The 60,948-nt window shown below is 52.4% G+C and overlaps 1 protein-coding gene across 4 annotated transcripts; it reads right to left on the bottom strand.

Moving 5' to 3' along the window:
- Positions 1 to 2,459: 2,459 nt before the first annotated feature.
- Positions 2,460 to 59,665, bottom strand: VAV1 (vav guanine nucleotide exchange factor 1). Of its 4 annotated transcripts, none has more exons than XM_037888026.2 (27): positions 59,092 to 59,665; positions 42,752 to 42,868; positions 30,900 to 30,958; positions 29,803 to 29,868; positions 27,876 to 27,984; positions 27,273 to 27,368; positions 25,733 to 25,801; positions 24,658 to 24,761; positions 24,000 to 24,099; positions 23,226 to 23,321; positions 22,509 to 22,577; positions 19,454 to 19,540; positions 18,303 to 18,388; positions 16,674 to 16,806; positions 15,759 to 15,868; positions 14,166 to 14,267; positions 13,812 to 13,909; positions 13,136 to 13,158; positions 11,492 to 11,537; positions 10,606 to 10,742; positions 8,473 to 8,538; positions 7,826 to 7,857; positions 7,455 to 7,571; positions 6,683 to 6,770; positions 5,802 to 5,916; positions 3,672 to 3,823; positions 2,460 to 2,788 (listed from the first exon to the last, which is right to left on the bottom strand). In XM_037888026.2, the coding sequence occupies exons 1-27, from the start codon at positions 59,293 to 59,295 to the stop codon at positions 2,735 to 2,737; spliced, it is 2,535 nt and encodes an 844-aa protein (XP_037743954.1). In that variant the 5' UTR covers positions 59,296 to 59,665; the 3' UTR covers positions 2,460 to 2,734. The 4 variants fall into 4 exon arrangements, with proteins under 4 accessions (XP_037743954.1, XP_037743955.1, XP_043388797.1 ...); XM_037888027.2 differs by having other exon boundaries at positions 3,672 to 3,820; positions 59,092 to 59,537; XM_043532862.1 differs by having other exon boundaries at positions 3,672 to 3,820; positions 27,273 to 27,365; positions 59,092 to 59,384.
- Positions 59,666 to 60,948: the final 1,283 nt, after the last annotated feature.

The following is a 60,948-nucleotide window of genomic DNA, read 5'->3' on the forward strand; positions in this document are numbered from 1 at the left end:
TCCACCCCCCACAAGGATACCTGAAAGAAACTGGAACAAAGGACAGTAGAGGGGGTGTGAGTGATTGCTGGACCCAAAGGAGGCTAGTCTGTAAAAGGAAGCTTACTGGGTGAGGATTTTATCTGTATTCAATTTTATTACTGTTCTAGACTCAGACTTGCGTGTTTTATTCTATTTTGCTTGGTAATTCACTTTGTTCTGTCTGTTAGTACTTGGAACCACTTAAATCCTACTCTCTGTATTTAATAAAATCACTTTTTACTTATTAATTAACCCAGAGTATGTATTAATACCTGGGGGTGGGGGTCAAACAGTTGTGCATCTCTCTCTGTCAGTGTTATAGAGGGTGAACAATTTATGAGTTTACCCTGTATAAGCTTTATACAGGGTAAAACAGATTTATTTGGGGTTTGGACCCCATTGGGAGTTGGGCATCTGAGTGTTAAAGACAGGAACACTTCTTAAATTGTGTTCAGTTAAGTCTGCAGCTTTGCGGCACGTGGTTCAGACCCTGGGTCTGTGTTGGAGCAGACTGGTGTGCCTGGCTCAGCAAGACAGGGTGCTGGAGTCCCACCGTGGCAGGGAAAGCTGGGGCAGAAGTAGTCTTGGCACATCAGGTGGCAGCCCCCAAGGGGTTTCTGTGATCCAACCCGTCACAGTGTGGTCTGATGGTTAGAAGAGGGGCCTGGTAGTCAGGACTCCTGGGTTCTGTTCCTGGCTCATAAATTGACTTGCCAGCAAGTTGCCCCCCCCCCCACCTGCCCAGATGCCTTGGCTCACCCTGCTGACCAACTTAGTAAAGGGTTAATGTGATACCCGTCACTCTGTGTTCTTGGGGAACCAGGGCACAGTATCCAGCCTGTCTGGCTCCTAAAGGATGCCCCCAGCCTCTGCTTGAACCAAAATCGATCGGAGAAAAGACTTGCAGAAAGCAGTGAAGGGCAGTGTGAGACACACCTAGACCTCTCCTGACAAGGGTGATAGGATTAAGGCAACTCCCCTAGCCTCATCTGCATCAAAGATAGGACAAGGAGGCATCTCCATTAGCATACAGAATGGAGATTCCAAGGCAAGAACCACACTGAACTCTGGGACCAGAAAAGCAGGGAAGCACTGCATGATGGGGGATCTCTGCTCCAGATGTTAATGAACCTATGCCTGCGCACCCCCAGCTCAGCAGTTATCAGACCAATTCTAGTAATGAATCCTTGATTGAGATCCAAAATACTGAAGCTGCCTAATTGCATTGTGAGCTCTCTCCAAGGAACACCACCCATAGCCAGGAATGATCAGCTCCCATGTCAAGCCTGAATGATGTAGTGTTCTCCCATGAACCATTGATGTTTCTCTACAAAAACCCCTTACCTATGTTCAAGTAAATGTTCTGATGCCTGGATCCAAACTCTGCATCAGTTCCACGGGGACTTCATCTTCTCCTGACTGATCGTGCTGGAGGCTCTGCCTGTTTCCAGCATTCAGGGCCCTGAGCAACTACCATCACCTAGGAACCCTGACCAGTTCAAACTTCGTGGAGCGGTGAGATCCTCTCCCCTCTGTTTTCTTTTCTTCCTCAGGTATAACTTTCTAACCCTGACTTGTTTGATCAGGTACCGTTTTCTATATATGACTTTTGTAACCTTTAATAATGTAACTGTTATGTTGGTTTAGGCTCTCCTTGTGTAGTTATCACTGTTATTCAATAAATAACTTTTATGGTTAAGCTGGTTGCTTCCCTCCCTCTCTCTCTCTGAACTTTACTCTTTTGTGGTTTTGGCTTCCCTATTTACGCTGAAGCAACGCTGCTCTTACCTAAGCTAAAGATCCCTATAGCGCCCAAAAATCCTGTGGGGTTTGTTCATCAAGTGGGTTACGACCAGAACAATTATAACGTGAAAGTGGGGATAGGGACGTGCTGAACCTGGGACATACAAGGGTGGCAGCTTGAAAGTGCTGGTTGACCTGGTCCACTCAGACCTGCTCTGTTCATGTGTGGGTGTGTGTTCATCCGGTCCTGGGGTTGGAGGAACCCAGCCCTGGGGAACCTAGGTCCTGCAGGATAGCTCCATGGGGAGGGGACTTGCAGCAGGGAGAAGTAGAGCTCCATATGAACACACAAGTGACACAAGCACTACGTTGATAGAATTACAGAATCCGCCCCACCCCCACCCCTCCTAGAAGAGTAACCCGAATAAATGAGCATACCTAACGGGCAAATCTGGTACCAAATGGCAATCACGTGAGCCTGTTGCCATCTGGGTTCTGCCTATGCTGGAGGGAATATAAAGGTGACAGTGGGCAAGAGATCCTCCCTCCCCAGGGGTCCGCCTCCTACCCATTCACGAGGCGGCAGCCCTCTGGGCTCCATACTCTGGCGCCTGATGGGGCAGTTGGATCATGGCTCGGACTGGAGAGAAAAGGGCTTTTGGGGGCAGGGTGGCAGACGATACATCCCCAGCCCGTCCACTCATCCAGTTTATTTAACACAAAACTTCCTTTACATGCGTGAGAGAAGAGAAAGAGAAGAGGGTTCCGAAAGTTCATAAATTAATAGTCCAGGGGGTGCTACTCCCCTCCGCACTTGCCACTGGGCACCAACACAACATTTCTTCCTGCTACAGAGACCCCTTCCAGGCCTGGCTCCGCGTGAGCTCACAGTGTGAGCTCTGCGTGAGCCCACGGGAATCCTGTGGGTCATGATCTCAGAAGGGAAAAAAATTACACAGGGCTCCAGACCTCAGCAATATTCCGAATAATCTTCCTCCACGTAATTCGCTGGGAACCAGCCAACCTAGGAGGGGAAAACCCAGTGAGACGTTCAGTTGTTATCACAAAACAGCCATTGGAACATGGCCCATGTGTCAGATACACATTGCTGCCCTCTTCTGGATGAAATGGGTGCTGCTTACCTGTGTGTCATAAGCCCTTTACTGCTAAGAGCTAACAGGGATTCTCCTGTAACTCAGCTGATTTTCACAGCAGGAAGATCTGTGTGCTATCCCCAATGCTGTGGTGAGATATGCTGGCCATGCCATGCGGCACAAGGGCCACTATCCTGAGGCATGGGTAGCAGGGATTGAACTGTGGACCTCTGGATCTAAAGGCACCAGTCTCTACTGCTTGACCTAAAAGCCCCAGCTCCATTAGCTGGCTCATCAACCGCTACTGTCCCAGCCACCACTAGGGGGAGACAAAGTGCCACGGAAGTCACCAGTTGGCCATAGATTTCTTGGCATTTTATACTCACACTAGGTGTTCTTGTTACCAGATGCATCAGAACGTGTAGGCGTGCGGGCGCAGGCATGTGGAGCGATCGTGCGTGTGCACGTACGTGTATGTGGAGATCGTATATGCGTGTGTGCACACGTGCGTGCACATGCGAGAGGAGTGCGTGTGCAGGCATGCAGAGATTGTGTGCGCGTGAGCACATCTTCATGCGCGGATTGTGTGTGTGCATGCATGGATTGTGGGTGTGGGTGAGACAGAAATGCTCGGTGTGTGTAGAGGTGTGAAGAACCCTGCCCTCTGCTGGATGGGATATGTCAGAGCGGGTCATGTGCGTGTATGTGTGTGTAACACTGCCCCCTTGTGGACGGGTTTGTCAGGCCTTTTCTGGTGTATAAGGGGGCTGTAAAACTCCGCCGGTCCCAACCCCCTCTCGGCGGTGCACTCACCCGGCCATAGATCTCCCCTTTCCACCAGCCCTGCTGCCCTTTCTTGCTCAGGATCTTTATGATGTCGCCCTCCTTGAGTGTCAGCTCCGTCCGGTCCCGTGCGCAGAAATCGTAGCGAGCCTTTGCCGATCCAAAGTACTTCAGCCCTCCTGCTGCAAGGGGACAGACCCACACTAGAGACAGGACTGGACACCCTCAAATAAAGATCCACCCCTTTGGTGGGATCCTGGAAAGCGAGCGGCCCCCAGAAGCGCTCGTCACCCACCACATGGCTGGAGGCATTGAACTCATGGTGAAAGACTGGCTCTCTCCCCTCCTAGGGTTCCGAGGGCTTGAGCCGCAGAGGGTTAATTTCAAGAGACCACCAGGGTGGAGTGCATGCACCAGCCATGATGCACAGAATCATGGAAAAATCATGGAGCAGGTCCTCAAGGAATCAATTCTGAAGCACTTAGAGGAGAGGAAAGTGATCAGGAACAGTCAGCATGGATTCACCAAGGGAAAGTCATGCCTGACTAACCTAATTGCCTTCTATGACAAGATAACTGGCTCTGTGGATGAGGGGAAAGCAGTGGACATGTTGTTCCTTGACTTTAGCAAAGCTTTTCACAGTTTCCCACAGTATTCTTGCCAGTAAGTTAAAGAAGTATGGGCTGGATAAATGGACGATAAGGTGGATAGAAAGCTGGCTAGATTGTCGGGCTCAACGGGTAGTGATCAATGGTTCCATGTCTAGTTGGCAACCGGTATCAAGTGGAGTGCCCCAAGGGTCGGTCCTCGGGCCGGTTTTGTTCAATATCTTCATTAATGATCTGGAGGATGGTGTGGATTGCACCCTCAGCAAGTTTGCAGATGACATTAAACTGGGAGGAGAGGTAGATACACTGGAGGGTAGGGATAGGATACAGAGGGCCCTAGACAAATTAGAGGATTGGGCCAAAAGCAATCTGATGAGGTTCAACAAGGACAAGTGCAGAGTCCTGCACTTAGGACAGAAGAACCCCATGCACCGCTACAGACTAGGGACCGAATGGCTAGGCAGCAGTTCTGCAGAAAAGGACCTAGGGGTTACAGTGGACAAGAAGCTGGATATGAGTCAACAGTGTGCCCTTGTTGCCAAGAAGGCCAATGGCATTTTGGGATGTATAAGTAGGGGCATTCTCTGCAGATCGAGGGACGTGATCGTTCCCCTCTATTCAACAGTGGTGAGGCCTCACCTGGAGTACTGTATCCAGTTTTGGGCCCCACACTACAAGAAGGATGTGGAAAAATTGGAAAACGTCCAGAGGAGGGCAACAAAAATGATTATGGGACTGGAACACATGACTTATGAGGAGAGGCTAAGGAAACTGGGATTGTTTAGTCTGCGGAAGAGAAGAATGAGGGGGGATTTGATAGCTGCTTTCAACCAACTGAAAGGGGGTTCCAAAGAGGATGGATCTAGATTGTTCTCAGTGATAGCACATGACAGAATGAGGAGTAATGGTCTCAAGTTGCAGTGGGGGAGGTTTAGGTTGGATATTAGGAAAAACTTTTTCACTGGAAGGGTGGTGAAGCACTGGAATGTGTTACCTAGGGAGGTGGTGGAATCTCCTTCCTTAGAAGTTTTTAAGGTCAGGCTTGACAAAGCCCTGGCTGGGATGATTTAGTCGGGGATTGGTCCTGCTTTGAGCAGGGGGTTGGACTAGATGACCTCCTTAGGTCCCTTCCAACCCTGATATTCTATGATTCTATGATTTTTAATAGAGGGGGCCTTCGGGGGGCCATGGCCGCCGACCAGTATGAGCGATTTCAGCTGGGGCTGGGAAATGACGGGTTTTCCCGCCAGACATTTTTCTCCTGGTTTTGTCCCAATTTTACCATTTCTGTTCAAAGCCCCAATTTTGGGGTCCCCCACACTAAACCCTGGAAATTTGACAAAAACTAGAATGGGGCCGGGGGGGGGCAAAAAATTGGGTTGAAAAGCCACCGTCCCTCAAGAAAAATGTTTTGGGGGAAATTTCCATCCCACATATGCCCGGTCATGAGGACCTATCCCAAGAACCCCGGGGGCTGAGATCCTGCAGCCCTGAGGGAGGGCTCTCGAGGTCTCCCTGCCCCAGCTTCAGCACTGGCCCCCGAGCACCCTACCGGGAGGTCTGGAGATGGCCCTCTGCTCAGGCTCCTTGAACGGGAACTGCAGCGTGGTGTCGAGTGTTTTGAAGCAGTCTTTCAGGGAGTTCTGCTGGTAAAACTCCACCAGCTCCTAGGGAGGAAGTACAGAGGGGCCCTGAGCATGCGGAGATTCCTTCTCATAGGTATCAAGGTCAGAAGGGACCATTATGATCATCTAGTCCGACCTCCTGCACAATGCAGGCCACAGAATCTCACCCACTCACTCCCGCAATAAACCTCTCACCTATGTCTGAGCTATTGAAGTCCTCAAATTGTGGTTTAAGGACTTCAAGGTGCAGAGAATCCTCCAGCAAGTGACCCGTGCCCCATGCTACAGAGGAAGGCGAAAACCTCCCGGGGCCTCTGCCAATCTGCCCTGGAAGAAAATTCCTTCCCGACCCCAAATATGGCGATCAGCTGAAACCCTGAGCATGTGGGCAAGATTCACCAGCCAGATACCCAGGAAAGAATTCTCTGGAGTAACTCAGATCCCACCCCATCTAACTTCCCATCACAGGCCATTGGGCCTATTTACCATGAATATTTAAAGATCAGAGCAGGAACAGAGACAGTAACAACTAGACCCCACTCCCCCAGCCCCTCCAGCCAGAAATAGAACCCAGGAGGCCTGATTCCCAGCCACCTCCTCCTCTAACCCACTAGCCCCCCCCTCCCCCCCTCGCTGGGAACAGAACCCAAGAGTCCTGGCTCCCAGCCCCTCCTGCTCTATTCAGTACATCACACTGCCTTCCTGAGGGCTAAGCGGCTGGTGTTGCACTAAGCATTCCCCCAGTGGCCGGAGCCTTCCAGTGAAGATGGAGTTGAAGCAGTGGATGGGAAATCCGCTCAATTCTTACTATGAGTCCTTTGAACGCCTTCTTCTCCGTGATGCGGTACAGGCCCTCCGACGTCAGGATCTTGATGTGTTTGATTTCTACGTTAAACCTGGGGGCACAGACACCAGCTCTCAGGGGACTGCGGGTTTCCTAACGATCTCGACAGCTGTAATTTTCCAGTGTATTGCACCTTTAAATTTCTAGCTGTCTGCTCTCTGGGGAGGGCAGGGCTTTGTGCATGGAGGGTAGATGCAGCTGGTTACAGAAGAGAGGCACACGCTGTACTCTCTTTCTCTCATAGGGTCTTTCAGAAAGAACTAAGATGGAGATCTGGCCCCACCGATTCCAATGGAGCGACACCGATCCATGCCCTCTGGGGCTCTGGCCCTAGGAATATAGGATTCTCCATAATTGCACGGCTCTGGCCTTATATCCCATCTCAAGTAGCAAGCATATCCAGATGGAAGATCATTCTATGCACTGCAGCTTAAGGCACTTTCCCCTGCTCCCCTAGCTGGTGCTGTTGGAGATGCTATTCTTAAATATCTAACCCTATCTTCTTAACTTACGAAGCAATTTACCTTCATAAGATCACAAGGTAGGGAGTCCCACAGGTTAACTACCTGTTGCATATAAAAATATTTACTTTTACCAGGTGGGCATTTAATTTTGTTACGCGCCCCCTGGTGGTTGCATTATAGGGAAGGGCCCAAAAGAGTTCTTTCTGAGCGGCAGGCTATTCACGCACACGAAGATGTTGCTCTTTAGAAGCTGTTACTAAGGTTAGGATTACTTGATGCTGATGGCAAACTCAGCCGCGTCCTTGACCCTCTGCCGCACCAGGAACGTGCCGTCTGAACGGTTTGTGAGGATTTGCTCCGCCTCTGCTCTCTCCATAGGTCCCGCGTACCTGGAAGGAGGGACATCCACACAGGAGTTATTACTTGAAGTCTACAATTCAGCCACTAGATGTTGCTGTGGGCTGTATGCCATACCAGCGAGGGTGTGGTTTCCCGGTAAACAATGGAGGCAAAGCTGGAACTCAAGCTAGTTTAAGACAGTCTATGATTTCATAGAGCATGATGCATACAAGGCTGGACTCCAGACTAAACAGCAATAAATTATGTAGATGCAGAAATGTTTCAATTCTATAATTTTACTTACCAAAGATAAACAGAAAAATCTGGGGGAGGATTCTGGGGGGGGAAAGAAAAAGGTTTTATTTTCTTGCAGTAAATAAAACGGAGAAGAAAGAGTTATGTCTGGCCCAGGAGAGCTGATGTCTGATGTCAGTACTCTGTTATTCTGGAGTTTCATTTTGCTCCCAGTGTCATATCACAAATAATTCATTTTTTAAAAAATTATGTATATAATGGAACAAAGAATGGGGCCCCATTGTGCCAGGCATTGCATAGACCTTCCCCAAGATCCCCAGGTGCTGCCCAGACACATAGCGAAAGACAGGTCCTGCCCCAGACAGCATGTAAACAAAGAAAGAATGATTATACTCCATTTAAAAATGAGGAGCTGAGGTACAAGGAGATGAAGTGACTTGCCCAAGGTCCCTCACAGGCAGCCTGTGGCAGAGCCAAGAATTTCACTCAAATTTTCTGAGCCCCACTCCAGCGCCTTACCCACAAAACCCACCCTTTCTTCTGCTGCTAAGCATCCTGGATTGTAGACGGACATCTGCCCTTTGTCCCCAGATCAGATGCAACCCACCCAAACTTGTCTAAGGAATTTAGAGACCCTACAAAAACATCCAGCATCTACCAGCTAATCAAGCAAATGGGAAAGGAGTTGCTACTCACACACACATATGGTTTGACTTTTTGGCATGGGAACCAGCCGATCTCATTCGTGGATGTGTTTCTGCCCTGCAAAGCGGAAGCCAATGCATGTCAGATCTATCGTAAATCGGGTGACCAGATGTCCCAATTTTATAGGGACAGTCCTGATATTTGGGCTTTTTCTTATATAGGTGTCTATAACCGCCCACCCCTCATCCCGATTTTTCACACTTGCTATCTGGTCACCCTAATCATAAAGAGCTATCATGGCAGAGGCCAAAGGGGCTGCTCTGGGCCTGGTTTGCAGAGGGACTATGGTAGGCTGGAGGTTTAAGCCGAGAGCAGAAATATTTCAATTTGGCTATCTCGCTGTGGTGTTTCTTGGGAATTGTAGTTTGGTTTTCTCGTGCCCCTATTCTCTGTGGGCCAGGCTCCCCAGCCAGACTACTTCTCCCAGGATGCACCATGGTCAGGGCCTCCCATAATACAACCGTCTCCCCTCACCATGAGGGCAGACTGTGGTGCATCATGGGAGATGTAGTCTGACCAGGAAGCATGGCCTTTGGAAGAGAAATGGGAGCATGAAGCAACCGAACTACAACTCCAACAAGGCACCGGGGCTACAGTCCCCCACCATAATATTTCATTTTTTCCCTCAAAAGTTGACCATTTTGCACAGGAAAAAGCCCCCTTTTTCCAACCAACTCTAGCCTGAAGGCCTGAGCCAACCCCCACTGAAGTCAATGGGCATCTTCTCCATGGGCTCCTGTGGGTTTTGAATGAAACCCTGCCCACCTCTTTTCCACTGGCTCCAGTGGGTTTTGGATCAAACCCTGCCTAACACTCAGCATCTCTGATCAGAGCCAGCGCTGAGATCAGGGCCCCATTGTGCCAAGTGCTTCACAGACTCCGACTGAGATCAGAGCTCCATCATGCCAGGAATTAACTGGGAGAAGACAAGGCATGGGTGACCCTGCCAAAGGGGCTATTTATTGCTGCTAAAGCCCGAGGTATAAACACAGAGACACTGAAAGCAGGTTGGACACCACAGCTGCTGGACGGGGCAGACCCAGTTGTTCTCTCTGGCCTTCACTGCCTGGCATCACCACTAAGAGGAGTCTGCCTCCCTCTTGGCCTCATCAGGAGAGTCGAATACAGGGCTCAACAACTGAGCCATGCTCAGAAGCGGCCCAGATCAGTTCTGTTTCATCATTCAGAGCCTGATGCCGCCTGGCCTCCCGAACAACAAGAGGCTAAAGCATGAATTGATTTATGCTGCTCTCCTCTTTGACACCTGATTTTAAAGACACCCCTCCCCACCATCATTTCTTATCATGAGCTCTGTAACGATCCCAGCTACGGTCATCAGCAGGGCTTGGCGGCTGGAATGTTAGTGCTGACAGACCCCTTCCACTTGAGCTAACGTGAGCTCCATTAGCCAGCTGCATTAACTTGCGGTGTCTTGAAAACTGCATTGCAACTGTACGCTATCCCTTTAAACGCTCAGGGGGTGGTGGTGGGGTGTTCCTGGTCCTGCTTATGGGCAGGGAGCTCTGTAGGAAGCTCTGAGATGTGGGCCTAGCAATAGTTAGATTGCAGCCAGCCAGCCTGGAGTAAGCTGGGGTGAGTTATGCCTCAGGGAGAAGTCTGTTTTGTCTCTCTCTGTTTTGGGGTTCTTGTATGTTATCATTCTGGATTCAATTAAATAAAGTTGTGTTACATTGCAACTTTCCAGCAAGAGTATTCTGGGTTTATCTAGTTTCTCGGTTTGCATGCCATGAACATAACGGTAGTCAGACTGTTACCCTCTGGGTGGACCAGCCATCCAAAGGAGATGTCCTCATGTGGCGGAGCCCTGTGGTTTTGGAACCAGAAGTCGCAGCTTCAAGTCCCCGCTGACCAAATTTATGTGCAATTCCTCTAGTCCAGCAGTTCCCAAACTGTGGGTCTCAACCCCAAGTGGGGTCACCCCATCAGCGGGTGGGGTTGCGAGTCCGAGTGAGTAGACAAACGAAATCTCAGCAGCGGGTCTAGTGATGTAGTTATGGGGTGGTGGGAATCTGTGGGACTGAACGCTCAGGAACCGCTGTTCTAGTCAGCGTGTCTCCATGAGGGCAACCGGAGCCGGGGGTGGATGGCTGCGGAGACACCTACCTCCCACCATAGCTGCTGCACCTCAGCTTTGGTCAGCTCCACAATGTCCCCCAGGCTGAGTCGCAGCGACGGGCCAAATGCCACGGGTGGCGGGGGCAGCCCATAATAGTCCTGGCAGACCTCCATTTTGGGCAGCCCTAAGGAAACAAGGACATTGGCAAGGAACCGGTCACAGAGCAACCCCATGTATCTCCCTGCAGCAAACGCCTGCCACCCGGCTGCATCTGCGCCCAGCGCTCCTCCCACCCACTACGTGGACACACGTGGACGGTCACATCTTCCTGGTGCGAGGGGGACAGAAAATCCTCCCCGTGCTCTACATGGGGGATAGAGGGAAAGCCCTGGGGCAGGCCTCATTTGCCCCTCCAGGACAGGGATTCTGCATGCAGGAAGGTGTATTTTAAGGGCTTATTGTCTCCTGAACCCTCGTCCACCCAGAGCTCCCATGAGCCAGTGGGGCTTTCCTGCAGGTGCCCTGAATTTAAGCTGGAGCTCAGCATCCCAGCACAGATCAGGGATCCAGCTAGTCCGGTGTCCAGCCTGTGGGAACGGTAGCTCAGTTACCACATGTCCTCCTCTATGGGGCAAGCTCCCCAGCCGGACTGCATCTCCCATGATGCACTACAGCTTCAGAGGGATGGGGTTATAGTATTCCAGTCCCTCATAGTACAGCAGATCTAGCAGAATTTAAAGGGGGGTCCTTTATTGAGGCGTTAGACCCAGAGCAGACCCTCGGCTCTCTCCAGGCTGCAGTGCCTGGTGTCACCAATAGGGGTCTCCAACACACCAGGCCTAATCAGGACTGCTGATTACAAGAAAGGAAATTCCTTCCTGACTCCCCTGCCTGCCCTGAAGCATGAGAGTGGGTGCCTGCCACAGGACTTACCAAGGTCGTTCTTCTTTCTCTCCTGGGTGTGTCGGTTGGATTTGTTCTGCAGAGGGAAGACAAGGAGCCTGGCTCAGATAAGGAGGATGTGTGGGATCTGTCTGAAGTTCAGCAGGCACAGACCCTGCTATAAATCAGCAGGGGGTGTAGTATTATGAGCAGAACTGGAGTAAGAGGGTGGGGCTTGAGGAGGGACTTAGGTCAGTGTGGTACTAGGGGAGGGCTCAGCAAGGCAAATATAACAACCCCCCATGTGGTACTTAATCCCCTTCTAATGGTAATTGAGCCATAGACAGAGGCTGATGAGCCTGCTGCTAGGTCAGGTTTTAGACCCAGAGGTCCCAGGTTTGATGCCCATTCCTGGTGACTGCCCCAGCAACATCATATAAGCTGGGACCAAGCTCCTTTGCGCCCAGTCTCTAGACCCTCAGCATGTAAAGATCTCCCTTGTCCCGCATCACTTATTGCTAACGAACCATGGGTAGGGCTCTGTGATCTCCTGATGCTGCCATTTAGGCTGTGACTAGGGCTGATCCGAAACATTTCCCATTTGGGGTTTTTCTGAGAAACATCATTTTTTCATGAAAAGTGTCGGCTTTCTGCAGAAAAATGGCTAATTTTTCATCAAAAAATCCCCCAAAGGCCTGAAAATTTCCATATGCTGCCCCAGTGCCTCCTGGGAGTTGTAGTTCAGTGCCCCCGTGCCCCCGTTTTCTTCTATGGGCCTGGTTCCCTGGCTGGATTACATCTCCCGTGTGCTCTCCCCCATCAGCCACAAGGCCTGGCTCTTTGCTCACTTACACTGGAGCATCACTGGTGTAAAATAAGGCGTGGGTGAGCGAGAAATTAGGTGCAACATCTGTCTGATAAACAGTATGAGGAGCTGGAAATGGCCCACCTTGATTATCATACACATTGTAAGGAGAGTGATCACTTTACATAAACTATTACCAGCAGGAGAGTGGGGTGGGGGGAGAGAAAACCTTTTGTAGTGATAAACACCCATTTTTTCATGGTTTGTGTGTATAAAAACATCTTCTGTATTTTCCACAGTATGCATCCGATGAAGTGAGCTTTAGCTCACGAAAGCTTATGCTCAAATAAATTGGTTAGTCTCTAAGGTGCCACAAGTCCTCCTTTTCTTTTTAGTATGAGGAGAGAAAGCCAGGCAGCAAATGAGCTGAGGTGAAGGGAACCTTGATTAAAAGTCAGTGGTGCTTCAAGGGGCAGTATTGCCCAGCGGATGGAGCACTGGACTGGGACTCAAGAGACCTGCCTTCTATTTCCAACTCTGACTTGTGTGATCCTGGCCAAATCCCCTCCCCTCTCCAGGCCTCAGTTTCCAAACCCTCCGACTTAATTGTTATTCATATTTATTAGGTGTCTCACGGTACGCCTAGGACTCCGCCTCTCCCCCAGGCCCAGGCCCAGGACTCCGTTGTGCTAGGCGCTGTACAGACACAGAGCAAAAAGACAGCCCCAGCCTCTTACTAGGCGCTTTTCGGAGCCCAGCACAGTAAAAGTCTCAATCTCGGCTGGGACTTCTAGCTCCTATCACAATACAACTAATAAATCCACCCCCCAGATGAGAACGTTTTCTCCCTAAGAGATTTAAGGTTGTTCGGGGTTGGTTTGTTTGTTTACCTTTTTCATCGTAGACCCATAATCTGGATTAAACAGAAAAGGGGGGAAACGATTACTCAGTTAGTTGCGAAATCTCATCCTGCGAGTTCTCAGACTAAATTAAAGCAGAATTGTATTTCTGGTTGTGGGAGACCAGTATGTGCCAGGGAGGCTGGGTTAGAAAACCCACCTCCTGTCCCACGTGGTGCCCCTTTGTCACCCCACTGGCATCTCAGCGGCATGTGGCTGCAGCGCAGATGGTGATACAGAGCAGCAGCAGTGAAGGGGTTAACTCGTGCCCGTAGGCCAACTCTTTCCTTCCTCTGCTCTTGTATTCAGCCACTTGCAACTGCAGCCTCCTCAGATGTATCCCAGAATCCTTTGTGCTGCCATACCCCAGCTGCATCCCAGAATCCCTTGCACCATTTTGCGCATCCCTTGCACGACTTTGTCCAGCTGCATCCCAGAATCTCTTGCACCTCATGGCCCAGATGCATCCCAGAATGCATTGCACTTCATGGCCTAGATGCATCCCACAATCTCTTGCCCCCAACCCTTCAGATAGGACCCCCTGGGAATCAGCTGATTAGTTTCCGGGTTGTTCTAAGGAAGGCTGGCCGCAGGCAGGCTCAGGTAGCAGGAACGGAGTTGTACCTCCCGCCAACGCTGCTGACCTGGGCTGGGCACAGACACGTACCTGAGCTCGATTTCCCGCAGGGGGCTACCCGGCCCAGACACTCCTTGTGAGCCGGGGCTTTGCATCGGCTGCAGCGATAGCCCTGGTAGAACGTGCCCCTGTTTGCACCGCCAAGAGAGAGAACATGTGTGTTAGAGTCACCGTGGTAAATCGGGGCTTGATGTCATCCCACCACACCCTTCCGCCCTGCCCTATTAACCCCTACCTCCCCATGCCCCATTCCCAGCTCAGCCCTGCCCCACAAATTAACCCCAAGCATGGGAACGGCCAAACTCAGGAGATGCCTTAGCTGGGAGCAGTAGTGTAGACCAGTGGCTGGCACGGGCATCGCACATGGATCCAGGCAGCGCCTACCTGAGCAGCATCTGGCAGGATTTGCAGGACGCATTCTCCTCGAAGGAGTACATGTGGAAGTCGTGGCCATTGGATGTGGCGTTCTCAGGGTAGATATTGGAGCTACGGGGATCAGGGGAGAGAGACAGACCGAGTTATGCTTATGATTATTATTGTTATTTATTAGGTGTATTACGGTAGCACCTAGGAGTCCCAGTCATTGGCCAGCTCCCCTTCACGCTCGGCACTGAATATTACGGTAGTACCCAGGAGCACTTCGTCCCCTTGTTCTGGTGGAGCCGGCGCGCTGAATATAGCAGTGTAGCGAGGTGGGGTGAGGAGCGGGAGGAGCTGGCCACCCTGAGGACGAGCCTACGGGCTTGGACGGGATCGTACTCAGGGCAGCTAGTCCCGCCTGCCGTTCGCACCCCCACAGCTACACTTCCATTTTTAGTGCAAGGCTTGAACAGATCTAGCACAGGTATGTCTGCTCGGGCTGGAAATTACAGCCACAGTTCAGATCGTAGATTTACCCTATGTGTCTGTGCAGCGCCTGGCACAACGGGGCCCTGATCTCAGCTGGGGCAGGGACCGTCTCTCGCTGTGTCCGTGCAGCGCCCGGCACAACGGGGCCCTGATCTCAGCTGGGGCAGGGACCATCTTTCGCTGTGTCTGTGCAGCTCCTGGCACAACAGGGCCCTGATCCCAGCTGGGGCAGGGACCGTCTCTCACTGTGTCTGTGCAGCGCCTGGCACAACGGGGCCCTGATCTCAGCTGGGGCAGGGACCATCTCTCGCTGTGTCTGTGCAGCTCCTGGCACAACAGGGCCCTGATCCCAGCTGGGGCAGGGACCGTCTCTCGCTGTGTCTGTGCAGCGCCTGGCACAACGGGGCCCTGATCTCAGCTGGGGCAGGGACCGTCTCTCGCTGTGTCCGTGCAGCGCCTGGCACAACGTGGCCCTGATCTCAGCTGGGGCAGGGACCGTCTCTCGCTGTGTCCGTGCAGCGCCTGGCACAACGGGGCCCTGAGCTCAGCTGGGGCAGGGACCGTCTCTCGCTGTGTCCATGCAGCGCCTGGCACAACATGGCCCTGATCTCAGCTGGGGCAGGGACCGTCTCTCGCTGTGTCCGTGCAGCGCCTGGCACAATGGGGCCCTGATCTCAGCTGGGGCAGGGACCGTCTCTCGCTGTGTCTGTGCAGCGCCTGGCACAACAGGGCCCTGATCTCAGCTGGGGCAGGGACCGTCTCTCGCTGTGTCCGTGCAGCGCCTGGCACAACGGTGCCCTGATCTCAGCTGGGGCAGGGACCCTCTCTCGCTGTGTCTGTGCAGCGCCTGGCACAACGGGGCCCTGATCTCAGCTGGGGCAGGGACCGTCTCTCGCTGTGTCCGTGCAGCACCTGGCACAACAGGGCCCTGATCCTCACCAGAACCTCTGGCCACTACCACTTTACCACTAATAATCTAGCAAGCAACAACCAACCGAGGGGAGAGGGGGGCAGGACATGGCAGAGAAGTTTCAAAGAAGGGCTGGGACAGTTTTTTGACACCGAATCTGGGGAGATTCAGTGGGGAAGGATGGGAGTGAGGGTGTGTGGGGTGGGGGGGGGACGTACATGGACATTTCAAACTGCTCCATCCACTTCTTCTTCAGCTCTCGCGTCTTGAAGAAGAGCTCGTAACCCTGGGTCCCGTAAGAACAGATCAGGTGGAACATGTGAGTCCACTGGAAAAGACAAGTGCACGGATGTTTAACAGTTCCCCTGGAACTCATGGGCAGTCGGCGGGGGGGGGTCCCACCTTCCCAGTAACTGCATATCAGACAAGGGGACTCAAAGAGAGACGTGAAACCACACTCCCGCCCACCAGCAGCAGACAGGGGCAGTGCAGACTAGAAATTAGAGCAAGGGAGTGGGGAGCCAGGATGCCTGGGGTCTATTCCCAGCCTTGGAAGGGGAGTGATTACAGCTAGGGAAGCAGGAGTTGGACTACCAGGGTTCTACAACTGGCTTTTGGAAGGAGCGTTGACTAGTAGTTAGAGCAGGGTGTGCGTGGAAGCCAGGACTCCTGGGTTCTTTTCCTGGCTGTTGGGAAGAATGTGCCTAGTAGTCGAAGCAGGGGGACTGGCAGCCAGGATGACTGGGTTCTATTCCTGGCTGATGGGAGGAATGTGCCCAGGGTTAGAGCAGAGGGACTAGGAGTGGGAGTTATTTTGCTGACTCTCCCTGGCAGCCAGAACTGGCAGGTCTCATTAGCTCCAACCCAGGACAGAAAAGGGTTGAGCCAGGGGGAAGAGGAGCTAGCACAGGGGCGAATAGTGGGATCAGCCAAGCTAAGGAGACGCCTTGGGCCAAAGACTGTGTGGAAATGGTGCAGACTCTGTATGTGTGTGGCCGCTGCCCCCTACTGGGGGGAAATACCTGCTCTGAGTAAGTGTGGGTATGGATGTGCGGGATGGAGTGCACACATGTTGTGTTAGCAGGGTGGGAGAGGCTCCAGCTCACACACACACACACATCCCACAGCGTTACCTTCTTATTGTCCTTTTCTCCTGAGGAGTCATCCCGGATCTGGTAAGCGTGGAGGTCGATGAAATCTCTCATCTCGTAGGAGTCCCCTTTCCTCTTGCAAATGAGCAGGGCTTGGTCCAGAAGGAAGGCATACCTGCAAGGAACAGGCCCCGACACGGAGAAGGATGGAGACAGAACCTGGGACAGATGAACCACCGACGGGCCGGGGGCGGGGGGCGGGAGGAATGCACATCTGGCTTATATGAGCCCCAAGACTTGAGCCCTGCTCTGGGCAGGCCGTATACTTAAGCCAGGTCTACATGCAAAAATTACGTCGACCCAGCTATGTCACTCCGGGGTGTGAAACATCCACACCCCTGAGCGACGAAGTTAAGCTGATCTAAACCCCAGTGCAGACAGCACTAGGTTGCTGAGATAATTCGTCCCAGCTACTGACTCTTCGGGAAGTGGATTAGCTGTGGTGATAGGAGAACCCCCCCGGTGAGTGTCTGCACAGAAACGCTGGCTGTTCTCTGGCTTTTCTCTAAGATGCTCTCCAACCTTTGTTATTCTCTGGACCTCAGGATGACACTATTAAGGACCGTATCTGCTCTAGATCCCCCAACCGCCCCAGAGCTTGATCTTGAAATAGGCAGAGGGGAGGCGGTTCAAGACAGCAAATTATTTTAATTTCGTTTTAGTTGCAGGAAGTGTCCTTAAAAAAAATCAATTTTGGTTTTATCAAAATTTCCTGCCCCCTCCCACCCCAAAACTGTGGGCCAAAAACCCCAACCAACCCAAATCTGGTTTTCCAGTTGAAATTGTCGATACAAAGGATTTCTGAAAAAAACATTCATTTTTGTAGGAATCATTTTGTCCAGCAAGGGCATTTCCCCACCACCCCATTTGTTTTCAATGAAAAGCTGGTTTTTGTTGTTGAAATTGAAAAGAACCCAACCAACCCTGGCAGGAAAGGCCAGATTTTGAATGGCACTAAGACGCGCTATCCCTTGAAAACGCTGATGCTAAACCCCCAGTCCAGGACAGCATTTAAACATGTGTGTAAGTGCCCTTCCTGAAAAGGGACGTGCTCCTGAGCGGAGGCCGGATGCATGCGCTGAATTCTAAGTGCGTGAGCAGTCAGTGTGACTTAAAGCTCAGCATGTACTTAAATGGGGGCCCAGAGCTCTTAGCATCTTGCGGGCTGGAGCCCCAGTTTGGCTCTGTCGGTCGCAGAGGTGGCTGCCATGGGCCATGGCCCGAGAACCGCTGTCCCAGACACTTGTTATGTGATCAGATGCATCGTGGCCCCTTCTGCTGAAAGTCAGCAGCCTAAGAGCAATGGGATGAGCCCTGGAGTTGGCCCCACCGCTCAAGGAGGTAAAAGAGTTTGTAAACTACTTGTATGACCTTAAGTCAAGATGGCAAACCTTCCATCACGTCGGGGGTTTATTGATCATATCTGTACTGCATGGGCAAGCCCTCCACCATCGATTCAGCCCCCACTCCCAGCTAAGCGACATGCCCACGGTCACCCAGCAGGCCAATGACAGAGCCGGCAGAACCCAGGTCTCCAGTCCAGTGCTCTGTCCACTAGGCCGCGCTGCCACCACTCAAAGCCGCTCAGCTCAGCTCTCTGCCTGCCCTCACCTGTCCGTCTTGGAGCGTTTCTCAGTGCTGGTGACCTTTAGCTCCCCGTCAATCTTCGGCCTCCCGTACTGAGCCAGGGACCGTGACTAAGAGGAGAAGGGGGAGAGAAAACCAAACCCGTTACAGGAATTCAGTCTGAGACATAAGGAACCAGCAGGCTGAACAGATGCCATATACCTCCCTAATGGCTGGCCCAAAGATGGTAAGAGTCTACGACTGCAACTGGATGATGGAGCAACTCTTATAGCTACAGAGGGAAAACCTCTGTGCTTGGTCCTGGGTTCACTCCATGGGAGGCCATATTAGGCTGCACAAGGTTCCTAGAGCTGTACAAAGGGTGGTAGCGATAATGCTGGGAAATACCACAGCGACCAGGAGGAGCGGGGAAAGGGAACTGCTCTAGACAGGAGCAGCTCTAACAAAGGCCAGCCAGCAGGAAGCTGTTGAGTGTGTATAATATGCACTCAGGTTTGTATTGTATATACGTATTCCAGGGGAGAGGCGAAGAGTGACACAGTCGGCTGGGGAAAAAATAATTTCATGGCACTTGTTTGAAATAATCAGTTCATTAAAGAGAACGCGCAAATGAAAAGAACTGAATGAAAGAACAACAAAAAATGAAAGGAAAAGCGTAAACCAGTGAAAATCAATGAAAAAGAATGAAAGAGGGGAAACGAATGAATCAGTGAATGAAAGAACCAACCAACAGGTGAATGAATGAAAAAAAGAACAAATGAGTAAAAGAAAATGAATTAAAGAACAAAAAAAAGAAAAAGAGGAAGAATGATCGACGGAACAAATGAATAAAGGAGCGAACAAAAGGGTGAGAGAGGAAAAATGAATGAACAAGAAAAGGAGTGAATAAATACAGGAGCGAACGAATGCAAGATTGAAAGAGGAAGAATGAACGAATAAAGGAATGAACAGATAAAGGAGCAAATGTAAAACATGGTGGAGGAAGAATGAATGAATGAATGAATGAATGCAGGAAGAAATAAATGGAGGAAGAAATAAATGAAAGAGGAAAAATGAACGAATGAATGAAGGAACAAACAAACAGACAAGGAAGAAAGGAAAAAGAAAGACAGAGACCGACGGAAGCAGCAAAGGCAGCCAGGCGAGGGGACAGTAGGTGTGGCCCAGGGACTCACCAGTTTCTCTATGGAGAGCTGGAAGTTGGTGATCTGTTTCAGGGTCTCGTTGTCTCTCTTGATCTCGTTCACGCACTGTGCCAGGTCCTAAGGGATGGGGGGGACACAACGACCCCTTGGTCAGCACCAGCCGTGCTTGGGGATGTGATCATAGAATCATAGAATCTCAGGGTTGGAAGGGACCTCAGGAGATCATCTAGTCCAACCCCCTGCTCAAAGCAGGACCAATCCCCAATTAAATCATCCCAGCCAGGGCTTTGTCAAGCCTGACCTTAAAAACTTCTAAGGCTTTAGAAGATCCATGGCTGGGTTTTCCCTTCAGGGTCCCCAGGGCATTCTCTGCTGGGGGGAATGGCCGTCTGATGTCTGACTATTAAAAAGGGCGGTTTCCTTGGGGCAGAGTGACATCCCTTGCTAGCAAAGGGGGCGCCAGACCCCCTCCATTACTGCTCTGCCCCGCCGCCACCCAATGGGGTGTACTGAATAGCCCCAGCCCAGCACCCCAGTAGCAGCCCCCCACCCTCCCTCTCCAGCCCCAGCCTCCCCACCCCACAAACCCCCCAACTCTGCAGCCCCCCCGCCCACAAACCCCCACCACTCCCCTCAGCACCACCCTCCCCACCTCACGAGCCCCTGCACCACTTCCTCCACCCCCAGCCCATTGCACCAGCACCAAAGCAGTCACAGTACATTTACTGCAGCGTAGTTACACGGTGTTTATTCTCGTGTATTTGTTTAGCGTGAGCAGATTTTTTTGAATTTCCACTGAGACTACAAACGTTTATTTTTTTTAATCGATTTTTGTAGATTTAAATTTTCACAGTTGCACGAATTTACGGGTTTTAAGCATTTTTCCCCCCTATTTTTATTGGTTGAAATGTTCACACTTGGGGATAGTTATGAGGTGCTCAGGCGATGCACTGACACCGGATTCAAAACCTGTGAACACCACACGTCACGTACACAAAGTAAAGACCCTCCAATCAACAAATCACCCCTGTTTTCACGAGTCATTTGCTAGTCCGGTGGTTCTCAACCGGGGTCCGTAGCCCTCTTGGGGTCCACAAGCCCTTTCAGGGGGGGCCGTAGAACCCCGCCGCTGAAACCCAGTGCCCCGAGCCCTGGCACCCCCTGCAGGGCTGAAGCATTGAGGGGGCAGAAGGGTGCTGCTTCCCAAACTGCAGTGCCTTACCCAGAGTGGAGTAGTTCTGAGGGCAGCTCCATCCCCCCACCCCCTCCTCTCTCTCAGCCCCCCGCCCCCCGGCCAGATCCTAGGCAGGAAGACAGAGCCAGGTAGTGCGAGGCAGCTGCTCTCTGGCTGGTGGTGCCAGGAAGTGGGCAGCGGTGGCATCCCCCCATCTGCCCCTGGTGCCTGGGGTTGCGTCTTCTCCTCAGCTCCCAGCCTCCTTTGACTGCTCACGCAGCTGGTCAGAGCTGCCCAGGCAGCTCCAGGCCCAGCAGAGCCCTTGGGGAGTAGCCACGGGCTACAGCCCCAGACAGGTGGGTGGCCTGATGAGGTGAGTCATGGGGTGGAGATGGTGCTCCCTCCCTAGACCCCGCTGTGCAGAGCTGGCCCGAGCCCTGACGGCCCTTCCCCCTCTGCCCCCCGCCCCCCGCCCCGATAGAAGTTAAACTGCGGCTGTGCCCCAGGGTCCCGGGCCCGGAGTCCCCACCCCACCCCACCCTGGCCTGGCCCCAGCGTTTTTCTAGCATGTTGAGTGGGCCTCAGAAAGAAAAAGTTTGAGAACCCCTGCGCTAGTCCACTTGTAACACACCTAACTCAAAAGTCTAAGTCCCTGGATTTGGTCTCTAATAAGGTCACAACCAGCATTCTTCTTACTTTGCCTACCTCTAAATGTCGATTATCATCAGTGGAAATATTTTTGTTGGTTTGTGTGTGTGCGGTGAAATCGATGCTTACCAACATTTACGATAAAAATCGAATACTTCCAAGCCTTATTAATTAATTTATTATATTACTTCAGGAGCGGCGGAGGTAAGTGCCCCAAAAGGGGGGGGCCACAGACATCCGAACCAAGGCCCCGCACTCCTGTGCCCCATCACCCCCCCGAAAGCCCTGCCCCCACATTGCCCCTTCTCCCCAAGGCGTCCCCCCCGCCTCTTCCCCAGAGCCTCTGCTTCCACACTGCCTCTTCCTGCAGTGACCCTGCCCCCTGCTCGCTCCTCTTCGCCCCCCCCATCACTTGCCCTTACAGCCAGTGAAAAGTGGGGGGCGCCATGACCCCCTGGTCCCCCCCGTTCTGGTGCCCCTGTATTATATTATATTATATTATATTTAAGGTGTGTCTACACTTAAACATTTTCAGAAATAGCTATTCCGGAATAAATCCACTTCCAAAGTGCATTAAGCTAAATTGGAAAAGGCATTCATCTTCCAGAATAAGAGTGTCCACACTGGGACTTATACCAAAAGAACTATTCTGGAATAGTGAAATTATTATTAATTATTATTATGGTTATTATTTATTATTATTATTATTATTATATTTTATAATTATTCCAGAAGAGCTATTTATAATTATTACTATGATGTCATTTATTTAATAATTATTCCAGAGTAGCTACTTATAATTATTATTTTCATTACTATGTTTATTTTATTGTTATAAAATAATTATTCTGGAATCGATTTTTTTATTATTACTCATTTTAAAATAATTATCCTAGAATTTTGTTATTAGGTAATTATTCCAGAATAAGCTATTTCGGTCCATTTCCACATCTCCACAAGCCCTCGAGTCACTGAGATGTTCCGAATCAAAATTTTTCAGTATTTCCATTCTCAGGAAAATTTCAGGCTCAGGGCGATGGTCCCCATCCCCCTCTCCCTCCCCCATACTTGCAGTGTCAGAATTTCCCCTGGGAGGAAAGTCCCTCTTCCACCCAGCCTTATACAGGAACTTTCCTACCCTCACCCCCCAAGCATAAGCCCCTCTGATGCGCACACCCACCCACCAGGCCCTGGAGCATTTTGTGCCAGCCCAAGTCTGGCAACCAAAACACTGAGAGACCCTCACGACCATCCCGGCCTCACCCGCATGGCATCCAGCGCCAGCCGCAAGTTCTCCTTTTCTGTCGGCTCCACCGTATGTTTCACCAGCTCCTGGAGAGAGGAAATTAATCAGGATGGATTTGACTGACTCAAAGGCATTTCTGGCTCCTCCAGCAGAGGGTTCCAGGGTTCCCCAGCTCCACAGAGCGAAGCACCATGGGACAGAGCCAGGAACCCATATAGTGCTGGGCGCTGTATGTGATTTATTAGGGTTATTACGGTAGCACCTAGGTGCCCCAGTCATGGCTCAGGACCCCTCAAAGAGAACATAAAGACGGCTCCTGCCCCAAAGAGCAGACTTCCTAGTCTGAAGCTGACCCCAGGCTTCGAGGGAAGAGCTGGCCAGACCCAGCTGGCAATGATGGGGTTATACCATGCCAAAAACCTATAGGGCTTTCTTTCTGATGGTGGTCATTGTTCTGCCTATTTTATAGAGAGAAACTGAGGCACTGAGCAGGGAAAGGACTTGCCTATGGTCACACAGCAGGCCAATGGCACAGCCAGGAATAGAACCCAGGAGTCTTGATCCCCAGCCTACCCCCTGCTTTAGCCCACAAGACCCCACTCCACTCCCTGAGCTGAAAATAGAACCCAGGTGTCCTGACTCCCAACCAGTGACCCTTCTGCACAGACTACCCCCACCTCCCCTTGACCAGGGCCCTTCGTGCCCACCCCTAGCTTCCCGCCAAGGGTCCGTACCTGCAGAAGCAGATGGTATTTCAGCACCCGTTGCATGGGCACCATCAGCAGGTCACGCAGGGTGAAGCGCCCATTGTTGGCTCGTTGGGAGCATTCCTGCACGACAGGAAGGGGCATTGGCGGGGGAAATGCCCAGTGTGCTGAGGGCTGGCCAGAAGGTCCCACAGAGACCTCCTGCCGTGCCCTCTGAACCCCCCTGGCCCCATGGCACCTCCAGCCATGCCCTCTGAATCCCCCAACCCTGGCACCTCCTGCCACGTTCTCTGAACCCCCCAACCCTGGCACCTCCTGCCGTGCCCTCTGAACCCCCCTGGCCCCATGGCACCTCCTGCCATGCCCTCTGAACCCCCTGACCCTGGCACCTCCTGCCACGTTCTCTGAACCCCCAACCCTGGCACCTCCTGCCGTGCCCTCTGAACCCCCCTGACCCCATGGCACCTCCTGCCATGCTCTCCGAACCCCCCTGGCCCCATGGCACCTCCTGCCATGTTCTCTGAGCCCCCCGACCCCATGGCACCTCCTGCCACGTTCTCTGAGCCCCCCGACCCCATGGCACCTCCTGCTGTGCCGTCTGAACCTCCCAAACCTGGCACCTCCCGATGTGCCCTCTGAACCCCCTGACCCAGGCACCTCTGCCATGTCCTCTGATGTCCCCAGCCCATTCCTGCTTAGGGGGTTCCTGTTAGCACGGAGGGATGTGGGGGCTGGGGCTGTTGTTAGAGGATGGATGGGGAGGGGGGAGTGGCTAGGATGATACAGAACCATGGCCCTGACCTCCAGCTTCATCCTCACGTCCATGCTGGCACCAGCCACTTGGTCCAGACACCGGCTGGCTGCTTCCACCTGACTGCAGTATCTGCCATAGAGCAGGAACCTGGGAGGGCAAAAGGAAGTATGGCCATGAGCCGGGAGAGGGGAGGGAGAGCTGGCCCTGGCCTAGTCTGGAAAGGACCCTGGGCTTGTCTTCTTCCCATCTCCACTCATAGCTAAGGGGAGAAAAAGAAAGGTGGGAACTCGGGAAAGAGGTGCTGGGAGCCCCATATCCTGGGAATGGAGAGTGGGGAACACTGGTACCAGCTGTGCCCTGACTCCCTTGTCCCTCCTCTGCTCTCCAAGTGCGAAGAGAGCGCCCACAAGGTGGGCTTAGCTTTCTTGCTCGACGGGGGGGGCACCATGTGGGCAGGGAATACAGAAGTGGGGTGAGGGGGTGGACAGAAGGGGACATCTCCACGGATTCTTCTAGACACTGAGCTCTCAGGGCAGGAAGGAAAAAGGGGAACCGACCCTCCCCCCAGCAAGGGGGTCTGGGTCGAGGGGGACGGGGAAGAACATGTGGCTATGGAGCATACCCAAGTGACCCCACTCGGGGAAGCTCCTCCACCCCTTCCCAGGGTTTCTTCTCCCCACCATCACCTTTCCAGACAAGCCTCACCTTTCCTTGTACTTGATAAAGACCTGGTAGAGGTTCTGGGCGTTGCTGAAGGACAGGACGTTCTTCAGGTCATCCAAAAAGAATCGATGCACCTTCACGAGGTCCTAGGAGCGTGTTGGGGGGGAGGTGGGGGGAAATCAGCTCAGAGCCACTCAACCTGCTACAACTAGCTCAGCCACCAGCTTTGGGCTGTACAGAAACATCACGTGCACCACAAGTCCCATGCTGGAGGCCCAGGGGAGGCGGACTTAGATCTAGACCCCAGGATTAGACCGTGGAACCCACCAGGACATGGGCTTCCTGGGCTAACAGCTGATGTGAAATTTGCCCGGTCCCCACTTACAGAGCAGGAACCCATTGTACTGGGTGCTGTACACACACAGAACAAAAATATCAGTGGGGCCAGATCCCCGGTGGGTGCAAATGGGTGTGGCCCCACTGAAGTCAATGGGCCAGACCCCCCAGTTGTGTTAATGAGATCCCCTGGTTGTAACAATCAGGCCTCACTCCTATCCAGGACCAGAAAGAGAATCCAGGAGTCCTGACAAACAATCCATCTTGATCTAACCAATAGACCCACAGCAAGGAATAGAACCCAGGAGTCCTGACTACCAATCCTTCTTGATCTAACCCCTAGACCAGACTCCTTCCTAGAGCCAGGAATAGAACCCACGAGTTCTGACTACTAAGCTGGCTCACCCTAACCAGTAAGCCACACTCCCCTACCAGAGCCTTTCAGTTCTAGGAACCTTCCCATGACCTACTGCAGGAGACAGTGTGACATTCATAACTACCCCTGCATGGATTGCCAATGAAATTTGGATCCAGGGCCTTCAGCACAGGCTGCTGCCTTTTGAGCTAAAGGAGCAACTCCATTAGCTGCTAGCAGTAGCAGGTTGTTATACACTTTGTGGAACAGCCACTAGAATGTGGGGATATATAGCACATACTGAACTTCTGAGTCACACAGTCCCCTAAACAGGGAAGGTGGATTGATGGGTGGTATTTAGCCCGGGTTTCCAGGACGGAGCTCAGTTTGAGTCAGGAGAGGTATATGAAGAAGAGAGTAACTTACCTCGATGTTGATGAAAATGTTCTCCATGTCCTCCAGCCTTAGAAATCTCTGCAGGGGCTTCATAAAGTGCTGCAAACACACAACGGGGAGTTGTCAAACAGGGCAGACCTGTCTGAATCACACGGCTTGGGGCCAGATTCCACAGACAAACCGTGGCTGGATTTTCATGGAACATACCCAAGGGAGCGAGGGTCGCTGGCGCAGATTGGGTAGTGGGAAAGGAAACAGCATTGTCATTTAAAGGGACCACCCTCCTGGAGAGGGTAAAACATGCACCTCTGCGATTCAGAGGTTCAAGGTCAAATGTGTACGCTAAAGGTTGAAGGTTAAAGTAATCCAGGAGTTAAAGCTTCGCTCAATCTAAAATTAAAGTGAGCTCAATCCATTTAGCTTAACAAAGAGAAGGTTAAGGGGTGATGTGATTATGGCCAAAAAGTACTGACACGGGAAACAAATATTAGATAACGGGCTCTTCTGTCAAGCAGAGAAAGGTCTAACATGATCTTGGAAACAAGGCGTAAACTTTTAACGGGGAGGGTAATTAACCATTGAAACAATTGACCAAGAGTTGTGGTGGATTCTCCCATCACTTTTTAAATCAAAATTGGATGTTTTTGTAAAAGATCTACTTTAGGAATTATTTTTGAGAAAGTTCTTTGGCCTGTGTCATTCAGGAGGTCAGACTAGATGATCACCATGGGCCTTTGTAGGCTTGGAATCATTCTATTTTCACAGAAAGCGCCTGCCTGCCTCCAACATTTTTGATTTTTCTTTTTTGGGTCAGAAAACTGAAAAACGTCCAGCTTTGGACCAAATCTCTTGGAGGTGGTTTCGTTTCTTTTCATTTTTTCGTCAAAAACATTTCAGGTTTTTGATGTAAAATCAAAATTGGTCACTGAAAACTGTGTTCTCAATTAAACGTTTTGCAGAACCCCCGGCATTTTTCTACCGGCTCTAGGGGAAAGCTCCTCTTCTCCTTAGGTACAGCGAGAACTAGCGGACTCATCCCCCATGGTGGGGAGGTTGTCTCTGGGGCCTGAACCTGCAGCATATGGAGCTAAAAGCTGGTCATTCTGTTGCCTGAGCTGTAGGTGGTAGAATGCTTTTACATGGCTACATATGGTGCAGTCACTAAAGGGCTAGGAAGGGCTATACACTCTGTAGTCACCGCCTCAAGTAGCACCACGGTGACCTTTGCCCACATGGGCTCTGACCCTCTTTCATGCCAACCTGGCCTTTTCAAGGGTGTCCCCCCAGCTCCTGCCGCCCACACAGCCCTCCCATTAAGGGGGCAGGGGAAGCCAAACTAAGATGAGCCCCCTTGTTCACCATGTCATAGAATCATAGAATCATAGACTATCAGGGTTGGAAGGGACCTCAGGAGGTTCTCGTCCAACTCCCTGCTCAAAGCAGGACCTAATCCCCAACTAAATCATCCCAGCCATACCCCTGCCTATGTCACGGGGGAACGGTCTGCACCCCCAGCGGGCCGAGTGGCCAGCAGAGATGGCAGGACTGGTGGGCCGCCCACCTGCCATACCTGGTAGATTGATTCTAGTGTGTCTGTGTATTTCTCCTCCGTCTGCCTGATTTCTTGAAGGCAGCAGTTCCGCTTATCCAGCTCTGTCATCTTCTGCTGCAGGAAGACACAGTGCAGATACCTGCCATTCAGTAACCTTAACCGCTGGGGCCAGATGCCCAGCTGGAGACCCCACAGCCCTCCCCAAGCTCGTAATCGAACCCAGGGGTCCAGACTCAAAGCCCCCTCTACTCTAACCGCTAGACTCCAGCTCTCTTCCCAAGCTGGGAACAAAGCCCAGGAGTACTGACTCCCACTCCTCTCTGCTCTACCCCCTAGGCTCCACTCCCCTTCCAGAGCTGGGAATGGAACCCAGGAGTCCTGACTGCCATCCCCTCCTCCTCCTCTAACCTCTACATCCTACTCCTCTACCAGAGCTGGGAACAGAACCCAGAAGTCCTGACTCCCAGCCCTTGGTTTGACCACTAGCTCACATTCCCCTCCCCAGAGAATGAAACCCAGGAGTCCTAGGATATCTCCATATGCTGAATACCTCGAGCCACCTTCGGGGTACATCCCACTCCAGCAGCAGGGACTCAGAAACGTACCCTTCCTGTTACTTACTGGCATGACAACCGGCTCCGACCTCATCAGGTCTTCGTAGATTTCATCTCCTTCTGCCTCCTCATTCTCCACGCAGTCGTACAGGTCGTCATCTTCCTCCACCGTGTCACTGGGGAGTTGAGAGCGAGAAGGAAGCTCAGTGCCCTGCACCGGGTCTGAACCCTTATCTTGCAGAACAGTCCAGATGTTCCAACTCACAGGCCAAAATTCAATATTTAGGCACCTAAATAAGTGGTCTGATTCTCAGAAGTGATGAGCTCCCCCAAGGGTTCCTCAGCACCCAATGATTAATATCTGTACAGACCCCAACTGAGATCAGGGCCCCCATTGTGCCAGGTGTTGCTAGGGTTGCCAGGTGTCTGGATTTTGATCGGAACACCTGGTCAAAAAGGGACTCTGGCAGCTCCGGTCAGCACCACTGACTGGGCCATTAAAGGTCCGATTGGCAGGGCTGGCAGGCTTCTTACCTTGCTTCGCGCATGTCCCTATGGCCCCTAGACGTAGGGTCTGCCAGGGGGGCTCTGTGTGGTGCCCCCACCCTGAGTGCCAGCTCCACAGCTCCCATTGGCTGGCAACTGCGGCCAATGGGAGCTGTGGGAGCAGCACCTGCGGTGGACGGGGGCAGTGCACAGAGCCGCCTGGCCGCACCTCCACCTAGGAGCCGAGGGACATGTAGCCACTTCTGGGAGTCACCTGAGGTGAGCACCACCCGGAGCCCGCACCCCTTACCCCCTCCCACACCCCAATCCCCTGCCCCAGCCCCGAGCCCCCTCCTGCGCACAAACTTCCTCCTGGAGCCTGCACCCCACACCCCCTCCCGCACTTCAACCCACTGCCCCAGCTCAGAGCCCCCTCCTGCACCCCAAACCCCTCATCCCTGGCCCCACCCCAGAGCCCACACTCCCAGCCAGAGTCTACACCTCCTCCTGCACCCTAGCCCGAAGCCGCCTCCTGCACCCTGAACCCCTCATTTCTGGCCTCACCCCGGAGCCTGCACCCTCAGCCCCCAGCCCATCCCCCGTCCCACACCCCAACCCCCTGCCTCAGCCTGGAGCCCCATCACACACCCTGAAGCCCTCGACCCTGGCTGCACCCTCAGCCGAAGCCCTCACCCCCTCCCACACCCCAACCCCCTGCCCCAGCCTGGTGAAAAGGAGTGAGCGAGGGTGGGGGAGAGCGAGCAACAGAGGGAGGGGGGATGGAGTGAGCGGGGGCAGGGCCTCAGAGAAGGGACAGGGCCTTGGGGAAGGGGCAAGGCAAGGATGTTCGGTTTTGTGCTATTAGAAAGTTGGCAACCCTCTGCACGGACCCTGACTGAGATCAGGGCCCCCATTTTGCCAGGCGCTGCACAGACCCCAACTGAGATCAGGGCCTGTTGTCTCGGGCACTGCACAGACTCCCCAGAAAGATGGGGGCCCTCGTTGTGCCAGACACCTCACAGACTCCAAGTGAGATCAGGGCCCTCATTGTTCCAGGCGCTCCACAGACCCCAACCAAGTTTGGGGCCCCCCCTGTGCTGGGCAGTGCAGAGCCCCGGCACCTCCGGGCTTGGCAGTGCGTAGCCCCGGCACCTCCGGGCTTGGCAGTGCGTAGCCCCGGCACTTCCAGGCTTGGCAGTGCGTAGCCCCGGCACCTCCGGGCTTGCCGCATCCGTTATGAATCTAAAAAAATGACTTGAGTCCCAGCACCTTTTTCATTACATATTAAGCACCGTGGGGGGCACTGCACAGACGCGTAATGAGAAAGTCCCTGCCCCGAAGATTTTGCAGAATAAACAGGCAAGACAAACTCAAGAGCATGGCCTCCATTTTACAGAGGCAGAGTCGCCCAGTGGAAAAGCAGGGAACAGGACCCTTTCGACTGCCAAGCCAATGCTCTCTCCAGGTCACGCCCTATGGCTTTTGGTGGAGACGCAGGGGGCACTTACTCAATCTGATCCGAAAGGTCGCCGTAAATGTCATTGTCCGCGACGCTGTCCTCGGTGGGGAAGGGGCTGAAAGAGGACGGAGCCAGCTCATGATCAGGTTATAAAGCGGGCAAGCCTCGTTCGCGACCGTCTCCTCTCCAGGAGGGTTCGTCTCTCTGGCCTTTTCTCCCCTCAGTTTTACCCTGGCTGCCCCCATGTCCCAGCGGCACAGGGCTGCCTGCATCCCTGCCCCTCTCATGGAGCTGATCAGCCAGAAGGGATCACTCAAGAGACTGTCCGTGGGCAAACTTGGACAGATGTCACAGTCAACCAAGGTGGCCATTTACTAACCACTTGACCACCACAGCTGATAACTTCTAATTGAGGGGAAGGTCTAGGAGGTAGGACTAGGCCCTCAGATGGGTTTGGTGGGGAACGGTTTTCCCATCCTGTGAATAAGAGTTGAAAATTTTTTCCATATTGAATTGGGGGCAAAAGGCTTCAATCTTGAAACTAGTCCCGCATTGAGAAAACTAATTTTTTTTTTTTCATTTCTGGTGCACTGAAATGTTTCATTTCAATCTTTTCAACCCCAGTTTTGTTCAGACTGGCCAATTTATTCTCTTTTTTTTAAATCCTTTTCTGTTTTACCCATCTAATTAGCTTCAATCTCCCAATGAAAAGTTGTTTCCAACTGGGGAACCGGGATTTTTCCATTTTGAAAATGTCCAAACGACACATTCTGACCATCTCAAAACTTTCTTCCGTGTCAGGAAGAATTTGGCCAACCTGTCCCTCTTTCACGGCCAGTTTTGGTGTCAACGAATCAGCATTTTTGGATGAAAAAATGATTTGCTGGAAAATTCCTACCCTCGATATCACCCAGTGCAGGACTCTGGATCCCTGGCTCGTGGATTCTAGACCCATGTAGGCTGCCTGATTTGGACCATAAACTAGGATCCTTCCCAGCAAGGAGAGGCCAGGTGATATTAATGAACTACCAGGCTGATTATCCCACCCACCAGCACATTCCAAAGAGAAATGAAGCCACCCCTCTCATGCATATTCAAATTCCTTGCTGTAGCACTCAACTGGGGTGCGTCACCATCCATACTTACATGATCCCTTTGGATTGAGCTATCTGAGTCCATGAGAGAATCGACAAGGTCTCGATCACCTGTAAGGGGAAAGAGGGGCGTGCTACATCAGGGGACAAGATGGACAATTGCAGGGATGGCAACAGAACTGTAGCGAGGGTGGATTGGACCCACAGAACCCGGATTGGAACTCCCCGAGGCTCTGGGAATCCAGCGTTGCCCTGGGAGATGCTCTAATAAATTTCTTAGTCTCTAAGGTGCCACAAGTACTCCTTTTCTTTTTACGGATACAGACTAACACGGCTGCTACTCTGAAACCACCCATTGAGCACAATGGAGACTCCCACTGCCAGGGGAGCTGCTGAATGCTCAGCAAATATGACCCCTTGGTGCTAAACCCTAGGGGTTTCCATGCCCTGGGTTAAAATGAGCAGCAGGCTGGGGATCTTCCCAGGATTTTCCCAGCCCCAAAGCCTGCTGGGCCAGCTGACCTCAATCCCCAAATGTGTGGCTTTCCCAAAGTACAAAAAGAAAAAACCAGGAATGTCTCTGTCCAGGGAGCTTTTATTCCGGAGAGCAAGAAAGAACCAATGTAAAGTCTCCATGAAAGCGAGATGAACATGTACTCAGAGATGCAGGGTCTCTCACACACAAAGCCCCTTTGTAACACCCGGCACCTGGACTGCAACACAGAACAGAAGCTGCCCAGCAGCTGTCTCTGCAAACAGATAAGGAGAACCCTCCTGGACACAGATCTTCTTTCAAGCACAATATATCGCTACAAACAGCACACCAATTATCTGGGGGCTTTGGGTGCTCCCCACTAACCCAAGACATTCACATTCTTGGGCTTCTTCTGTACACATGATTTTAAGGACTTTGGGATCTTTGGATTGAAAAGGGCAATATAAATCTATGTTAAACTCCTGCTTCCAGAGTGCCCCCTGCCACTGTGATGGGGAAAGCACCACAAAACCAACGCCGGAGCTACTCAGAGGCCAGGTGGGGACACCCACTCACTTCTCAAGAACGGTTATTTATTATTGTTATTATTTATTCATGTTACAGTAGCACCTACAGATCCCTAAGTGAGATCAGTCCCCCCCGCCACCCCACATTGTTCTGGGCACTGCACAGACCCCCCACCACCACCACCAAGATCAGGGCCCCATTGTTCTGGGCGCTGCACAGACCCTGACCGAGATCAGGGCCCCATTTTGCTGGGCGCTGCACAGACCCCGACCAAGATCAGGGCCCCCTTGTGCCAGGCGCTGCACAGACCCCGACCAAGATCAGGACCCCATTGTGCCGGGCACTGCACAGACCCCAACCGAGATCAGGGCCCCATTGTGCTGGCCGCTGCACAGACACAGTAAGAGACAGTCCCTGCCCTGAAGAGTTTATAATCTAAATAGACAAAGGGTAGGCGGGGAAACAGAGACCCGAGGGGGGAAGCGACTTGCCCAAGGTCACCCAGCAGTTCAGTGGCAGGAAATGCTCCCGACCTTGTCCCCGAACTCTGGGGCAGTTCTCCAGGCCCAGACATGCAGCGGCACCGTTCTATTTAGGGTTACTTGAATTGTGAGCTCTGTGGAACAAAGACCTTCTCTTTGCTCTGTGTTTGTACAGTACCTGGCACATCGGGTCTCGGTCCGAGACTGGGGCTCCCAGGCACGGCCATAAACACGATAAATAATAATTCTCGGCTCGATCCAGCAACACCGAGGTGACACTAAGGGACTATTCCAGACCCAGAACGATGTCGCTGGGCCGCAGCCTGACATGGCAGCCCTGCAGACGGTGCCCAGCGCGCTGATCCTGCCAGGCAAAGGTTGCGGCGCTGACCGCCTGCCTTTTTCCCTAAGACAGAGCTGGAGCGTCGGGGCTGGCTGGGGAGCAAGGGAAGTGAGTTTTGGGGGGTGCGTACGGTGGGGCCTAACTCGCTCCGTGGCTCCGGATGGCTCTCCAAGACGGCTGCCTCATGAGCCAAAGCCCCAAGTGACTCCAATCTAGGGCTGCCAACCGGACAGTCCAGGTTTCAGCTTGTGTGTCCGGGTGCCATTTGACAAGCCCTGAGGTCCTGCTTTTTGAAGGGGGGGGAGAGGTGGAGCAGGGCGGGGCTTTGTGGAAAGAGGCGGGGCCTTGGGGGTCCGGTTACCAGCCATTAGAAAGGTGGCACCCTACTCCAGTCAAGGCCACAAGGGGGCCAGGGAGGGTGTGGGTGTGCTTGGGCACTCAATGGTCCACAGGCACCTTAAAGCCTCTTAAAGGGGGCAGGGCAGGGTGGAGAAAGACGCAGTGATAAGCTCTGTGGGATATCTCGAGCCATTTGATCTGCGGTGCAGGTTATGTCACCTCAGACTGGCCTGTCTGGGAGGAAGCACAAAACTCTCCACTTCCTCCTTGGCCAAGACTATTTGACACGCTCTCAGGCGTGCCGGGGGAGCCTTTCCCTTTTCCCTGCTCAGCAGAGTTCATGGGAGACAGCTCCGGGGAGGGTGTCACTGTCACAAAAGTCACTGAGAGGCAGCAGGGAGGTGGATTTACTAGCACTGACCATGAAGCCTAGTGCATGGATGGGGGGCTTCAGAGACGGGCGACGGGAATGATCAGGAGCCTGGAAGAACTCTCCTATGAAGAGAGATTGAAGCGAACAGGAGACAAATATACGGATACAGAATAAGGAATTCATAGATTATAAAACCAGAAGGGACAAATTTGATCAAGTCTGACAACTAGAGAAAACAGAGGGGGAGCTTTTGGTTGCCTGTCGGGCTACCAGCACAAGTGGCCCCTTTGAATGAAATTGAACAGTGGCAAAGGAAGTGCTTTTTCCACAACACGGGTGATTAGCCAGTGGAACTCATTGCCACAGGACACTGCGATGGCCAAGAATTCGCCAAGATTCAAAGGGGAATTGGCTGTTTACCTGGACAACAAGGAGATCCAGAGTTAGACCAGCAAATGTTAAATGTTTTGGAAGAGAGAGAAAAGCATCAGGGCACAAAACAACCCCTCACTATTGGGGATTAAGAGAAGATTTTCCTGAGGGGAGATTATCCCACCTGAGTCTCTGCAGCATGTGGTGCTGGCCACTGTCTGAGGCAGAATAGGGGACTAGATGGATTCTGAGTCTGACTATTATTGTTATTTATTAGGTTTATTATGGCAGTGCTAGAAACCCCATTTCTGCACCAGGACCCCATTGTGCTAGGCACTGTACATTATTTATTAGGTGTATTACGGTAGTGCTAGAAACCCCAGTCATAGATCAGGTGCCAATTGTGCTAGGCGCTGTACAAACATAGACAAAAGAGACAGTCTCTGCCCCAAAGAACTTTTTCAGTCTGGCAGTTCCTATGTTATTTCCCCAAAGCCCGGTAAACTACTAGTTCTCTTCCCTAGGTGCTTATCTGTCCCCCACCCCTGTCATGTCCGAGCACCTCACAATCTTTACTGCATTTACTCTCACAACACCACTGGATGGCAGAGCAGGGCTGTTGTGCCTGTTGTACAGATGGGAACTGAGGCACAGAGATTTGCCCAAGGTCACACAGAGAAGCTGTATAGTATAAAGGGGGAAACTGAGGCACAGGAGGTGGGGGCGAGGAAGCAATGTGCTTAAAGTCATGCAGTGAGTCAGTGGCAAAAATGGGAATAGAATCCAGACTCCCAGGCACCCTGCTCTAACCACTAGATGCCACTCCCCTCCCAGAACTGGATTTAGAACCCAGGAGTCCTGACTCCTAGCCCAGCCTGTTCTAAACACAACACTCCCCTCTCAAAGCTGGGGAGAGAACCCAGAAGCAGCTATTAGTCCAAAACTAACAAATGTTAGACCGTGGCACATAGGTAAGGAGACCATCCATCCATAGTTGGAAATGCCAGGCAAATAGGAGACAGCTTGCTGAGTAGACAGCCCAGGAGACACTGAACCAGGGGATCTCCACAGCTTTCAGCATGAGTCTCTCCAGCTTCCGCTCCACAAGCAGCTTCATTGCAGCTCTAACCAACCCACTGTCTCTGTGGCTCAGGCACAGAATGGGGGACACATAACACACGCTGATTACACGTGCACCCCAACCTCTTCCTGGATGGAATCAGAACTGGGTCAACTGTGTGTGTGTGTGTGTCATAGGCCCTATACTGCCAACAGGAAATGGCATTTCCGCCGTTGCACTGGTGTCAGAGGATGACCTATAGCAATAATAGTATCATCTAGCGCTTTTCATCTCAAAGCTCTTTGCAAAGGAAGCCAGGTTTGTTATCCCCATTTTACAGAGGGGAAAACTGAGTCATGGGGAGGCAATATGATTTGCCCACAGTCACCGGCAAAGCTAGCACTAGAACACAGGTCTCCCAGTTCAATGGTCTAACCACTAGACCACACTGCCTCATACTATCAGACCTTTGTGGCCCCAAATATCACAATATCTGAGCACCTGACTCTCTTTAATCTGTATTAATCCTCACACCATCCAGGGAGATAAGGCAGTGCTATGATCCCCATCTGACAGCTAGGGGAGCAGATGCACAGAGAGATCTGCCCAAGGTCACACTGGAAACCTGTAGCAAAGCAGGGCCATTAGAGCAGCTGGGCAGCAAGTGTTCTAACCTTTGCACCACCCCGTCCCTGAGTCTCAGCTCTGAAGTTTGAGCCTCCACCCCTGTCACCATGAAGCCTTCGTCCCCCATGACGTACAGCAGCATCGTAGCACGCGGCCACTACGTGACACCCGCACCCAACCATTCAGCTCTGTGAAAGCCAGACAAAGCTGCCGGCCCCAGCTCCTCTTCCACGCCCCAGCAGAACAGAAACTGAGCGAGCGGCCCAACCTCGACAGGATGCGAGATCTAAAAGAAAAACCACACACAGGCTGCAGCACCAGAGCCTCAGAGACACAGCAGGCACGTCTCACGTGCAGTGAGAACGCGGCCTTCGCAGATCCACAGATTTTGGGACCAGACGAGACCATTCAAGCATCCAATCGAAGCTCCCGTAGAGCTCAGGCCGGAGAATTTCACCCCGTCACCGTGTCTTGAGCCCAACCACTTCCGTATTTGAAGACCTCAAGAGATGGAGAATCCACCACTTCCCTGGGGAGTTTCTGTCAATGATTCCCACCCCCTCACTGTTTAAAATTGGTGCCTTGTTTCTAATTTGAATGAGTCTGGCTTTTCCCTTCCAGCCGCTGGTTCTTGATGATCCTTTCTTCAATTGATTAAAGAGCCCTTTAATAGACGGTATTTTTCTTCTGGATCTCTGAGTATGTTGTCTACACTGTACATTCTGGCATGTTTACACTGCAGTCATAGACCCATGGCACGGCCGAGGCTGGCCCAGGTCTGTTGACTCAGGATTGCAGGGCTGGCAAATTACAGTGTAGTTATTTGAGCTCGGGTTGGGGGCGGGTCTCAGAACCCTGGGTCCAGCCTGAGCGTCTACACTGCTATTTCTAGCCCCACCGCCCGAGCCCCACAAGCCCGAGTCAGCTGGGCCAGGCTCTGAGACTTACTGCCCGGGGTTTTATAATCACAGTGTAGACGTACCCCAAGCCTGGGCTCTGATTCAGGTTTGAGCCCAAGCCCCCCTTTCTTCTATGCACAAATCAGTCTGTCCCAGGTCAGCAAGCACTCCACACCTAGACCCCTTTTAGGGGGCTGGGTCAGAGCCCAAGGTCTGCGGTGACTTGGGTCCAAGCCCTGTCATTTTACTGTGTGGACGCAACTCAAGCCATAGATCCGAGTCGGAAAGCCTGTGTCATACAGTGCGAGCCGAGTCCAGCAACTGGCTTACGATGCAGTGTGGACAGTCAAGCTCGGGCTGGGAAACACTGAGTCCACAAGCCTGGATCCCACAGACCTGGGCTTCCTGTGCAGTGTAGACATACCCAGTGGGATCAGGAGGGCTAGCAAGTCAGCTTTCTTGGGGAAAGGTTGACACTCCCTAAAGCAGGGGTTCCCAAACTTGTTCGGCCACTTGTGCAGGGAAAGCCCCTGGCGGGCAGGGCCGGTTTGTTTACGTTTCTCAAATGCGGCCACCATGGCTGCATGCGGCCACCAGGGGCTTTGTGTGAGGCCACGAAGGCCTCCTGGGCGGTGATGGGGGGGCAAAGAATTGCAACCCCCTCCCCCACCTTTGCTGCTCCTGGATGCGCCGCCCCGCCCCGACTCTGGAGACAGGTGGGGAACAACGCTGCAGGAGCAAGGTGAGTTCTTAACCCACGTTGGAGGGAGGGGGTTTGGGCGACAGGCTCCAGTGGTGGGACTCCAGGAACCTGGCCATGCAGCCCCGGGCTCCGACCGCGGGGCAGCGGGTTCTGAGCCCCCCGGCTCTGGCCACGCGGCCCTGGCCTCCAGCTGCCGGGCTTCAGCCTCCAGCTCCTGGTTCCAGCTGGGTGGCAGCAGGCGCTGACCCCTGGCTCTAGTCCCAGACTCCAGCCGCACAGCAGCAAGCTCCGATCCCTGGCTCCGGCCACGCGGTTCCTGTCTCCAGCTCCAGGTTCTGGCTGCGGGCACTGGGCCCTGGCCCTAGCCACATGGCAGCAGACACTGGGTCCTGGCTCTGGCCACACGACAGTGGGGCTCATCACTCCCCCCCCCCCAGACCCTGCTACCTTCCTGGCCTCGCATCCATCCCCCGCATTGCCCTGGGCCCCCGCTGCCTCCCCTTTCAGCTCCCCCATCCCCCCAATCCAGGGCTTAATGGGTCCTGGGGCTTGGTGAGAAAAGTGATATTAACAAACATGCAAGTATCCCTTGTCACAGCAGACTTACTAGCTATCTGTGAAAAGTGATACTTGTATGTTTGTTAACATCACTTATCGCTTTTCATAGACTCCCAGGTAGCTACTAACCGTGCTGTGACATTAACTAATATACAAATAGAAAAGGAGGACTTGTGGCACCTTAGAGACGAACAAATTTATTAGAGCATAAGCTTTTGTGAGCTACAGCTCACTTCATCGGATGCATTCAGTGGAAAATACAGTGGGGAGATTTATATACACAGAGAACATGAAACAATGGGTGTTACCATACATACTGTAACGAGAGTGATCAGGTAAGGTGAGCTATTACCAGCAGGAGAGTGGTATAGGGTGGTGTTTATGTGACCATCGCTTATTAGCACCGAAGTGTCCAGGAAGTGGATCTCTTGTGTGGACTGGTCCAGGCTGAGGTTGATGGTGGGATGGAAATTGTTGAAATCATGGTGGAATTCCTCAAGGGCTTCTTTTCCATGGGTCCAGATGATGAAGATGTCATCAGTGTAGCACAAGTAGAGTAGGGGCATTAGGGGACGAGCGCTGAGGAAGCATTGTTCTAAGTCAGCCATACAAATGTTGGCATACTGTGGGGCCATGCGGGTACCCACAGCAGTGCCGCTGATTTGAAGGTATACATTGTCCCCAAATGTGAAATAGTTATGGGTGAGGACAAAGTCACAAAGTTCAGCCACCAGGTTTGCTGTGACTGGAAACCTACTGACCGCTATGACTACCTACATGCCTCCAGCTTTCATCCAGACCACACCACAAGATCCATTGTCTACAGCCAAGCTCTACGATACAACTGCATTTGCTCCAACCCCTCAAACACCTACAAGATCTCTATCAAGCGTTCTTACAACTACAATACCCACCTGCTGAAGTGAAGAAACAGACTGACAGAGCCAGAAGAGTACCCAGAAGTTACCTACTACAGAACAGGCCCAACAAAGAAAATAACAGAACGCCACTAGCTATCACATTCAGCCCCCAACTAAAACCTCTCCAACACATCATCAAGGATCTACAACCTATCCTGAAGGACGACCCATCACGCTCACAGATCTTGGGAGACAGCCCAGTTCTTGCTTACAGACAGCCCCCCAACCTGAAGCAAATACTCACCAGCAACCACACACCACACAACAAAAACACTAACCCAGGAACCTATCCTTGCAACAAAGCCCGTTGCCAGCTGTGTCCACATATCTATTCAAGGGACACCATGATAGGGCCTAATCACATCAGCCACACTATCAGAGGCTCATTCAGCTGCACATCTACCAATGTGATCTATGCCATCAAGTGCCAGCAATGCCCCTCTGCCATGTACATTGGCCAAACTGGACAGTCTCTACGTAAAAGAATAAATGGACACAAATCAGACGTCAAGAATTATAACATTCAAAAACCAGTCGGAGAACACTTCAGTCTCTTTGGTCACTTGATTACAGACCTAAAAGTGGCAATTCTTCAACAAAAAAATTTCCAGAACAGACTCCAGGGAGAGACTGCTGAATTGGAATTAATTTGCAAACTGGATACAATTAACTTAGGCTTGAATAAAGACTGGGAGTGGATGGGTCATTACACAAAGTAAAACTATTTCCCCATGTTTATTCCGCCCCCCTCCCCTGACCCTTCCTCAGACGTTCTTGTCAACTGCTGGAAATGGCCCACCTTGATTATCACTACAAAAGGTCCCCCCCCACCACCACCCCCTGCTCTCCTGCTGGAAATAGCTCACCTTTCCTGATCACTCTCATTACAGTGTGTATGCTAACACCCATTGTTTCATGTTCTCTGTGTATATAAATCTCCCCACTGTATTTTCCACTGAATGCATCCGATGAAGTGAGCTGTAGCTCACGAAAGCTTATGCTCAAATAAATAAAGCTTATGCTCAAATAAATTTGTTCGTCTCTAAGGTGCCACAAGTCCTCCTGTTCTTTTTGAGGATGCAGACTAACACGGCTGCTCCTCTGAAACCTGAACTATACAAATGCCACTTTTCACAGCAAGCCCCAGGACCCATTAAGCCTTGGATGAGGGGGCGGAAGGGGGAGGCATTATTTTTGTTATTGAGTCTGCCAAAAACCCCTAGAAATATAAATTACAGTGATCTGGGTGTGACTCTGTGCATAGTTAACTGTTTTTCCTACAGTTAATTAAGTATTTTAGGGGGAAAGTGTCAGGGCAGCCACCAATGAGAGTTGTTGTGAGACCCCCTGACCTAAAGGGAGAAGATTTATTGTCCAACAGATACATACTCAAAGCACTTTACAACAGTGAGCCATTAACCCCATTTTATAGTTGGGGAAACTGAGGCACAGAGCAATTGTCGCGTCTTCAAGGTCTCACAGAGTCAGGAATAGAACCCACATCTCGTGAGGGTTAGTCCACTGCTCTAGCCACTAGACCGTACTGCTTTAGGAGGCAAGTGGCTCTCCTTGAAGGCTCAGTCTGAAAGTCCCAGCCTTGCAATGGCCTTGGCTGCAACGATAAATTCATTATGGCCAGCCCCAAGCATTCAAAAATCGGGAGCCAGATTGGCTTACACATCACGAGATTTAAAAACAATAATAATGCTCCATTTGGGGTTCTTTTTCAGATCTTTTGTTTACCATTTTAATACGAAATTTTTCAGTAAAGGAAAAAAATGCAATAAAACGTTGGACAATTATTTTGAAAAAAAATGTTAATGACAATTTTGGTAAAAATGTCACTAAAATTTTCACCCCCAAATTCATCAATATTTTCACTTTCCCCCCTTTTCCCCCCCCAAATATTGTCCCCCTAACTCACTAGTATTTCTTGAAGATTTTCATTAATATTTTCCCCAAAATCTGTGTGCATTTTCCCCAAAACCACTAAAGTTTTCAAGAAAATTTTCACTAATATTTTCATGACAATTTTCACCATTATCGCACAATTGGTCGCTAACATTTCCACCAACATTTCACATTTTCACACACAAAAGTCACCCACAAAAATTCACAAATATTTTTGTGCAAATGGGTCTGTTTCGATCCATGTTGACATGTTGATATTTTTCACCAAATCGGTTCACAGCTTGTCAACCACTCGTTACAGCACTTGCTAAATGCTGGCAGTGACTCATTGAGGCTGGGGTTAGGGGGCAGGGGAGCTGGGTTTGGGAGGACTCTGACTCTTTCTGAAACTATTTGAGAAACCTCAGGTGTAAAAAGAAACTGAAAAAACCAAAAAGAGGTTCCACTTCTCTGGTGTGGGTGGAGGGGGGAGAGACAAGATTGGGGCAATGGGTCTCACTATGGCACGCTAAACACACAGATCTCTCACAGATCTTGGGAGACAGCCCAGTCCTTGCTTACAGACAGCCCCCCAACCTGAAGCAAATACTCACCAGCAACCACATACCACACAACAAAAACACTAACCCAGGAACCTATCCTTGCAACAAAGCCCGTTGCCAACTGTGTCCACAGATCTCTTCAGGGGACACCATCACAGGGCCTAATCACATCAGCCACCCTATCAGAGGCTCGTTCACCTGCACATCTACCAATGTGATATATGCCATCAAGTGCCAGCAATGCCCCCCTGCCACGTACATTGGCCAAACTGGACAGTCTCTACGTAAAAGAATAAATGGACACAAATCAGACGTCAAGAATTATAATGTTCAAAAACCAGTTGGAGAACACTTCAATCTCTTTGGTCACTCGCTTACAGACCTAAAAGTGGCAATTCTTCAACAAAAAAACTTCAAAAACAGACTCCAAGGAGAGACTGCAGAATTGGAATTAATTTGCAAACTGGATACAATTAACTTAGGCTTGAATAAAGACTGGGAGTGGATGGGTCATTACACAAAGTAAAACTATTTCCCCTTGTTTATTTCCCCTCCTACTGTTCTTGTCAACTGCTGGAAATGGCCCACCTTGATTATCACTGCAAAAGGTGCCCCCCCGCCACCCCCACCCTCACTCTCCTGCTGGAAATAGCTCTCCTTTCCTGATCACTCTGGTTACAGTGTGTATGGTGACACCCATTGTTTCATATTCTCCGTGTATATAAAATCTCCCCACTATATTTTCCACTGTATGCATCCGATGAAGTGACCTGTAGCTCACGAAAGCTTATGCTCAAATAAATTGGTTAGTCTCTAAGGTGCCACAAGTCCTCCTGTTCTTTTTGCGAATACAGACTAACACGGCTGCTACTCTGAAACCTAAACACACAACGTGGCCCTTTATTCTGATACGGGAAATGGTTATACTGTACACTGTCTAAACAGCAGTGGGGTGTACGTTAGAGCAAGGCACGGAGCGGATGGGAGTCAGGACTCCTGGGTTCTATCCACAGCTCTGGGAGGGGGGTGGGGGCTAGTGGTCAGAGCAGGGGGGCACCCAGGAGCCAGGGCTCTTGAGTTCTTTCTCCAGCTCTAGGAGAGGAGGAGGGGAAGGCAGTGAGGCCTAGTGGTTAGAGCAGGGAGGCTAGGAGTCAGGACACCTGGGTTCTATTGCCAGCCCTGGGAGGGTAGTGGTGTCTAGTGGTTATGGGGGGGGGGCGGCATTGGGTTGGGAGCCAGGTCTTGTGGATTCATTACCAGCTCTGAGAATAAGTGTGGTTTAGTGGTTAGAGAGGGACACTAGGCGCAAGGATTCTTGGCTCTACTGCTGATGCGCTGTGTGGCCCTTTGTCAAGACACTTCCCCTCTTTGAGCCTCAGTTTCCCCACTAGGGTGACCAGACAGCAAATGTGAAAAATCAGGACGGAGTGGGAGTAATAGGAACCTATATAAGAAAAAGACCGAAAAATCGGGACTGTCCCAATAGAATCGGGACATCCGATCACCCAATTCTCCACAGACCATCTCAGAGTCGAGAACAAGACTGGGGGATCCATTCCCTGCTCTGCCACCGACTCCCTGGGGAACCGTGGGCAAGTCATTTAGCCACCCTGTGCCTCAGTTTCCCCATCTTAACACAGGGATATTAGCATTTCCCTGCTATGCAATGGGGTTCCATGGAAAAATGCATTAAAGACCGTGAGTTGCCCAGATGCCACAATGACAGGCACCAAATAGATACCAATCAATAATCCAACCAATCAAAGGCTGACCTTCCCGAAATCCCGTACGTCGAAGAGATCGAAGACTTCAAAGAGCTCGTTCTTGCGCAGGCCGAATTTATCGCAGCAGGTGGAGAGGAAGGTGCGGATGTTCTTGAGACACAGGAACTGAAAAGGAAACAGGAGTTGATGCTTAATCTGCGAGCTCATTGGGGCAGGGACTTCCCTTTTATGGCCACGTGTCTGTGGCAGCCCCAGAGGTCCCTGATCCCTGACTGGGGGCCCAGGGGCTGCTGCGTTACAGGTACATGATAATAAATTGGGGACGGCAGGCCTTTTCCTCACCAGTGCCTTCTCTGTGCTGGGACTGGTGGCCACCAGTAAAGCAGCATCGTGTCCCACTGCTCAATCCCCAGGACATGAGCCTGCTACGGGCCGGCTCATCCGCTTGAGCCCTCAGCTCAGTCCCTGTCTTGGAAGCCTCTGTGCGGGGTTCGTCAGGGGGAGAGCAGATCTCGAGAGAGGGGGATCTGGGAATGGTGACAGGGCAGTCCCAGGGGACAGGGAGTTGGAGGGTCAGACAGAAGGTGTGCTCCGGGGGGGGTGGGGGGAGATTCCTCAGAGAAGGTGCGGGACACCGCAAGCCGTTCCAGCCACCCAAACAGCAAAGGCTGGTGCTGGGAGGTGACATCAGGCACAGCCAGGTCATGGCACAAAATTTGCAAATGAAGAAGCTTAAGACAGAGTGACACAGATAGGATGAGATGAGCAGTTTCTGTGCATAAACCTGTTTCTTTAATACATCCAGCTCCGTGTTGTATTAGATTTGCTCTTAGTGTAATAAATATGACACTTTGTTTTCACTAACTCCAAGCCTATGGCCTGGTCTACACTAAACACTTCAGTCGACCCAGATACGTAGCTCAGGGGTGTGAAAAATCTACCCCCCTTGAATGGTGAAGTTAACCGACCTAACCCCTAATGTAGACAACACTAGGTTGATGGAAGAATTCATCTGATCTCCTGTATAAAACAGGCCATAAAACTTCCCCAGGGTAATTACTAGAACAGAGAAACACGCTCATTCCCAGAGACTTGGGCCCAGACCATCAGAGGTATTTGAGCTCCTAACTTCCACTGAACTCAATAGGAGTTAGGTGCCTAAATACCTCCCAGAAGCTGTGCCTCTGGGATTGCCTGGGGGCAGCGAAAAGGCTAGGGGGGCTATCAACCCCTTCCCAGTGCTGCATTCTGAGGCCCTGCCTGGCCACTGGGGTCATTTAGAGCAGCCTCAAGGCTGTTCTAATTCTTCCTCTGCTTCACTAGGAAGCTGAAAATAGCTGTCGTGCAGTGTATTCTGGCTGTGAGGCTGGGAACACAGTAGCTGTAGGGCTCTTACAAGTTCCACACTGGTCCCCTCTGTGGGGAGATTCTCAGGGAGGCTGTTTCCACCCGCTTTAAGGCCCCTCTATGCTGCACCAGCGTAGCTACACCGGTGGCTTAAAATCCCACCATAGATAAGGCCCAAGTCTGAGTCCTGTTTTAGTCACCATCACTGAAATAGACTGAGATGTGTCTCCAAAGCATTGTGAGGTCTCAGTGGTTAGGTGCAATCCGTGAGACATTCAAAACTGGCCTGAGATTTGCGTCTGCCAGTTGCTCCCAGAAGAGATGGCTTAGGCTCCTGGCCTGCACATGCTCTGAATGCAAAACCCACTTGGAGCTGCTGAAACAGCTAAGCTTCGGACCTTCACTGTAGCCGGTCAAAGCTACCAACTCTCCCAGGGGATCTGCTCTTGGAAGGCCTGAAGGCTGCAGAATGGGGCACCATCACTTGCAGAATGGACAGTGGCAAAGGGACATATCCTCTTCCATTTGCTGACCTCAAATCCCTCAGGAGACCCTCTTCCTTGACCTCAGCCTTGGGCACTGCAACCTCCTTGGTCGTCTGCCCCACTATCCTGGTGTCCCCAACCCCTAAACAACATGTGTTGCACCAGTCCCACCCCTGGGCATCTTGTCTCGTCTCCCTCTCCAGGCCACGCCCTCTCCCATAGTGGTTAGGCCGTTTCACACTTTAACCACAATTGTCCCCTTCCTGCCAACTTTCTCTCTCACGCCGGCCCCATCAGCAAGCTGGCTCCGTCTTACCTCGAGTGGCAGTCTGGACTAGTGGATAGGGCACCAAGCTAGGACTTAGTAAACATGCGTTCCATTCCCAGCTCTTCCACTAGCTTACTAAGTGATGCTGGGCAAATCTCTTCTCCTTGCTGTGCCTCAGTTTCCCCTCCCACCTTTAGACTATAAACCCTTTGGGGCAGGTGCTGCCTCATGTGTGTACTACACCCCCACAATGAAGCCCTGATCTTGGTCAGCATCTCTAGATGTTACTGTAATACCCATAATAGCTTCATGAACCTGCTTTCCCATCTTATAATCTTGGGAGTCATCCTTAACCTTCCGGGTCTCCTGGCATTCCTGCCCCCGTCAAAAGTTTGCCAGAAGATGCCCATTTCCTGTGGTGTACAGGAATAGGGTGGTATCCCTTTAAATACCGAGGGAGCCCTCCGATGGTGCACACTATGTTCCGTGTTTTAGAAGCCACCAGAAACCAACCAGAGCAAGCGGTGTGGCCGGAGCTGGGCCTTGTGTGTTTGTATATATGCAGTGAACACAATAGGTTATTTGGTTATGCCCACACGGCTGTTTTGCGTAAAGAGCAGAAGGCAGAACACATGGCCTGGGAGCTCATCCTCTGAGATTCAGCGGAGATCTGAGCTGAGCTCTGCTGAAAACCTGGTCACCTCTTCCGGTGCCTAAGTTGGAGCCCAGATCTTTAGAGATCTGGCTCCAGTTTGACTAGGAGCTCAACACAGGTCACGAGCGGATGGCCGGGTGTTATGCAGGAGAGCAGACTAGATGATCGAATGGTCCCTCCCCATCTGAAAATCTCTGGGGATGAATTTCATTCCCTAGCCCTCTGCCAGTAAATTGGAGACCTAGATATAAAGATTCCAGATCACCACAGCCAACCATTCCTCCAAACACCTGCTTCTGCGGAGGGTCACACGTTGGCTGCTGCTGAATGGGACCTAAGACACATACTTGGACAGATCTTACATTTCAGCCATGATGCTACAGGCTTTTTAAGGCCTCAACATGGCTGGCATGAGAGCAGGCTGGGAATTTTGATAGGGTCTCCATCCCTCCTCCCCAGGCAGGAAGCTGTCAGGAGAGAAGATCTACTGGTGGACTGTCTTTGCAGCTATCCAGCTGCAGTGGTTCATCACATCAGCCCCGCTACTATGGCTGCTCCTTGAATGGCCTTTATCCCAAAGACGCAAAAGCCTCCAGAAATTATCTTGGCAGTACAGATTCATAAAATAGCCTTTCTGCCATTCTAAGCAAATGGTCCAGGATTAAGGTTTGCGTAACAAATCGTGTGTATGTGTATGGCATTGTTAAAGGGGAAAAAACAAGCATTATGTTTCAAAGCACACAAGGAAAGCTGGACAGCCCAGGGGCATCAAGGTTTGGAACCCTGTGTGCCGAGGTAGAGCTATTTCTCCTGATTCACCCTGGCAGCCAGGACAGGTGGGTACTTTTATTGCAGCTCAGGAGTATCGAAGGGTTTGAATGTCCTGCTGTCAAGTACCAAGACCCTTCACAGAGATGCAAGGCAACTTCTCCTGACACACCCCGATGCCAGGACCATGCTGAGCAATATCTCTGCCAATTCACCCCAATGCCAAGAACTTCATGTGGAGATGTAGAGCTACTTTTGCTGACTCACCCCGATGCCACGTCCCTGCACAGAGAGGTGGAGCCTTTGCACCACTCTCACAGCTCCGAAACGCAGCACTATTTCTGTCGACTCACGCTTGCTTCCAGAGCAGAGGGGTCCTACTAATTCCAGCCTGAGAGTATGAAAAGGCATGTGCATCCCAGAGAAAATTAAGGTTAGGAACTGAGGAGGTTTTATAAAAAGCAACAGTCAAGCTCGAGAGGAAGCGTCGGTTGAAGTCTGTGTTTTGGTGTTGTTCAGATGAGGAAAGGGACAAGCACCGAGAAGCCCTGGTTGCGGGTTGGTGCTGAAGAGGCAACAGGGAGGAAACACTTTAACGCACCCCCACTCATCTCTCATCCCAAGGACCAACCGGCTCTGGTCATGCTTAGTCTCCAAAATCGTAGCCTAATCCCCCCGTGTCAGCGTGTAACTACAGATCCCAGTCGGTCCCTGATCCACAGAGGATATGTGTCGATTACAGCGTGAGCTAGGGCAAGCCACAGCATCAGTTTACGCTCTGGAGGTTCCCAGGTCTATCCCCAGTGTGGCAGTCAAAATGGTGGCCATCACATTAACATCACTTGAGACTAGAGCCAGACAGGAACTTTTCAGGAGAAGGTTTTTTTTCACTGACAAAATACATCTTACGAAACGTTTCAGGGGAAAGGGTTGGTTCTGACAATGATCTCTGCTAAGAAAAACAGGTGAAACAGGTTTCGACTTAAAAAAAAACAAAAAAACCCGTTGAAAAAAGTTCTGAAGTTGTCAAAAGATTCTGCATCGACGGGAAAAATTTCTCAAGGAAAATTCTGGTTCCCTCTTTGAAAATGTAAGCAAATTAGAGTTGAAAAAAATTGCTTTTCAATCAAATAAGGGATGAAATCAAAATGAAACATTTCAAAATTCTTGAAACCGAAATATTTCTATTGACCTGAACTGGGGTGGGGGTGGGGGAGAACCTGGATTATCGGTCCATGAAGTTTTACAAGATTTCAACCTTGTTTGGGGGAGGAAACTTTTGCAGGAAACTATGGCCTAGCCCTCTGGGGCCTGACCGAGGCTGACGGCCTGAGCAAGGGACAGACCCGTGATATTTTTGGGGAGGGTGCGCCACCCGCTCTGGATCGTAGAAGTGGCGTGTGTTTGGCCTGGCCTATTGGGGAATTTTGATTTTAAACACCCCAGAAGTTTGCGGGCGCTCACATTTGGGAGGGGGGTCTCCAGTTTGATGGGATGGGGACACTCGGGCCAAGAAGCAAGGCCTAGCTCCACCCCGTCTCTCACAGGAACACCCGGCTGCAGCCCCCCCACCCCAGCGACGGCGGGACGGGGGGTCCACAGGAGCTGAGCCACTTCTGCTCTTTAAAATCACTTGTTTTCTCTCCTCCACCTCTGGATTCCCTCCCCCACGCCTTCCTCTTCCTCTCTCCTGCACCTCCCCCAGTATGCCCTCCCCTCCCCCTACTTCCTTTTCCTCACCCCTTCTCCTCCCCCTCCCCCTTCCCCTGCCTGCCTCCTCTCCTCTAAACTTCCTCCTTCCCCCCTTTTTCTCCCCCCATTTACAGTAACTGGAAGCTTCACACCCCCCGTCATCTAGCTCGTTCACAGCCCGGAGGCCCTGGGCCAGCTAAGCCCACAGAGCCCACCGCAAGCTGAGCTCATCAGCCGCAAATATGCCCCCGACTCCCTGGTTTCACTTTCCTCTCCTTGCTAAATTTCAAGAACCCCGAGTTCGAAAGAGAAAGAGAGACTGGGGAAGGGGGCGCGTCAGACCCAGAACCCCGGAACAGAATGCGCCCAGCTCTGGGGGAGCACCTGGGGCCCTGGTGCTAGAACAGGCCAAAGAATCCAGACCTGAACTCAGTGTAACCAGGCCCAACTCAGCAGAGCAACGAGATGCCACTGCCAACCCTGGGGCGATGGAAACCAGCTCTGCTGCTTGGGGAATGCCCAAGGTAGGGGTGGTTAAGTGGCTTTATGCACCCTCTTACATTCCCTGGATGCTGGGGCTGTGCAGAGCCCTGCCTGGCTCTTGGCATCAGTGAGAGCAACCTCTGGGCTGCTCTAACTCATGCTCTTCGCCCTATGAACCCAAGGGGAACAGGAATAGTCACAGAGCAGTGCACACCAGCCATACCCCTCGTCCACCCCCTATGGGCTCAGGGCCGGGAGGGAGGGGTGGAAAATACACACAGTTCAGTGTACTCCAGCCATGCTCTCAATCCGACCCCTTCGGGCCCTGGAGAGTAGGAATAGCCACAGTGAAGCTGGAGGCTCCCTGCACTGGAAGGGTTCTCAGGGGCCAGAGCAATCGGAAGGATCTTAGCATAAGCAAGAATCCAGCCCAATGGGTCAAAACTCATCTCTGGTTTGACTCCACCAAACTCAACAGAGCACTAATGGACAGAGAAGCCAAGAGAGAGTGTAGCCTGGGAAAGTTCACGGCCGTGGGATAGTTCAAGGGGAGAAGGAGCAAACCTGAATTCGGTAAACACCAGATTACCTGTATCCCAGACAGGAAGGATCATCCAGGGGTAAAGGCATTAACGTACAATTTGGGAGACCCAGAGTCAATTCTTAGCTTCGCTCCAGATTCCCTGGGTGACCATGGGCAGGTCACTCCATCTCTCTGCGCCTCAGTTTCCCCATCTGTATCATATGGATAATAGCAATGCCCTGTCTCATGGGATGTTGGGATGACTACATTGAAGACTGGGAGGTGCTCAGATCCGACAGTGATGGGGGCCAGCTAGGTAACTTACGTAGCTATCACCCAGGACTCCATTGTGCTGGGTGCTGTACGTACACAGTCCCTTCCCCCAAAGACCTCACAATCTGAAGCTTGAAACTCTGAAACCTAAAGGGCACAACCACTAAAAGTCACATAAAGAGAACCCCCACTTTTGTTGTTATTTAAAAATCTCATGATTTTAAAGCCAATCTCACAATTTTTTTATTTTTTTTTGGATGGGGCTGCACTGTATTTTTTTGGCAGACGTGAGGCTGGCAACGTTGCGTGGGACATGGCAACGTCACAGCCAGGCTGGCAATGCGGCAAGGGGACTGGCAATGCCATGCTGGGGCTGGGGCTGCCGCCTGGGGGCTGACAAAGCGAGGCCGCATGGGGGTCTGGTGAGGCTGCACCGGGACTGGCGATGCCCGGTTGGGTGGTGCAAGATCCACTGAGAAGTCATGCTCCCTTCCACCAGCCACATCTCTTTACGACTAGGGAGGGCTGGGCCGGAAACAGGAAGCTCTGCAGAGCCATCAGAACGGCTTCCTCCTCCCCCGACCCCCCACGGGGGAAATTGGCTACCGCAGAGAGCAACCAATGAGCGCAATAGGGCTGGCGTTTTCCTCTGGCTGTGTCTGCACAGCCTGGGCTGGGGATGTCCCATATCAGACCTACCCACTGGATGTTGTGCTGCCTGGAGCACACGCTTAGCAGCAAGTGAATCCAGACCGAGTCTGAGCGGGCGGCTCATCGGTGTCCATTACATCATTGGTGTCAGTTACACCGGCTTAGACCCCACCCCTCGCGCTTGATTCTCAGTTACCCCATTCCCCTGCTTTGGGCAGAAATGGTGCGGGGGGGGCCTTTAAACCACCCTTTGTGCTCCTCGTATTCTGGGCCCTGCCCGGCTTCTGGTCCAAGTTAGAGCAGCCTCAGGGCTGCTCTAACTCAGTGGCCCCTGGGAAGCAAAGAACAGCTGCAGCGCGGTGCACTCTAGCCGTGCCACTGCTCCACCCTCTGTGGGAGCAGAGCCTGCCCCTTCCACCAGATCCATCAGGTGGGGAGGCCCCCACGTGGGTGGAGGGGATGCTCAGGGCGGGTGTACGCTCCTGGAGCAGCCTAAAGGGCCCTTAGCATCACCAAGAATCAAGCCCCCGGGGCCCCCAGCTGCCCCACTGGGACGGCCAGTGGGCTATGAGCAGCCCTGATGCAGGATGCTAACGGAGTTGCCGCAGGGCCAACTCCCACCAGCGCCACGATGCTGCCTCCCTCGCTATTAGTGATTCAGGGGCTCAGTGCAGAGCCCCGCTCTACTCGCGAGGTCTGACCTTAGCCAGGCTGAGTCTGGGCTGCAGAGACCCATCTCCTCTCTCTGCGGCTGCTCTGGAGACAAGCTCCTCTGTGGCTTGGGGGCCTTGTGCTAGCTGGAAACCACCGGCTCTGTCTGTAGCTGCCCTTTCAGAAACCCCAGAGCTCTGAGGTCTCCACGCCCCCGCAGGGCTCTGAGCATGCTCCCCAAAGGGAATCAAAGCGCAAGGCGAGTTCCCAGGTGAAGAGCAGGTCTTCACTGCAGAGTTAGCCTTTGCAGCATGGCCCCGCAATTCCCCTTCTGGTTCCATCCACACACAAACCCCGCCCAGCTGGCCCAGCGGGTTAGAGCCGGGTGCCACTTGCACTTTGCAGTGTGGATGCAGGTTAAAACCACTCTAGTTCTCCAACGCCTTCCCACCCTTCCCACAAGGGCAGAGAAGTTCTCCCACAAGGATCAGAGCTTAATGCTGCACTGAGATGCCCGGGCATGTGCCTGCAGCCGTTCGAGCAGCGGCAGCTAGTGGACCAGTAACTGGGGTCGGGCTGGGCTGCTCCTGCCCGGGCTAAGCCGAGCCAGGCGCCAATCAGCCGGGCTATCTCTGCAGTGAAGCACTATCTGGGGTCTGTTGTATTTGCCTGCACCGCACTGGGTTTGTACTGGAGAAGGCTGATCGGAGAAGTGTGTCTGGTGCTTGGAAGAGGAGGAGGGGAGGTTTGGAATGGTCCCTAGTTCTTGTGGCAGGTAGTTCCACCGGCTGGGACAAGGAGGCTCTGTCTGGGGCCTGAGCAGCAGGAATGTTGACCACAGGCCGCATCCCGGAGCTTTAGGCTGGGACCAGGCCAGCAAGAAACTTGACGAGAAAGACTGAGCCCTTGAACTTGACTCTCTATCCAACGGGAGCTGGTGCTGAGAGCAACAGGCAGGGTGATGGGTTTGCGGGAGGCGTGCTGCAGAGTACTGTATGAGCTGGAGTTTCCCACGCACTGAAGGCTTCAGCCAGGTCTATCACATGGCTGTAGTTCAGTGACGAAGGCCTGAGTCACTGAGGCCAGGTCTTTGTCCAGCAGGATGGGATGGAGTCCCCTAGCCAGCCGGTTGCACAGTCCTCAGCGGGCTTCCCTCTGTCCTCCAGCATCTCCTCTGTCTTGCTCAGGTTCAGCGTCTCTTCAGCCACGCGCTGACCTCGTCCCGTCCCTGGGCCACATGGGGGTGGGCGGTGCATGGTGATGGATAGGCAACATCTGCTTATTGCTGGTACTTAAGTCAATGTTGTCTGACCGGGTTCACCTCGTGCCCGCATGGCTATGTTGACTGGGACCAGCAGAAGAATGGATTTCTGTGGGACTCCACCAGGGAGGGGTCCAGTGGCCGAGGGGCGGTTCCCCATCACTGCTCATCGGGCGCATCCCTCCAGGAAGGACTTAAACTATTTCGGTGCATTCCCTGGACCCCATGTCATGGCGCAATGATCCCTGCGCTGTGACCCACCGCACCACGAGACGGGATGCTGGAGTAGATGGGCCATTGGCCAGATCTGGTTGGGGCAGGGACCGTCTTTTTGTTCTGTGTTCATGGGCAGCGCCTAGCACCATGGGGTCTTGATCCATGAGTGGGGCTCCTAGGCAATACCATAATGCACCTAATACATAATAATAATATGGCAGTGGGTCGCACACCAGGCTAGCTAGACCGTTGCTCTGATTCAGTGCGGCAGGGGACGAGAACCAGATTAGATTACTAGGAACACAGGGATTGCTGGACAGGATCGGACCCGAGGTCCTTGCAGCCCAGGATCTTTTCTCTGACAGTGGTCAGTGCCAGATGGTTCAGAGGAAGAGGGGGAGGTTTGGGAATGGTCCCTAGTTCTTGTGTCAGGTAGTTCCACCAGCTGGGACAAGGAGGTTCTGTCTCCTGCACAGACCAGGTTTACCCTGCAGTAGCAAATGGGGAATAATCTGCCCCTCACGTTAGGTCTCCTGGTCTCAGAGATCATCTCAAACCCTGAAGTTTAATCTCCTTTCACAATGTGACCACCAATAATTATTACAATTCTGGATATTATGTGTATTAGGGTAGCAGCCGGAGGCCCCAACCTAGATTGGGGTCCCCCATTGTGCTGGATGCTGCACAGACCCTGATTGAAATCAAGGCCCCCATTATGCCGGGCGCTGCACAGACCCCGACCAAGATCAGGGCCCCGTTGTGCCGGGCGCTGCACAGACCCCGACCGAGATCAGGGCCCCGTTGTGCCGGGCGCTGCACAGACCCTGACCGAGATCAGGGCCCTGTTGTGCCGGGAGCTGCACAGACCCCGACCGAGACCAGAGCCCCGTTGTGCCGGGCGCTGCACAGACCCTGACCAAGATCAGGGCCCCGTTGTGCCGGGCGCTGCACAGACCCTGACTGAGATCAGGGCCCCATTGTGCCGGGCGCTGCACAGACCCCGACCAAGATCAGGGCCCCGTTGTGCCAGGTGCTGCACAGACCCTGACTGAGATCAGGGCCCCGATGTGCCGGTTGCTGCAAAGGCCCCAGCTCTATTTAGGTGCCAAAATCCCATTGACTTTCAATGATACTTAGGCTCCTGGGACCCCAATTTACTTCTGAAAATGGGACTTTAGGCACCTAAGTCATGTAGGCGCTTTTGAAAATCGCACCACAGCAAGTTGGGAGCAGCGTGGAAAGCAGCTCTGGGGAGAAGCAGCGAGAGCGAGCAGCTCCCGCAAGCGGAACTGAGGAAGGAACTTGAGTGCAAGCCCAGCAGAATGAAGAGTTTCAGCGAAACAAACAGCTTTGCTCTCTCAGCATCTGCCCGAGTCACACACACGTGCAGGGAGGCTGGTACGTTTCATGTCTCCTGGGAAAGCTCTGATTGGCCGCCCCCTCACCCATCTTCCCCTGCAACCAAGGGGCTAGAGACTCTCAACCAAGCCTGTGTTCACTCACCAATGGAGCAGCTAGCACGCCTAGGGTTGGATCCAAACGCCCTCTGAATATCGGTTCATGGACTGCACTGAAGTTCAAGTCCACCTCTAATTTACACAGCGCATCATCCATCCCATGAGACCTCAGAGCACTTTACAAACTAGACAAGGATCACTTTGCCACCACTAAAATGCAGCCACCTCTGAGGTAGGACATGGCAGCTGATCAACGGCATATGGTGATGCTGAGCAGGCATTGCTCACCCTGCACTGAAATGCAGCCACCTCTGGTGTGGGACACAGCAACTGTCCAACGGGACACAGCAACACTGTGCAAGGGATCACTCAGCCAGTGTTGAAATGCAGCCACTTCTGGGGTGGGATGCAGCAGCTGCTTAATAGCTGAATTGCAATGGTACACATTGATTGCTCACCCAGCACTGAAATGCAGCTGCCTCTGAGGTGGGATGTGGCAGCTGATCAATGGTACGTGGCAACACTGCGCAAGGGATCGCTCACCCAATACTGAAATGCAGCTATCTCTGGGGTGGGATGCAACAGCTGCTTAACAGCTGCACAGCCGAAACGCGCAATACTGCCTGGGACAGAAAGTGAAGGAGAATTAAAACAGCAAGGGGGATAATTTAGAGAGGCAGAATGGAACGACTGAGATTAGAAATCGGGTAGAGCACCAGGGTTCACACTCTTGAGCAAATTGCCCTGGGCTCTTTAGTGACCTAAATCCCCCAGTGACAGGCACCTCCGAAATATAGAAGTGGTGAGAGCCTCAGAACAGGTGAGAGCTAGCCAGCAGGGCGTTCCATGGCGGTGACACCAGGACTAAGTGACACCAGGGGCCAAGAGAGAACCATAGGGTTGGTGTGTGTCCAGCAGCCTCCGTAGAGAATCCTATTTACAGTCATCACAGCTGAGTCCTAGGTTGTTCCGACCACCAGGGATGCTCTGGATGGTCTCCCAAAGTGCAGCACCCCGGTGACGGTGCATTGGGGTCCGTCCTGGAGTCAGGTAGCAACCCGCCCGCAACAGCACTCTGGGTTTCCCATCCAAGGACCAACAAGACCTGGCTAAATCACAGTATAACCCAGCACCGAGTGCACATTACGGATCTCCCTGAAGCCCCTATCCACAGAGAACACGAGCTTGTTACAGCCCCAGAGCACAGGGCTCACCCACCCACCACTGAAATGCAACCACCTCTGGAGTGGGATGCAGCAGCTGCTTAACAGTGGCAGAGCCACAGCACACAACAGTCCAGGACGGGAAGTGAGGGAGCGTTAAAACCGCTGGGGGAGGGGGATTTTGAGAGGCAGCTAGGGAAGCCTGGCTCTTCAGTTCAAGCCGCTGTCGCTTTGAGCTCTGGGGCATTCAGTTCAATGACCGTGACAGGTGTGTCAACCAAGATAATTCGCTTGGCAGCTTCCTTAAAGCTCCTCTTCTTGGGAAAGCCTGCCTGGGGCATTCTGGCTCCATTGTTCAGTCAGTGGTCACCCTAGGAACAGTCCCGTAACAGGCAACCTCACCGGGGATTTGACTATCTAAACACCACAGGAGCTGTTTACAGCATTTTCCCCAATCAATGGGGATGTTGTTTTTAAACACCAGGCCAAGTTTACATCTTGTTGGGGCCAGTTCCTAGAGGCAGTAGAGCCTAATGGGCAGAGCACTAGACTGGGACTCAACAGACTTGCATTCTAGTCTCAGATCTGCAGCTGGGTGACCTCGGGCAGCTCTGTGCCTCAGTTTCTCCACCTGTAAAATAGGGATGTTGTTGCTTAACCTCCATTGAGATCTACCAATGAAAAGGGAGAGCTAGGGATGATTATTATTCAGGACCCAAGTCCTATTGGGTGATAGGCAGGGAATATACGGTCTGCCAAACTCTTATCGACCAGCACTCCCTTGAGCCCAGTGCCAGCTAGTTCCACAGTCTCATAGAGTTTAAGGTTAGACGGGACCATTAGATCACCTAGTCTGCTCTCCTGTGGAGTACAGGCCACTATATCCCACCCAGACACCCCTATACTGAGCCCAGTGACTACTTAGACCAAAGCACTTCAGCCCTCAAGAGACTAAACTGCTTTGTACCACACACAGAGACCTGGAGAAACTGAGGCCCCTGTGATGGCAGAGCAGGTGAGACACGCCCAGGTGATCCGCCAGGAAGGCATAAAACCACCAACATCCCTGCCAGTTTGACCCAGGGGAAAATTCTTGTTCCGATAAGTTGCTTCAGAAGCAAGGGAAGCCCATATGTTGCATCTAATGATGTGACCGCAAAGCACTCCCTATCCGCAAATCTCAAAGAGTTTTATTCTTGTCCCCAGAGGGAGGAAACTGAGGCACAGAGAGAGACCGGTCACCCAGGCGTGTTGGTGGAACCCAGGCGTCCTGACTCCCAATCTGGTATCCTGTTCACTAGAGCCAGGGAGCGGGTAGTTCTTGCTGACCCTGGTCAGCGGTCAGCCCTGAAACCTGAGATGGCACTGCCGCATAACGCCTTTCCAAAGAAGTTCCGCGTCGTCATCTGCCATTTGTGCAAATAGGGAAACGGAGGGCCAGGAGGGGAAGCAGCTTCACAGACAGAAGCAGTGGCAGGCTCCGAAATGGAACATAAAAGTCCCAGCCGCCCCACCCCTTGCGCCACTCACCCGTACTTCCCTCCCTGTGCTGGGAATAGAGAGAACTCAGGAGAGCTCCCAGCCAGCCTGCTCCGACCCTGCTTCCCTCCCAGAACCCAGGAGTCCTGATACCCAGTCCTGCTTCCTCCCAGAGCTGGGACTAGAACCCAGGAGTCCTGAGTCCCAACACCACATAGAACCCAGTTAGTAAACACTGCAATTGGGACTCAGCAACACACAATCATGCCAGGGTTGGCCACACACACGCTCCTGCTCTGACTGGTTTCTGGCAGCTTCTCAAACACAGAACACAGTGAGCGTCACTCGAGGACTCACAGATCATTTAAAGGGAGACTCCCCTATTCCCACGCACGCACGACACAAGGCCTTTCTTGCCAAGCAGGATTCCAGGATGATTGTCACTCTAGATATGGTACCCAGAGGAAGACCTCAGTTAACAAAGACAAGGGCTCACCTAACACAACCCCCCACATTTCCTTTTGATCTGGTGTGAATCTGGAGTAAGTGCCTTGACATGCTGGATTTACACCAGGGTAAATCAGAGCCTGCCCTAGCCTCCCTTTTTCCTCTAGTCTCTGAGGAGTAAGAGACTGGGAGCGATTTGCTTCTTTTGTCTCTCCGCGCAATCACATGGGAATGATTGAGACACCCGAGGACTCATTTCCAGACAGTCACTGTCTTACCACTGAGAGAAACGCTGGCCCATTCTGCCCTGCTATCCTGAACGCAGACCACCGCCAGCACCGATCAGTGCCCCCTCACCCCAGAGCATGTGTCAGGCGTGGAAACCAAGCCCAACTTTTGCCTTATCTCAATACACCCAATTCCGGATTTTCCATCCCTTCTGACCCTCCTTTGAGCCTAGATCAGATTTCATGGAGGCTTAATTCACCTCCTGGCCACGATTTCCAGATCTCACACGCTTGGGCCTGGTTACTTAAAAGTAACGCCAGCCTAGCTGCATCAGTTAGGGATGTGGGTTTTTACCGCCCTAGCTAAGCTCTAGTTTGTAGGGATGCGGCTATACCAGGAGAAGAGGGCCGGAGAACCAAAATCAGCAATTCCAGCGAAAGCCCTCTGAGGACAGGTCTACATTAAAAACGTTGCCAGTGTAATAATGTTGCTTAAGGACGTGACATCCCCTTACCAGCAAAAACTCTGCTAGAACTGCAGTTACCGTGGCCTAGACGTGTATGTGCCGGTATCATTTATTTTGTTGTACGATGGAAGCACTCATTTGCCACAAGCTGCATCTCTAATAACTATCCGTTAGTCTTTAAGGTGCCACCGGGCTCCTCGTTGTCTTTATACTAGGAGGGTTTGCCGGTGCAGCTATTCCAATATAAACCAGGCCTTAGTGTCCACACTAGGAGGGCATGGCTGGTATAGCTATGCTGGGAAAACTTAAGTGTAGACGTAACTTGAGGGTCCATTTCATAGAATATCAGGGTTGGAATGGACCTCAGGAGGTCATCTAGTCCAACCCCCTGCTCAAAGCAGAACCAATACCCAATTTTTGCCCCAGATCCCTGATTGGCCCCCTCAAGGATTGAACTCACAACCCTGGATTTAGCAGGCCAAAGCTCAAACGACTGAGCTCTCCCTCCCCCCATTTGTACTGGCATCTTTCGTAGCAGGACAATTGTTGTTGTAAACGTTGGTCCAATATTCCCTCACCCACCTTGTTTCTCTAATAGCAGGACCATGACAGAGCTGGGAAAGGAACCCAGGAACCTTGACTTCCAGCCTTCCCTGATCTAACTACTAGACCCCACTCCCTTCCCAGAGCCATGGATGGAACCCAGGAGTCCTGACTCTCATTCGTCCCTGCTCTCACCCACTTGACCCCACACCCCTCCCAGAGCTGGGAATAGGATCCAGGAGTCAGGGCTCCCCAGTCCTGTCGTAAATTCCCCTCACACCAAGCCCCAAAACTGAGGGCCTACCCGCTGCCCCAGCTCAGGGCCCACTGAGCCTGGCACTCTCCAATTCCAGGCACAGCTCCACAGCTGGGTATCCGCTCCCCAGTCCCCTCCTGTGACTGTCGGTCCTCTACAGAGCCAGGGCCTGCTCGCGTCTCCCGCCAAGGCTTTGCAGCTAGGACTCCAACCCCACTCAACAGGGCTTGCCAGCCCCCACCCCACCATCATTCACCCTCCTGCCTGTGCCCTGACCCAGGGGAGCTGCCCCAGTGCCCTGGCCCTGCTCCAGGGGGCTGCATTCCCATGTGCCAGGGCATCAGGGCCTGGTTCACCCCAGGGCCCATCTCAGCCCCCACCCGCACCCAGCCATCCCTGCTGTTAACCCCTTAGCTGCTGAAGGGTTCGTTGCTGGTGTCTGCTTCCCCCCACTGGATCCCATTTCCTCCCCATCCCCAAAGACAGCAATGCCTGTAAGCACCCTCCTCCCACACCACCCACCTTCCTGTTAACCCCTTAGCTGCCAGGTGAGGAAGCATGTAAGACTCCCCAGTTCCGTGTTAACCTCTTAGCTGTCAACTGGGGCCCATAACCACCCACCACCCTGCTGTTAACCATTTAGCTGCCAGCTGTCCCAGCAACTCCCCACCCCCAGACACACACACTACTGTTAACCCCTTGCTTGACAAACGGGTCTCATAACCCCGCTCCATCTCTCTCTCAAACACACACACAGTGCTAACCCCTTAGCTATCAGCTGGACTCCATGAACTCCCCCTCCTCTTGGATGTTAACCCTTTAACTGTCAACTGGGTCTCAATCCCTCCTCCCCTTTAGCTGCCAGTGAGCCCCCATAAGCCTTGCCTCCCCCTTTGACGTTTACCCCTTAGTTACCAGCTTGATGCCATTAACCCCCCCACCCCATGGACATTAACCGCTTCACGGCCAGCTGGATCCCATAAGCCTCCGGCTCAGCTCCCAGATTAACACCTTAGCTGCCGGGAGGCTGGAGGCTGCCCGGCCCCATTCCTCCCCCGGTTCTCCCGCTCACCCACCTGGGACATCTGGGGCCGCAGGTTGATCTCCCGCAGGTTGACGGCGTGGGGCATTAGGTTGTTGAGAAGCTGGCAGAGTAGGACGCCGTCGCGCAGGGCCTGAGCCAGTTCGCACACCTGGGAGCTGGGCCAGGTCACCCGGTGGTTGGGGGGCAGCACCCGGCACTGGATCAGCCAGTTGGCACACTGCTTCCACAGCTCCATCTCCCCGACGGAGAGTCCTTGCTGGCCGGCTGCTGACGGCTTCGGCTGCCTCCGCCTCCTCCTCGTGTCTGGGAAACCGATGCCTGAGAGCGACAGCTTCCTCTTTTGCAACTGACAACACCAAACCACAGAGCAAGGGAGCCCATGTGGGGGCTGGGGTGGAGCAGGCCTGGGAGCTTCCCCCTCCCGCACCCCAGGGAGAAGCTACAAGGGAAGGGTGCCCCTCTCCTCCAGGGGCATCAGAGAGAGCTTCTCTCGTGAGCAGGATAAGTGCTGGCAGAGGAGACAGGCCCCTTTTAAAAGCACCTACTGGGAAAAAAAAGTCACAGTTCGTTCCTGTGTGCACACAGCTTGGGGAGCCGGGGCTAGTTGCTCTGCTCTGCTCCCAAAGACTTTGGTCCCCTGAGCTAAAGGAAAAGCTCCTCTGCTTGCAGCAGTAGTAGACACCTTATCTTCTCCGTAGAACCGGGCTGTATGCTCTTGCTGTCTCTTTCACACACATGCACCATGTGGCAGGCAGGTCAGTATGATCCCTGTTTCACAGGTGGGGAAACCGAGGCACAGAGCAAGGGAGCGATTTCCCAAAGATCAGCTAGGAAGTCACCGGCAGACTTAATAGAAGCGACTCCCTGTTTCTGTCATAAGAAGGGTGGGTGGCCGTTCTTTGTGGCGTGTTTGCCCCTCGTAAGGCAAATCAGTTCCCATCAAGCACAGCCGGAGGGGGTGACAAGAACCAGAGACGCAGCCAGCGATCTGAGCAGTAGAAGCAACAGGTGGGTTTGCTGTCACGGGGAGATCGCGGGAGGGGGCAGGCCGGGGAGCTGGTATCTACAGTGAGATGCCCTGGGTGGGTCAGCTTCTGCACTGAGCCCAGAGCAGTCTCCATCCACTAACCTCCCTGTCCCCACTGCAAATTCATAGCAGTGCTTCCAACCCTATCTCCTCCCACCTTCTCCATTGAAATCCCTGCGGGGCAGCCACCTGTTTGCCCGAAGTGACCACTAGGGGTCACTCTTCACCATGTTTTGCAGGGGAGGGGGCAGGGCTTGCAGACAGATTTGTGAGTGGATGGTAGGGGGTGGTTGGGCTCAGACCTGAGTCTGAGCTCTGGATTTACAACGCAGTGTAGACAGAACATTGGGGTGCCTGGCCCTTCACACCCACACAGCTGGGATCTAACCCTTTACCTGGGCTAAAGGGCTGTATCCAGATTGTATCCTCAGGGTGGGGAGTGGAGTATGGAGAGAGAGAGACAATATCTATTTATCCCCACGGTCACCGATTCATCTAGTCCCATTAACAACCCAATGCCCCTCTGCCATGTACATTGGGCAAACTGGACAGTCTCTACGTAAAAGAATAAATGGACACAAATCAGATGTCAAGAATTATAACATTCAAAAACCAGTCAGAGAACACTTCAATCTCTCTGGTCACTCGATTTCTGATCTTGAAGTGAGTATCCTTCAACAAAAAAACTTCGAAAACAGACTCCAACGAGAGATTGCGGAATTGGAATTAATTTGCAAATTGGATACAATTAACTTAGGCTTGAATAGAGACTGGGAGTGGTGGAGTCATTATACTAAGTGAAACTATTTCCCCTTGTTTATTTCTCTCCCCACCCCTCCCACTGTTCCTCAGACGTTCTTG

This window comes from Chelonia mydas, chromosome 20 (assembly GCF_015237465.2).
Source record: "Chelonia mydas isolate rCheMyd1 chromosome 20, rCheMyd1.pri.v2, whole genome shotgun sequence".
In the NCBI taxonomy this organism is placed as follows: domain Eukaryota; kingdom Metazoa; phylum Chordata; order Testudines; family Cheloniidae; genus Chelonia; species Chelonia mydas.

Excerpts from the sequence above, each read along its gene's own strand:
- VAV1 (XM_037888026.2), bottom strand. The coding sequence starts at position 59,295 with ATGGAGCTGTGGAAGCAGTGTGCCAACTGGCTGATCCAGTGCCGGGTG. Across the intron at positions 23,322-23,999 it reads ACGTGAGGATGAAGCTGGAG|GAATGCTCCCAACGAGCCAA; the intron begins GTCAGGGCCATG and ends CCTGTCGTGCAG. Across the intron at positions 10,743-11,491 it reads GAGAAAGAAGAACGACCTTG|GGCTGCCCAAAATGGAGGTC; the intron begins GTAAGTCCTGTG and ends TTGTTTCCTTAG.